The 72,089-nt window shown below is 44.2% G+C and overlaps 1 protein-coding gene across 1 annotated transcript; it reads right to left on the bottom strand.

Annotated features, from left to right (window-relative positions):
• Positions 1–19,311: 19,311 nt before the first annotated feature.
• On the bottom strand, positions 19,312–47,875 carry LOC138514267 (tubulin alpha chain). The gene is made up of 4 exons (XM_069629637.1): positions 47,763–47,875; positions 45,333–45,555; positions 20,968–21,116; positions 19,312–20,609 (listed from the first exon to the last, which is right to left on the bottom strand). The coding sequence occupies exons 1-4, from the start codon at positions 47,763–47,765 to the stop codon at positions 19,632–19,634; spliced, it is 1,353 nt and encodes a 450-aa protein (XP_069485738.1). The 5' UTR covers positions 47,766–47,875; the 3' UTR covers positions 19,312–19,631.
• Between the last annotated feature and the right edge of the window lie 24,214 nt (positions 47,876–72,089).

The following is a 72,089-nucleotide window of genomic DNA, read 5'->3' as shown; positions in this document are numbered from 1 at the left end:
AGAACAGTATCCTGCACAGAAAGGTCAAGGTAAGCCGCAGATGGCAGAATTAAATCAAATACACAAAATTGCATGGAGAATAAGAATTTCACGGTGTCGAAATCACGTGACCGAGCAAGTAGAATGGATGAAACTTCACACCGACGCATGGTCCCATGCCCAGACGCCTTAACTTTCCCAGGCCAAGCAGCAGACTCAAGGCCAACCACAAAGAAATAATTGACACATGACCACTGAGGTGATGATTGATTGTAACAATAATTGGAGGGAAGCTGGGGAGAAGACAAACTCCCTGCACCTGGCCAGCTAGTCTGCACGCTGCTAAGAGCAAGTGGAAAGTATGAGTGGGGTTGATGCCAACCAATCATAGTGGACCATGTAATCTACAGTTAGAACCAATGAGACGTTGTACTTTGTGACGTTTACAGTAGCCATTTTTAAGGAAGGGTTTAGTTGCCCACCTGACATTGTTTACCCAATCCCCTCTCCCTGTTAGCATATACAGATAGTGCCTATATTAAAGTTACCCTCCTAGAACCAATCAAGTTGCATGCAATGTTTTAAGAGTTACACATCAGTGATGACGTGTTTTTGGTATAAATACTATGTTTTTTCTGACATTAATTGGAGTTGAAGCGAGAAGGAAGATCGAGCGATTGTTTTGTACTTTTCAGTAATCGGACTCCCTTTGCCAAACTATTGAGTTGTCATTATTGATTTGATGCGATTGTACTAATCTGCATCCCATCCATCTCAAGGGTGCTGCTGCTCATCTTAAAGTGCTGTTTGGGAAACCCCCAGTGTTATATGGGCCGGCTGGGGTGCCTACTGCACACTTGCTAGCAGAGATTGATGGTTCGATTAGAATCAATTAAGATAAGACACCCATTAGCCGTCGACATAAGTAAATCTAGGTCCTCAGCAATATCACAAGTCCTTTGCCATCCGGCTAGGTAGACCGAGAGTCTCCCCATGGATAGTCTAAGTGAAAACCCTGCAGGTTGAGGTCTGAAGGAACCTGTGCTTTCCCCCACAAACCCCTTCCCACGTCTACAAGCAGCTGATCGGACGAACACTAAGGAGAGGCAGTAACGAAGGCAGTGATCCAGAGAGGAAAAGAAAATGCGAACAGTGAGTGAAAAGACTAAATGCTTTGGCAAAAAGTTGCATGCCTTAGAACAAGTAAGGGAAGGGAACGGAGGGAGGTGGGACAAAAAATTTACGACAGAGTAGAGTATAATATGTATAAGGGGAACATATTGACTCGAGGGTGGCCGAGCAATGTAGACAGATACTGGGAGAATACCTGAGAATAGAGAGATACCGGGAGGATACCCGAGCAAGAAGGATACGCCCAAATGCCTAGGCTTTAATATAGCGCTAGAAGAAGCCTGCATTTAAAGTCCTGAATGAATAGGACAACATAGGAGACCAGAATCTATTAAAGGCGAATCTGAAAGAAACTGGCTTACATTCCATGTCGGAATAATGATAGGAACATGGAGATTTATGTAGCCGGCGTCTGTCTAGTCTGTTACATCTGTCTTGTGTTTTGTTTTCTCGAGTCACAAGGTAAGAACATTTTTTGGGGGAAATAGCATGATAAATGTGCGATTGTATAGAAAGAAAAGTGACATGAATTGATGGTTGGTTGTTTGAAAAAGAGTAACATTTTTGTGAAAAAACAGGATTGGAGCTTGCGACGATTGGTGCTCGCTCATATTGCTGATCTTGTTCGAGAAACGTAAAGCATAACAAAGTGTTATATGGGGAAAAGAAACAGATTTAAGCATCGAAGACATTACACCATTAGTACACTTGTGCAAACAGTTGCCAAAACATGCACCTAAGCTGAAGTACAGTGCAGAATGGGGTAAAGGAACCACCCACAAAATGTTTTGGATCGCTATCTAAAACGCTCCTGCAACACATGACGACATATTTGCAAGCCATGTGTACTGGCAAAAAGTTAAACGCCTAGCTGGTTTAGAGCTTTGGAAGATGTACAAAGAGGATAAGGCGGAGCCGGCGTTAGACTGGATACTTCACATATGCACAGAGGGGGGGAGGTGAAACGCCTTCTGCACCTTTTGCCCCATCTGAAACAAAAAGCAAAGCCAGTAAAGACGAAGGATTATACCCGTTGAGGGAACTCACAAGCAGCCATGGGCTATAGTAACCCGGCATGAGTCACCTACGCAAAGTAGTGATGAAAACCCAGACAGAGAGAGATATCACCTCCAAAGTCCTGAAGGACAAAGGCAAGAAAAAGAAAAAAAGGAGACCAAGCACAAGCAAGTAGATCTCTAGATAGGAATAGAGAAGGAAAGAGATGGAAAGGAGAGGACGACAAAACTAATGCAATGGCATTAACACAACGTATGGATGGGAGGTCAGATTTTATTGAAACTATAGTAAAGGCATCGAGGATGTGAGAGTCAGACGATTCAAAAAAGGAAAGAGAAGGAAAACGAAAAAGTATTGAGAGATGAAAGAAAAAAGATAAGACGAAAGCAGCTGTATTGTGAAGAAGAAAGGAAACGCGATCATAAGTCAAGAGCAGCTAATGATCAGGGCAGGCAGGAACCACCAAGAATAGGAGAAGACCAAGATACGGGAGAAGAGAATAAAAAGACAAAGGGATGAGGAGATACAAAGGCCAAATGAACGTAACGATGCAAAGAAACAGGAAGAAGATAGGGTCAGAGAGGAAGCAAGGAAGCACAGAAAGTTCGATGACGACATAAAACACAAGCAAAGACAGAGCACAGGATCTTGAATATCTAGAAAGAGGTTAAAAACCTGATCCAGTAGTATACTGGGAAGACATAGAAGAATGTTCCTGAGTACGATTTAGTACCAGGCACGTCTAGGGCAAATATCGACGAGGACTTCCACACCAGAAGCATCAGAGAGATGATCGATAGAATATATGATGAAATGGGGCTAGAGCAGGTATCCCAGAGGAGAGGACAAACATCTTGAGAGCACTCCATTGTACAACACCGAGGACGACTCCCGAAGTAGCAGAAAGTCCATAGATAAGTTGACGCTAAACAGGAACTAGAAGATGAGGAGTTACACGAGGTGGGCACAGACAATATCAGATGCAGAAAAAGACGTATATGAGGATGAGGAGGAGGAGAGAAGACGCAAAAAACGCTTCTCTAGAGGAAAGGGAATAAGATGGTCAGATTCTAGTGAGTCTGCACCTAAGGCAGAGTCAGCCACACAATCAGCCCGACACAAAGGAGTATTTTACGGTCAGAGGGGGGTGTCTCCACCACCCTATGTGAGCAGACGAAGGACATTGCCAGTTAGATGGCAATGTGGGACTATTACCCCTGCAGTGGATAGAAAAATTAGGAAAAAGGAGTACCATGTGTTACAATTTCCGTTACTCGAAAAAGGAGGAACTAGGCCACAGTATATGCCCTGGCCACACATGGATGGATAAAATCTGAAAAATAAGCTTCCAATGTTGACATTGGGAGCAGGAAAATGGATACATGAGTTAGAAAAAATTAGGGGAAGGAACACGTTAGCTATCGGGGATATTAAGGGTCTTTTAATCGCCATGCTTGGTGATAGAGCTGACTATGTGTGGACATGTGCAGATTACCCTGGCGTTAACTACAGTTAGGGAGTCTGGTTTTCGGTGATTACCAATTTTCCCCCGATATCTAGACCCCGTTATTTATTACTCGGGGGACTCCGATAAACCCTGGTAAATCATATGCGGGGAGTGGGATTTGAAGCTGTGATGTCTTGTATTCAAGACACAAGTGTTGCCAGTGAGCTATCATGGCAGCTCTACGAAAGACTTGGATTTAGTGCCTTAAATGATTATGCACCATTGCCACCTTGTGGCTGAATGGTGAATTGAATGCATTTTGTAACCTGCCTTCAGTATCTGAGGTAAGTCATGCCCTTGGCGCCCCCCCCCCACCCCCCCCACCCCCCCCCCCCCCCCCCCAAGTAGCTCCCCCACCAGCAGAGGAGCCGGATGTGGGGACGGCGGTTACTGCCTCTGCCAGAGGCAGCTACAGACCTCAGCCACGCCCTTGTTTTTTTATTTATTTGGACAATGTTCTTCAGGTCCATGGACCAGATTAATTTATTTATTTCCGCAATGTTGGTGGGGACCAACATTGCAGAAATAAATAAATTAATCTGGTCCAGGAACCCGAAGAACGTTGTCCAAATAAATAAACACGGCCGTGGCCGAGAAGCAGGACAGGGGCAGGACTGTTACTGCCTCTGGTGCCCCCTGGTAGGGGGCACCAGAGGGAGTTACAGTAAATCCCCCTCCGTCCCGTGACCCGGGAGTTTTTTTTCATTTTAGAAACCCGTCCGGGGTTTGCATGGTTGGGTGACTATGCTAATTAAAATTGTAATTATTTTTCACAATGTTGGAGGATTGGCTCAAACCCCCAACCTTTCAGGTGCAAGTCACAACACTTACTAACTGTGCTACAGAGACTGGCTTGGAAATAATTGTACAGCAGGCCATATCAGTTATATTGTTTTGAATTAACATGCCAAGATTCAGGGACAAAACTGCACAAATAAGATCATATACAGTTTATAAAAAGGAGAAGAGCTGGAAATATGATTGGGTGGTGGTTGTGGGGACGTGTTGGGGAGGGGTGGTCATTGGTGGTCTGCGATGTGGTAGTCCCTCTTTTATGTTGTTTGTCCCGGTTTTCGTTTTGGAAATCTGGTCACCCTAAGTTACAGGCCTTCGCCACGGCCTGGTTTATTTATTTATTTGGACAATGTTTGTCGGGTCTGTGTACCCGACAAACGTTTTCCAAATTAATAAATAAAACATGCCGTGGCCAGAGGCAAGTCATGCCCTTGGCCCCCGAGTAGCTCCCCCACCAGCAGAGGAGCGGGAAAAACGGTTACTGCCAATGGTGCCCAGCGGCAGTGAGGCCTCAGCCACGGCCTTGTTTTTTTTATTTATTTGGACAATGTTCTTCTGGTCCGTGGACCCGATTATTTCCGCAATGTTGACCCGAAAAACATTGTCCAAATAAATTTAAAAAACAAGGCTGTGGCACAGGAGCAGAACAGGGCAGGACCTTAGAACATCTCACATTGAGAGATTACCATACATTTGCATGCAATGAAGCAATAAAATAACATTTCTGTGTTTACACCTGGAAAAACAGTTGTCCACGATTTTTTGAAAGGGGCAATGGGAAACACTGAAACACAGATTCTGAAATTTTTTGAAAACACTGGAAAAACACCCCCGGAAGTAAAAAAAAAAAAAAGAAAACCTAAAACAGGAAACCCTAACTACAGTTAATACCGCACATGATGTGTTCTGTTTAATAATTGCAGAGCCGCGGTATGGAAAGCATTACGATTGCTATACTCGGATACTTCAGACATGGGAGCTATGACACGTTAAATGAAGGAGTCAAAAGATCCATTGCTTTACTTTCAGAATTTCCAAGACGCATGGGTGCTGGAAACATGAATCTTGGGGTGGGGGTCCATACCCATGTTTTACCATACATTATGCCAAGGGCTGCCAGATCAGGTACAGAAGCAGCTCAAGAAATTGGTAGGAATCGAGGCCAAACCGTGGTCTGAAATACAGTGGACCAGAGCTCACTATTGCAGGCTGCTGCTTGAGAAAAACTGCAAAAAAGAGGTTGCACGAAAAGCTGGAGAGGGAAAATTAGTACAGAAGAAACTGTCAAAATATGCCATTGAAGGGGCAATGATAACTAGCACAGACGGATTGAACATCCAGCAGGTCAATAATCAAAGCCAGGTTGATCAAGGCAGTAATGGGTTTTACCCCAGAGGGTGAGGCTTTCGTGGAAGAGGTTTCCAGAGTAATCAGGGAGGTTTTCAAAACATGCAAAACGGCAATCAGGATATGTCAAATGGGCAAATATCAGACTATCGCCAATATGTTGGACGTGTGGGATGGCCAGGCATCTAGCATACACATGCAGAAGTCAAGGCATGGTACAAAACGACCAAGGAACAAGAGTAGGGATGGTGAATCCACCTGTGTTTTTACAGCAGATGGAAATGGAGTTGCAAAAAAAAAAATCACGCTGCAACAACAAGCGCTGGGAGCACAACACAGCTTGCAACCTCAGAATAGGACTAATTTTCTGCAAGGACATTCTCAACTGTCGCTGATGCAACTGTCACAGACAACAAGTACAGGACAGGCATTGAATTCTGGAATGAGAAATAACACTGGTGATGGAGGAAGTCCATTCACTCAACATGTGACGGATATATGGACTAGGACAACTCACTGGGAAACCTGATGTGTTCTATCCCATCAGTGACACCAAACCCTCATGAGGAACCAAGGATAGATGTCCTCATAGGGGATAAAGAATATTCCTCCTTAGTTGACACAGGTGCAACAAGTTTGTGTATACGTGAAGACATGTTTTCCTTGTCTAGCGATGCCATAAATACTCAGGGCTTCACAGGCACAATAAGTCATGTTCCTTTTACAAAAAGGACTTCCAGTCTCTATAGGCGAGTGTGACATGAATGTACCACTGCTATATTCGAGGTAAACTCCAGTAAATATATTGGGACGAGACCTAATGACGAAGTTAAACATGACAATCTCATTCATGGAGAAGGGCATAGTATGTTCAACGCCAGGAATGCATCATTTGAAATATTAGAGCATACGCAGGACAAACTGCTATGAGAGCTGTCCCATTGGAACCAGAAATATTCACATATGGAGTGCGTATATTAATGTCATGGTTACCAGGATTACAGAAATCAATGAGAACACCAGAGGAGTTCATTTAGGCCAAGAATACCTATGCATGAGGAAAAGGGACAAGTGTTTCCCATGGCAATACACAGCCATAGTGCAAGGAAACAAATGGCACTGATCGATGGTTGTGATGACTAAGGCAGACAATGGTGCACATTAATCGCCATTGAGGAAGGGTACAGATTGACGTCACGGATGACGATCCGTTTAATGAGCAAACAGGTGCAGATGAAAAAAGTTGTGAAAATGATCAAAAGAGAAGTGCCCCAGAAAATGATGTTGGCACAAAAACGTCCTGAATATTTTGACGACGACATGGCCAAAGTGCCCATCTCAAATGTGGACTTCAGGCCCTTATGACGTAGGCTTGTTGAAAGGAGTGGGAGCAGTAAGGATTAAATTGAAACAAGGAGCAATTTTACCAAAAGCATGACAGTAATCATGAAGACACGATTCTATTCAGCTATTGGCTGAAAAAGGATATAAAGTTGACAAAGAGAAGTTACAATACTGTCAACAAGAAGTGCTGTACATAGGCCAGCCGATCTCACATGAGGGGAAAAGGGTTACCCCTGAAAGGGCTGAAGCCATATTAAACTAAGCCAAGTCACACGACAAAAGAAAAAATGCAGAGTTTTCTAGGATTATGCAATTATGTCAGGGCATGGGTCTTGACTACAGCTCTTATACCAATCCTTTGTTACGAGCCCTAAAGAAGGCACAGGGGACGAAAGAAAAAAAATGGAATGGACCGAAACCATGGAAGGAGTCATCTAACTGAAAAGAGCCATTTGCACGGCACCAGTTTTAGGGATTCCCAATTATGCAGAGGAATTCTACCTGTTTTCACACACGAATGGCAGTGTTATGACAGCAGTACACACAGAGAACGACATTGGGGTACAAAACCCGGCATACTACAGTAGGAATTTGGACCCTGTGATGAGGTCACTTCCCACGAAAACAAAGTTTAGCTGCCGCAGCGTTCGACATAGAGAAGGCTACGACCATTGTGATGGATGCTCAATGATGTTCGTCAAGCATGCACTATTTGCCATTCTAGAGAAACCAAAAGACACATTGACATCTCAGAGAGCTTCTGCATATGAAGTGATCATATCAAATCCATCGATTAAGAGATCGATGTAAGATAGTGAACCCGGCTATGTTTATAGCAGAACCAGTCACTGAAGGAGAGCCAATCCATAATGAGTGAACTATGAAGAATTTTATGATGAGATTCCCAGAGTGAAAAAATGCATTGGCAGAAGGAAAAAATGGTCTTCGTTGATGGTTCTTCAAGAATTGATCAAAATGATGGGCAGAGATACACAGGCATCGCTGTGATGAAGCACCCAGCAAATGGAGTTTCGAGTACTTATTAGTGCATGATTACCATCTCATTATTCAGCACAAGCTGCAGAATTATTGGTGTTGATGCTCGCACTCGAGAATCACACAGACCAGGAAGTGACGGTGTACAGTGACTCCACCTATGTGACAACAGTGCACACAGGTCTAGCACGCTGGAAAAGGAGGGGCTACCCCAGAGCGGATGGCACACCAGTGCCGCACGCAACCCTACTGGACAGGCCGATTAAGGCACTACAACTCCCAGTTGACATAGCGGTCATGAAATACACCTCCCACACGAAATGGACAGACTATCATGAGGAAATCATGTAGCAGACAGAAGCCAAGCCTGCATCAACCAAAGATGAAATTATAATGAATGTGGAAATAACTGATGTGCATGACAAAATGATTGTTGCACGAAGTGAACTGGACTGTTCTAGTAATATAGCGAAAACCCAATTAATGAAACTCTGGAAAAAAGCCTCTGAAGAGGTGAGGGTGTTCTTTAAACCCCTCTGACAGCACTGAAACCGGTGATGCCTTATTGAAGATAGCACTGGAACAGTTATACTGTCCAGCTCACAGGACTAAAGAGAATTTAGCAGCGACGATTGCTGAAGACTGGTTTATACCGAACTTGGCAGAGCACCTATTTTTTTATGGTGAACTGCATAATCTGCCAACAGTTCACAGCTGGGCATACACTACGAGTAATTCATGGAGTCATCCCAAGTCCTAATGTACCTTTTTAGCACTTGCATTTTGATTCTGTTGATATGATTCAAGTATATAATGGGTACAGGTATCCAATTGTTGTGGTGTCCATTCTCTAGATGGATAGGAGCAGGTCCATGTACACACCCAGACTACCTGTGTGGCCAAATTTCTGGTAAGGAAGTATTTCCCAGATGGGGTATATGCGAGGTCATGAGGTCGGACAATGGGCCTCACTTTGTTAATGTAGTCTTTGTACAGATCAGCTTGTTGCTTGGTATAAACCACAAGTTTTATTTGCTGTATCATCCTCAAGGTAATGGAATATGCGAGAAGTTCAACGGCTTGTTAAAGGAAAGGATAGCCAAGTTGAAGCTTACTCTAAAGAAGGGATGGCTAGACTGCCTTCCATTGGCACTGTATGCGCTCAGAAACCAGCCTGGTTCTGATCACCACCTTACGTCGCATGAAATCCTAACAGGCAGAAGGATGCACACGCCACTGACACCCCCAGAGAGCTAGATGTGATGCTCAGCAGGATCAAAAATGCAAAATTACTTGCATTGCATGACATCTTGTCTTACTGTAATTTCAGGACAGCTGCAGCAATGACAAGGGTGCAGGGCAGTACAGAAGGCAATACTACAACAGACCAAGTTCAGGGTTTACTTGTTCCGCAACTGTTCCCTGGGGGACACGGTCCTGGTGAGACACCACATGAGAAAAGTGGGACGAGCCAAGGTTCAATGGTCCATTCAGAGTGGAGGATGTCACTCCCTCTCCAGTCAAGTTACACAGAGGAAGAGCATGGATTTTCTTGGGTGAATCAAGCCATACATCGGAGAAGACCCTCTGCCTGCACCCCAACATGTAAAGACTACCAACGGGGGAAGAACCACAGCACATGCAGACGAGATCCATGACAAGGAAGAAGGATGTATGACCAGCAAAGGCAAAGAACTTTTGTGCAAAGTTGTGACTTAATTTTGGACATTCCTCTGAGCAAAAAAGGGGAGAAGGACATAAACATGGACACTATCCTAGTTGCAGGGTGAAGAAGAAAATTGCATGTACAAGCCACAACATAGTCGGTTGACTTTGAACTTTGCACTGAGGCCCACTTAAGCCTTGATAAGAAAAGGGTATGCAAAACTTTGATCAAGGAGACACATTGGAAGAAAATACAGTATCCACACTTTCAACACAAACTTTATTTGGACTCACTTATGGGGTCACAGTAGTGACATCACTAAGGACGTTTTGATGATTGAGTTAGTATTGAGATTGTACCCGTCATTAGTGGGAAGGCTCACCAACATCACCAAATTTCTACAAGACCCTGAAAACGAAAATACTAAAGGAGGCTGTTCATCGTGATTGCCGAGCAGTTCCTTTTGCTTCCAGAGTCCAGCGAGGACAAGAAAAATGTCCAGCAGAAGCAGTGAATAGGCTTGTTAGCGTGCTATCCTTTCGCTTAATTGAAGACGGTGCAAATCTTGTAGGAAGACACCAATGTCTTCACATTTCTTCAAGATCCAACACACAGAATGTTAGAGTATAATCCTGAATGGAATAATAATTCAGGTTGCTCTTCAAGCCCATCACAATCACAGAAGATTGTAAACTTTCCACTGAGAGACAGATCGAGAAAGTGCTGCCAGAGAACTTCTCTCGCTCATGCGGACAACGAGACATGTCTTCTGGAGTGAAACAGATAGAGGCATTGACTGGGAGCTTGTTTATTTTGAACACGCAAACTAAAAGACTTGCTGAACCTATTTTGAAATTTTCATATACATAAAGAACTGTTTCCAGAGACAAGAGACAATCCATTATTCAGGCAAAAAAGGACAATCATTCCAGTATCCGCATCCTACGAGCAGAGACAACAGAACCCCGATATAACAGTACCTAGAATGTATTAAACAGTTAGCTTTCTTTCCTTAGATGATCGAGCTGGGAAACCAAAACCGTAATCTTGTCATCCCTCAAGTGATACAATTGCATTGTTCCAGAACTAAGTGTTAGAGGTGAACATATAGAGGAACTATGTACCTATGCATTATATTCATCTTTGTTTTACTGTCACTGACGATTCGAACTGCATATTTTATTGGTGAACAAAGCGTTAGATTCCAGTGCACCCATCTAATGATGCAAGCATGAAACCCACAAAAGTGCCCAGACCTTACATAGTCATTCCAGTCCCTAGAAGGTCCGATAGCGGAACGAGTGAACTTGAAATGGATGTGAAGAGCAATAACACTAACACACACATGGTAAACAAATTGAACTGTCAGAGACCGGGTTGGCAGAGAAAACGAGGAGAGGTTAATGAAAAAAAAAACATGCAAAAGAGTACATACGCAAGGTTTAGTGTCAATAACTACAGAACCACAGTCCAAAGAAGGGAAGAAGGTTGGACAACCTACTATGAGCAGTTACACACCAAGCGAAGTAAAAAGACAAATTGAGAAAGCTGAACTTTTAAGGATAAACAGACAGCATTGACAAGCTCACCTAATCCAATGGAGAAAGTAAAAGTCCTGCAAAACTATCACGTGCGGAGATGATAGCAGAATCAATTTGGCCATTTATAACTAGAACCAGGAAAAGACAAGAGGACAAGGAGAGAATTGCCAGACTTTCTCCTACTCATGGTACAGATGAAGATGCCTGGGCCATGGATGGAGATGCCCGAGAATCCTCCAGAAAGAAGCTATAAGGATGCTAAGGATGTGATGATAGCAAACTACATGAAAACCTTAAGAATCAGAATAAGCACACGAGGACAACAAACTTAATAACCACTTAGACAGCCCATCACACTTGGGAAATAACATCCGGTACAACATATGAAAGAAGTTGAACGACAACATTATGAGGAGGAATGCTTGGTTTGTGCACTCCTACCTTACAGCATGGGGAAGTCGAAGGTCTTCGTAGCTGTGGAAACAGCCCACTGTCTCACACATAGCAATGTGCAAGACCAGAGGCCAGTTCATGGGAAGCGAACCTTCACTCAAATGGGCAACTGAAGAAAATGATCCAAATGAAGACGATTATGTCCAGGACATAAAGGCAAGAAACAATGGAAAAACAGAACACTGATCAGATATGAGAAGCCTGGATTTAAAGGAGCAGAAGAGACAAACCAAAGATTGAACATTCAAGGAAAAACTCCAGAAAAGGCTTGGAGTTGAAAGTAGAGGCCAAATGCAAATTGGGGAACAGTGCTTTCACCAGACAAATGGGAGAAAGGAGTAGTGATCTGCAGAGCATGGATGATCATAGGATGCTACAAATAAACAATTGGAAATGCACGGATTATATGCAAGCCATTATGGCCAAGACTTACTATTGACATGGGTCGAAGACAGAGGACCCTTACAGATGTGCCATTGGAGAGCACACAATTATGCTTCAGCAATAATGGTACAAGAAAAATGGGAAAGAATCAGAATTGTGGCTGAGTCTTTGATGCTCCAGGAATGGCACATGGTACTGCAGTGATCATGGATCATTACTGGGCATGTGGATACAAAGCATACATTAGATTGCCGAAGAATTGGGGAGGTATATGTACACTGGCAAATGTCCATGTTCCAGCATTGGTGATTCCAAAAAGGGATCGACTATTTACAGTTTCCCGAAAGCAGATGCTCACCTGAGGAAGAAGCAATCTGTGGAACTGATGAACTGAAGAGAGAGAGAGAATTACTTTTCTGCCAAAGAAGAAACCTTTCATGCGATCCATATGAACACAGGCTGTTCAGCCTAACCTCAGTGTTCACAACAATTTTATGCTAAGAGTTCAGGTTGGAGCAAATACTAAATGGTTGCAGATAACCAGATGGGAGTTACTGCAGACCATCAACACAACCATAAAAGGATTCAGTGCAATCAAGGAAGAGTTAAGGGAAAGACACAACAGATATGTCCTTGACATGATCACAGCTATGGATGGAGGTGTTTGCAAACATCTGAGAATCATGTTGCACGTTTATACCATCTCACGATAACGTAAATGGAACCTTCAGAGGACATAGGTATGCTGACAAAACTACAGAATCAGATTGATGAAACAGACGAACTTGATAACAGCTGGTTTGGATCACTATTTTCATGGGTTCCGCAATGGATGGCAGATTCATTCAAATTCCTAAGAGCCCTGCTAGTGAGGCTATTGCTCGGATTCTATGTTATCAAGATAATAATTACGATAATCTCAGTGCCTGAAAACTATGAAAAAAAAGCCATAGCGATGAAGATCATGATTGTTGTTGAGCCAGGATGGAAACCCAAGAATCTGACCTGAAGAAAAATAAGATACTTTGTGAAAGCTAGCATTTATGCACCAGAAGGAACGAAGTTTCACTATCCAAGGAAATACAGAAATTATATTGCAGTCCAAGTGGACAATGTCAATTTATGACATGGAACAAAGATCAGCACGTAAACAGCAGGAAGGGAGTCAGATATGGACCCAGAAGAGAGATTTCATTCGACCTCTATGACCCAGAGGATGAAATAATGGATCCAGAGGATGAATTCAAGGTGTATACTAAAGTCCCTCGGTCAGGGGGGGGGGGAGAGTAGGGGCGGTACCAAGCACGATTCACACTCCAACCGCCCATTCCCAAGTACCAGGAACGTTCACGCCAAAATATGTAACGTATGATGAACAAATAAACCAGCAGAGAGCCGCAGTGGAGCTCTGTCCAGTACCCATCAGAAGAACATCTGTTGAAGTACCGACACCAGACAAGAAGGTACCCATTGAGAAAACTATACTGACAAGCGAGACAGAATGAGGATTGTCAAAATGCAATACCTGAAGAAGCCAAGAAGATACCAAAAGACAAATGGTGATGTGATAAGGAAGCAGACTGACTCACATATAGAAGATATAACGACCTGAGAATGATGGAGACAAAATATCATGGTTAAGTCACATCCTGAGTCTAAAGTGACATAATTGATGTCAAAATTTCAGAAATGTAGGCCACGAGTGTGATGAAGATATTCAGTTAGTTTAAACGTGTACATATGCAAAGTAACCTTGAGGCTTGCTTCTGCCTAGTAATAGGATAGATTGCGGCAAGCGCCACTTATACATATCTACCTCAAAAGGAGCACTTTATATAAGTATACTTCCGCTATGCACAAGAGCAGAATCAACCAAAGGTTAAAAGGTCTCAAGAGGAGAGCTTTGCAGCAAACAAATTGAGAATTAAAGAGAGTGTAACGAAGATAACCATGCCAAGAGACCAAGGTCGTATCAGCTGAAATAGACCAACAGTGAATACAATTAATGAGAAGATTGTATCCTGCGCAGAAGGTCAAGATAAGCCACAGATGGCAGAATTAAATCAAATACACAAAATTGCATGGAGAATAAGACAATTTCACTGTCGAAATCACGTGACCGAGCAAGCAGAAGGGATGAAACTACACACCTAGGCATGGACCCTTGCCATGCCCAGACGCCTCCCAGGCCAAGAAGCAGACTCAAGACCAACCACAAAGAAATAATTGACACATGACCACTGCGGTGATGATTGATTTTAACAATAGTTGGATGGAAGCAGACGAACTCCCTGCACCTGGCCAGCTATTTTGCACGCTGCTAAGAGCAAGCAGAAAAGTATCAGTGGGGTTGATGCCAACCCAATCATAGTGACCATGTAATATAGGATCCTATGCTTAGAACCAATGAGACGTCATACTTAGTGACGTTTACAGTAGCCATTTTTAAGGAAGGGCTTAGTTGCCCACCTGACATTGTTTATCCAATCCCCTCTCCCTGTTACCATATACAGATCTAGTGCTTATATTAAAGTTACCTTCCTAGAACCAATCAAGTTGCATGCTAAGTTTTAAAGGAGTTACAGGTCAGTGATGGGTTATTTGTCTAAATACTATGTTTTCCCTGAAATTAATTGGAGTTGAAGCGAGAAGGAAGGTCGATGCTGAGATCATTAACGCACTGTTTTTTGTACTTGTCATTCAACGGACTCCCTTTGCCAAACTATTGAGTTGTCATTGTTGATTTGATGCGAGAGTACCAATCTGCATCCCCATCCATCTCAAGGGTGCTGCTGCTCATCTTAAGTGGTGTTGGGAAACCCCCAGTCATATGGGCCGACTGGGGTCCCTACCGCATAGTACAACCAGACGCCGCCTGATCATGTCATTTCAAATGCAGCCCCTCTGAAATTCACAAATCACAAAAGGTAACAATCGCGAAGTAGCAAAGTGCAACTCTCCATGCCTGCACAGGGCGGACTGTGCACGACAAGTCATTCAGCGTCTGCTGCTAGCACAGACGCCCCAGAGAGGCTGACGTGCCCAGACAAAGACAATCCAGCCCACATTGGCTCAGGGAATAGAAGACCAGCTGTTAAATCATTTGCCAGCTTCACTCCCGCCATCCTACAGATGTAATCTGATCACAATCCAATACCATTTGCGCGGTCGGTTCAAAATTGATCCGCGTTATCTTTCAACAAACCCACTCCAAGAAAAGAGCTGAAACCAGCAAACATCACTAACCCCACAACAGGCTAATAACAATTTTGCCATTTACATCACTGTCAGCAATGACTATAGCTTGGACTTCTCTTGCAAAATTGAAGCACTGAATAGCAAGGTCGCCCATCAAACAGAGCTGCTCACTGGATTATGTCAGCGGCAAGCGCTTAAACGCGACATTCACCACATTCTGTAGTAAACTGCGATATAGTTCCAACAGCTAACAAGTGTGTGGCCACATGTAGCCTGGCCGTGGTTTCCCCCGCTATAACATCAGCACTGGAACACCCTAACAATTCTGCATATGGCAATATGAGCTGTCCTATACTATCCACAGTTGAATCAACCCAAATAATTGTCAATTCAGCCAGCGCCATAGCGGTTGGCAACGCTGGTCCAAGCAAACAGGAGTATAACATTTTCAAATTAAATGAGGGTGCAAAAACAAAAGCTCCCCTCTCAGAAAATTTAAAAATGTGAACGCAAGACGCTGTGGTTTCAATCTGGCGTCCGACGCAGGTGATTATTTTTGCAGGAAAAACTCCAGCAGAGCACTTCCTGAAATGGCAAGCCATTATGGTGCATAGACACCTTTTGATGGCTAATGGGGCTTTGGGGTCGGGGGGTGGTGCATCTGCAAAGTACATGGCGCCCAGGCCACCAACAGGCCATCATAGATTAGGGCTAGGTTGATCAAAACCCATTTGCAACTGCTGATCTTCAGGCTCAACCCAGGAGAGACCATGATAAAACTAAAATGTCATGGTCCTGGCAAATAAAAGTATCAGCAAACATCAGTTCCGGCTCAGTCTCTGGAGCCGTAATCACTTCCGATGGATGGATGAAATGCTAAGACAACTACATGAACATATCGGATCTTCCTGTGGAGAGACAACTGCCCTCCAGTTATTAACAAGTCTGCTCTCAAATTATTCAAAGAACACAAGTCTATGACCAATAAATCCAGCTTTAAACATGTGCATACCTTGGATTCAGTTCTACAGAACAAAAACGCAGCCTATCGCAAGGCAAAGCGTGCCACCTAGAATCTTTCAGCAATCGATAGATCCCCAACTATCAATCAAATCTAATCACAATACAAAAATTGGTTCAAAGCTAGACGCGCCCTGATGCTCCAGCAAGATTGTTAACTTAACACCTGCTACAGCAGATGGAAAGCAAAAACTCGTCACAAATATGGCAATTTATCATGCTCACGGGTCAGCTCAGGCAGCCCTTCAGTAACAGCAATGGCTAAATAATTTCACTGCTCTATATTCATTGCCCAGACACAAATTTTGCTGATGCCCTCTCTGGTGAAGAATGATTTACATAGGTTAGTCACCGAAAAAGGACAGTTTGTTACATCCACAGACTGTATTTCAAGACTGTGTGGCCCTGATGGCCTACACAACTTCATCCTCAAGCAGCATCCAGAAATGTGGGCTAAAATCTTGCATACCATTTTCAATCAGACACGAAAAACAAAGTGATGCCACCCTCTGGTTGCATTCAACCATCATGCCCATTTTCAAGAAGGGCAATAGGCAATCTCCTGCCAATTATAGACCCATCACGCTCTTGGATGATCCCGGAAAAATATTTCCCCGTTTGATCTTGCAAAATCTCAATAGCTTGCTAGACAAACAAGCTCATAGAGATCCCCTTCGGACTGGATTCCTTCCTGGATTAGGTACCGCTATGATCCTGTTGTCAATTAGTACCATCAAAGCACATTCCGAGCTTTTGCAGCATCAACTATATATGGTGTTCATTGATCTCAGAGCAGCGTTTGACTCTGTCTCTAGAGGGCTTTTAATGCGCAAACTCCATAAGGCAAAGCAAAATGTCCAGAGTCCATTACTACACCGATGGGCCTACTGCACTCCAACACAACCATGCAAGTCTGGTTTCCCATGGATGGTGACATGTCCTCGACTATTCCGACATGCAGAGATGCATACTTGCTTCAACTTGTTTAACTTTTTTTTATTGCAGATGTAAGACAATCATTCCAGAGTTCTAGCAGACGCACCAAAACTTGGCCATAAACCCATCCCCTGGTACCTGTATGCAGATGATATGGTTCTATTGTCTAACAGAGGATTACAAAATCTCCTAAATGCGCTACAAAAATACATGCAACTAAAGGATTTGACAATTGGGATAAAACCAAGGTCTTAATGTGTGGGAAGCGCAGGAATGAAGAAGCACTCAGCGATGAAATTGTGCAAGATTATCACTATCTGGGAATTAACCTTAATCACCAACAAGATCTTCCATACATTAATGAAATGAACAATAAACCTACAGCCATATCACAAGCACAAATCATAAATGCAAGTATGGAACATTCTCTTACACACCCATCATCGCCTTTCATACACCAGCAATACCAACATTACCTTTATGGTGTGGAAACCAAGTTGGCGCTCAAGAGATTTTTGGTTTAGGATTGAAAGCCGTTTTTAGAAGAGAGTCCTGTCTTAGTAAGCCAATAGCTATAGTAAGGCTTATTATCTTTTTATAGAGCCTATATCTGGATACAATGTTCCTTATAGAGGAAATGAGTTACATCAAGTAAACCAGACACTTTACTAAATGTACTATCGAACTATGCTCAAACTTTGTGCCATAAGTAACGGCCTGGAAAACAGCGGTCATCACTAATCTAAATACGGCGGGCATAGCTTCTACAAAAGCCAAACAAAATCTGGCTCCAAGACTGGCTGAATACTAGAAACGCTCAAGTATAAAGATTATCAATAATCTGTACCAACACAAAAGCCACCAAAATCCTGAATCCTATTTGGTAAAATTCCCTGCTCATTTGCATAGACAAGCGTTCTTGCTGTTTAGATTAAACCCAAGTCCTACCAAAGCACTATTAGCCAAACTGATACCCCAAATAGCCACATGTCACTTCTGGCAAGTGATGGGACAATCAGAATCCCAAAACATTTGGTAACAGAATGTCTAAAGCTGTGTAACACGCAATACATTTTTGAAAAAATATTGCGTATTACAAGGGCATTGATTCAGAAATGTTATGGCATCACTATTTTGCGCAGTAAAAACTCAGGATTGCCATTGTACAATCTTCTATTCTCACCGACTATTACACCAACCTCATAAATGTGCTTCTGGGGAAACTGATTGAATCACAATTGTTCCTTAAGACAGGAAAAATGCGTCTACCTACTCTGCAGTACAGTTGTACATGGGTAGCTGTACTATCATTTTAAGTGTCTATCAAGTACAATTACGTGGAACTCTCGCCTATTCATCAAGTAAAACAGGAAGGAATACAAACTATGCTACTAATGTCATTGTAGGCAATATGTGTTCTAGAATGCCAAATCACACTGTTCAAGTTTTTTATATTCATGTTCCTTATTTTTCTCTGAACTGTTCAATTTGTATATTGAAAGGTCGCATTCTTTTTTCCAACCATATATATATAAACAATAAAAGTACTGGTAGAAGCATGGGTGCAATCACAGGTGCAGCTGAGCTCCGACTGGACCTTTCCTTGAAAGGAGATAATCAGTAGGGGATGTTTGGGCTTTTTAAGCAAGGATACCGAGATTGAAGCCAAAACCATGGGAAAGTTCAGACAGATGTTTTGTACTAAAACCGCAGGATTCTCAAGGACTTGTGGCAGGGCTGGATTAAAGTTGTAGTCCAAACTTTAGCACCAATGTTGCACCTTTAATCTGCTCTGGACCACTCAATTGGTCCATTAGGAGGATGGTCATTATGGATGCCAGCACTGGGACATTACTGCCTTGCTTCCTTCCCAAGTGCAGCAATGCTCCTCCTGTATGATGTAATGTGATGCGTGAGATTCTTCCGTAGCAGCCTCGTCTTCCTAAACCGTATGGCCACGAATGCAGCATGTACAAGCAGAAAGACACTGAGCCAACTTAAAGATATCTGCGTATTTTATTACTGCAGTAATAAAGATAAATATTTCATACAACGAAACAAAGGATGACTCACACCATAAGCAATACTCCCAATTGTAGCTTGCCCAATCACAAGGTCTTAACAATGTAACCGGACCCTCGACTTGAGTCAAGGTGGCCACTGTAAAGGGTTACACAAGTTCATGCTTCAGCACAATCTGGGTCAGCAGCGTTGGCTACAACTTTGTCTGGAAAGTCCACGATTAACGTTTATCTACCCCAGGTGTAAATAAATTCATTAAGTGCTTGCTAAACTCAAGACTCCATGGATGCTTTACTCAATATTCTTCATCCTCCTCCTCTTCCTCGTTCGTAGATTCTGTGCCAACCTCTTCATAATCTTTTTCAAGGGCAGCAAGATCCTCCCGGGCTTCTGAGAACTCCCCCTCCTCCATACCCTCCCCAACATACCAGTGCACAAATGCCCTCTTGGAATACATCAGGTCGAACTTGTGGTCAAGCCGTGCCCATGCTTCAGCAATTGCAGTGGTGTTGCTCAACATGCACACTGCCCTCTGGACCTTGGCAAGATCTCCTCCTGGGACCACTGTTGGGGGTTGGTAGTTTATGCCCACCTTAAACCCAGTTGGACACCAGTCAACAAACTGGATTGACCGCCTGGTCTTGATTGCAGCTATGGCTGCATTGACATCTTTGGGCACTACGTCCCCGCGGTACAACAAGCAGCAGGCCATGTACTTGCCACGCCTAGGATCACATTTCACCATCTGGTTTGCATATTCAAAGCAGGCATTGGTGATCTCGGGCACAGACAGCTGCTCATGGTAGGCTTTCTCAGCCGATATGATAGGGGAGTAGGTGACCAGAGGGAAGTGGATTCTGGGATAAGGAACCAAGTTGGTTTGAAACTCTGTAAGGTCAACATTTAGGGCACCATCAAACCTTAGGGAGGCAGTAATCGAGGATACAATCTGTCCAATCAACCGGTTGAGGTTGGTGTAGGATGGGCGCTCAATGTCAAGGTTACGGTTGCAGATGTCATAGATGGCCTCATTGTCCACCATGAAGGCACAGTCTGAATGCTCCAGAGTTGTGTGGGTGGTCAGAATGGAGTTGTATGGTTCCACCACAGCTGTGGAAACCTTTGGTGCAGGATAAACTGAGAACTCCAACTTGGACTTCTTGCCATAATCCACAGAAAGACGCTCCATCAACAGTGAAGTGAAACCGGAGCCCGTCCCACCTCCAAAGCTGTGAAAGATGAGGAAGCCTTGCAGTCCACTGCACTGGTCCGCCTGCAGGAGGAAAGAAAATATAAGTGGACGAGGCAAGATCAGGAGTGATGAGATTGCTGGCAGAAGTCTTAATTGAGACAACAGAAAGCGGCAAGAAGACCATTCAAGAGACTAAAGCTCACATCCAACACTCCACACAGTGACTTTTTATCGTGCCAGATTGCATTGGTTCAAAACTGCCATGACACAGCCATTTATCTCTAAACTGCAAATCATGCAAAATTTTAAGCTATAAATATATTTATTTTAAACTAGATTGGTCTGGTTTCTGTCTTTGGATACAATTTGTATTGACAAAAGGGATTAAGCCGCTCAACTAGACTACTCCCTGCTCCAATTAATTGCAATTACTACGTGCCATTTTCCGGATCCGGTCCAATACGGGATCAATGATTTCCTTCCCGATGGTGTAGTGGCCACGAGCGTAGTTGTTGGCAGCATCTTCCTTTCCTGTAATGAGTTGCTCAGGGTGGAAGAGGGTGCGATACTTTCCATTCCTGATCTCATCTGAAAGAAGGAGTGCAGTTCAATGTACAGATCCATCAATCAACAGCTCCGATCAGTGGGGAATTGCAAGACCCTGTCCTCCAACTACGGTTTACAGCAGACATATGCAGGTTATATCCTCCCCTTACATAGGCACCAGCTCATTTAAAGGATTGGTGAACGTATAGGATTAAATGTTGCAGTGTACCCACCAATCTGTGGTGGTGCCCATGGGAGAGGGCCAACTGACTGAAACCAAATAATCCTGGTTGTAGTTTGACTTGCATAAATATGCGCTACTTCAATCATGCATGTCCCATGAATCAAGGTTTCCCTGCAAAGCCCCCATTGGTGTAATAGAACCCATACGCAGGGCTAAGTGGAAACACTGGTTGTGCATTTGTGACACGTGTGCGAGATGCCTATGATCTGCAGGAAGGAACTGCAAGCTTTCGTAGTACAAACTGGGTCAGAAAGCAGGTCACTGCAGAGATCAGAGTGTCCCATATCCACCACCGTCCTTGCTACATACCACAAACACCACCAGCTGGACAGTCATGTGTAATAGCACATTAGGTTAGGTCATCTAAAAGGATCCGTGTTAAGGATGCTGTGTACAAGGCACCACATCCCTCAAAGACTTCATGGCCCCCCCCCGCCACCACAAAAACTACCACCATCCACTCCCTTACATCTGCTCTGAAACTCCATCCTCCACACCCCCAACAGAAAGAAAAAAAATAACCTGAATCCAGCTCCGTGTGCCCCCCACCCCCAAAGAGCACATGATCAGCACATCCATGACAAGACCAGATAACCCCCGTACTGGATGGATCCAGATTGTCCTCTTGCCCACCCCACCCAGATCAAGCTCTGAAAAGGAAGATGCCAAGCAAGCACTGCAAGAATAGGCCAATAGGAGATGGATGCAGTTTGCAAAACATCTACCCATCTTCTGGTCAAGCACAGATTATGCAATGAAAAGCCCTGGAGGGTTAGCCTTCAAACTTGGGTGAAAACGGCATCATCGTGAATCAATTGATCAGGACTTTAATGCAAGAGTCTAAAGGCTAGATATGCTCATTATATGGAAAAGAAATAAGTCTGGGCTGGGGCTATACAATCCAGGCCAGTTGATGGCTATCCTCTGCAAGTTTGTCAGCCATTTGCTTCTACGTGGGAGCACTGGCTGGCAGATGACTGCCACCTCCACCAGCCTATTCATGAAAGCAACAATGGATTTGGGGGGGTGGGAGGGGCGCAAGGACCCTTCATAAGGCACAATGGACCATTATGTACCTCAGCATTGCACCACATCCCCGGTGAATGGGGAGGCTTTGTAACAAAGTTAAAGTATTAATGACTTGTTAGAGCACATGCCAGCCTAGTCCTAGGTACAGATGTTTTCCGTCACTGCTGGCCGTGGATGCACTGCAGGGTGTGTGCTTCTGCACATGATGGATTAAGGTACCCATTATTAGTCAAACAAGAACATGGGCCGTGGTTAAAGGCAACAGACTCAAAGCTCCAGGAGTCTAGAGCGTTCTGGGGTAGCAACATGAGCCATTCCTTGTTCTTTAGCAATTCAGACTTATTCCCAAAGAGGCAAGCAATACTCGACATAGAAATGAATAACTGGGCACATGATTTATGTAGAACACGTCCAATTGCTCATTTGGAGAAGCTGCGAATGCACTGCTGCCAACATGGTTAGGTCATTCGGCACAACCAAGAATGGACAGTCATAACAATATTCAGTCCCAAAGTCTTACTCACAACGTCATGCCAATCACCACATGGCTCAACCCTTCTGGAATGAGACATGCATGTCTATTATTAATTATTATGGTGCCAACCTGCCCATTAAATGCATACACGATCACCATGTAGTGCTAGTGGGCACAAACTTGTGGGTTGCTGTTTGGCAGAGGTCTCTATTGGTTGCAATGACAACAGTAGATTTACAACTTACCAAAGGTGTTTTTGTTGATCTCAACATCAAGTGGGGCGGTCATTACAGGCATAACTGCTAGACGATGCACAAGTAAAGTGCCCACACCTGTCTGAAACTCCCGTTCCCTGCACATGCATGTACTGGAAAACCAGTCAGTAATTGTGAAAATGCATCATTTAGTTCAACTATTCATGTAGATTCCAACATGTAGGCAGGCGCTCATTTTCTCAAATTGATCATAGTTTCACATATAGAGAATTTTTTAATATAATAGTGCATACACTAGTATAGTGGGTCCAGAGTACAATGAGCTCAACACGTGTTGGACATCTCTATCCCTTCTTCAGGAGCAAATTTTTCAATTAACTGTATTAAAAAAATTCTTACTTCAAACTCCAAGGTGTTCGAGAAAATAAGTGAAAACATTTGTATCAGTATATTCCAAAATTCTGTATGAAATCAGCTTATTGTGTTTTAGTACTAATCACCAGTGTCTTGGGCTGGTTTGAATCAACGTTCAGCCAATCTCAGCGATCCATTCCCCCCCCCTTCACCCCCCCCCCCCGCAACACTGTGCTGCTCATCTTGAAGACTATATGTGGAGTATAAAGTAATGGAACTACTGTGTCTCTCTAGAGCAGGGGTGCACAACTCATTTTGACAGAGGGCCGAAAGTACCTTACATGAGGGCTATAGTGGGCCGAAAAGTAAATGTGGGCGGGGTGGTAGGCGGGGCGTGGCAGGAGGCTTTTTCAACCCCCAATTTGTATTAAACACATGGAAAAAGAATATATTTTTGAGGGGTAACGATTTCGATTGCTTTTCAAACGTACATTTTGTACTACACATTTTCCATTGTTATAATTTAGTTATTGTATATCGTCTGGTTAATTAAATTATATATATTGTATTGACTTATGATGGACATTGTTATTTTGGACTGCTATAGTTTGCTGTTTGGGTTGCCCAAGAGGAGTATGGCCTTCGTTGAGTCAGGTTTCCTCGAAAAAAAGCAAAGGATGTACATCTCCCAACTGTGCCTATTTTAGCTTTATTATTGGGTTCACTCTTGAAGTGCAACACTATGCCCCATGGCTCCCACCCCCAACCAAACACTATGCCCCATGGCCCCCTCACCCCCAACCAAACACTATGCCCCATGTCCATGCCCCCCACCCCCAACCAAACACTATGCCCCATGCCCCCCACCCCCAACCAAACACTATGCCCCATGGCCCCCACCCCCAACCAAACACTATGCCCCATGGCCCCCCCTCACCCCAACCAAACACTATGCCCCATGCCCGTGTCCCCCACCCCCAAACACTATGCCGCATGCCCCCCACCCCCAACCAAACACTATGCCCCATGCCCCCCACCCCAACCAAACACTATGCCCCATGGCCCCCCCCTCACCCCAACCAAACACTATGCCCCATGCCCGTGTCCCCCACCCCCAAACACTATGCCCCATGGCCCCCTCACCCCCAACCAAACACTATGCCCATACACTCAAGCATGCACCCATACAGACCCAACCCCCCCCCCCCCTCAGCACACATTCTCACGCATGCACCTGTACAGAACCAAATCCCTCCCCCCCCATATCAACATACACAACACAAACAAACATCCATGCACATCCGACACCCCCCCCCCCCATGCCCCCCCATCTCAACATACAGCAGAACAGACCCGACACACAGACACAAACAAACCGACCACTTACCGGACGTGCTGGCAGGTAAGCTGAACGCTGGTGAGGTGAGTGGTACTACGGCTGGCGTGGCAAGCCTTACTGGCCACGCCAGCCGTAGTGCAGGCCCTCCACTGGTGCAGCACACGCACTACGTGGCTCATAGGAGCGACGTGGTGCGTGTGTGCTGAGCCAATGACGGCCAGTGTTTTTTCCGGCCCGGAAGACAGACTTTCCTAATGGAGGGCGGCCGATGCTGCTTGCGGGCCACCCTCCATTAGGAAAGTGTTTGTGGTATTCCGGGCCGGACAAAACAGCATGGCGGCCGCAACTGGCCCGCAGGCAGTATGTTGTGCACCCATGCTCTAGAGTATAAGTATGTGCCAATATATACCCGTTTGCTGATGAGTGCCGGTGGACAGTTATGCATCTACTCTTGTTGTACCCAGTGTTAAGCAGTTGTAATGTAAATCACGGTGTGTCATCTGCATTCAACATAAATACTGGATTTATAGGTGCTTACCCTATTTGAAAGGCGAAATTACACTTAGTCCAGGTCGAGTACACTATGTTTAAGATAGAGGGTCATGTTTTAGCTGTGCGTACGGTTGCAGTTTTAGCTAAATGAGATCATGAAAAGTAACTTGCAGAATCTGACAAATCCTGTCATCTGAATAGCCTTGGTTAGAGCGTCTGGTAAACATGTAAAGATCTCATTTATTTCTGCGTATCTAAAAAGGCGTCTAAGTGCCTGAAGGACCCCAAAAAAGTAAATAACCTAAGTGTTCTTACTCAATATGTTAATAGTTTAAATATACAACTGAGCTATGTGCATGGGGTAGTTCCAATACTTGTTAGAGTTTATGGCTGTTATGTTCTCATTCAATCCACTTTGTAACATGGTCTTACAACATGTAAATCTCCTACATGTGAAAAATATAGATGTATATTATCACAACACTTGGTATGTATAAACAAAATGGTAATTAACAGCACGAAATTCCTAAATGTGGAGGTTAGAACTTTCATAGCTGTTATGTTCACAATCAAGAGTCACGTGGGTGTCGTAGTTGCATGATAGCATATACAGCAGTACACTATAGATGCCAACAGTTGACATTCTAATAGGCTTCATTTAAAATAGCACAATGGTATGTATAACTAAAATAAGAGTATTTGCCCTATCAGTCAATAGAAGAACCTTAATAGTATTGGCTTACAATCCATTATGAGTACATTTTACAAGAATATTCAAGTTGAATGATTTCTCCAAGGGTGTCAGAAGAACCACGGGGTCACAAAGGTGAATCCACCAGTAGAAATGCTGCTAGAGAATATTCTTCATTAAGCCCAAAAGGGGGCCATAGCATCACATTTTTGATGGTTTCTGGTACCAAGTACCTTTGTGCAACTGAGTCACATTTAATTGAAATGACTGGGGACGTCTGGTTGTTTGTTCATATGTTTGACTTGTGCTCTGTCAACCTTTGATTTTGCGAGTCGTTTGGCCCAAGTAAATTTTCCCACATGGGCAGATTAGGCTACAAATGAGAAATTCTGATCGGAAGTAACCTATTGTTTGATATTAATTCTGTCCTGTGCACGGGTGCCCGACTGGTCGTCCTTTTTTGGATGTTCTTGCAGTGAAAACAAGGACATGTCCCAAATTTAGGTTTGCCCAAGAATGTTGGTTTAGACTGCACATTTTTCTGCTTTGTCCAGATTATCTTTTACGTTTCCCCCTCTATAAGCAATCTGGGTGGGCGTTTTGCAAATTTCTGGCTCTACTCTAGTCAATTTCCAATTTTTCTTCAGCAGTCGAGTTTCCCCCATTATGTGGGCAAAGGGTGGATCTTCATTCTGGGTTTTATAAAGTCTCGATTCTTCTATTTTCTCTAATGTTTTGTCTGATATCCTTTTTTTAATCCATCCATCATTTAGTTGATGCTTGGTGGTACGTTTGATCATCTGTATTCAGTTTTGATAATCTCAAAAATTGACTTAAGGGAAATGGTCTTTTAGATAGTATGGATCGAAATGTGAATGTAGTAATGTATTATTGACATCTGTTGGCTTCTGGTTCCTAGAGGTAGTTATGGTTTTAAACTGTTTTGATCAGAACATCAAGGAAATTAATATTTGGTGTTCAAATGTCCATGGTAAATTTAATCCGCAGGGGAAGGTTTAGTTAGAAGACATCCAGTTCCTCTTTGGGAACTTTCCAGATGCCAAAGATGTCATCTAGATAGCATTTCAACAAATTTAGTTTGTATTTCCATTGTTGAGCGAGAAAATATTAAAAACATGAACAGGTTTGTGTATGCAGGGGCCATTCACAAGCCCATTGAGGTTCCTGAGATTTGTAGATAAATGTGTCCTTTTTCGCACAGAATGATTTTAGCCAACTCAATGACGAAGATTTACATAAGTCTTCAAGAAGGGCCCATTCCAAGGCATCTAGTCCATCACGGTGTGGAATCGAAGTATATAGACTCTGCACAGCCAGAGAAGATAGTCCAATCTTCTTCCGTTTGACATTCCAATACAGTGAGGAAAATGTGTGGTGTCACGCAAATGTTTTTTGTATGATTGTTGGAAGTATTCTGTATACTTATTTGGCTAGGGGGAAATCGAAAATACTGTTGGTTGCTGCCACTATAGGACGTAATGCTGCGGAACTTAAATATTTGTGATTCTTTGGAAGGCTATAAAATACTGGCATGATATGGCATTTATAACGTGCCTATACACAAGTGTTTCAAGGCATGATGAGGCAAGGCAAGGGAAACAGGACAAAAACAATCTTACTAGGCCTAGTGACATCGAGATTGCGCAAGTGCAGGGGAGAAGAGAGGGGGGAAAATGCGAGGGGAGGATGGGAGAGTGCTGTAGAAGGATCAAAACCAACAAGTAGTGTGGCCAGCAAGTGTGAGGGTTAAAATGCAGACACTGGAGAGGTTTAACGGCTGGAGACATATGATCCCTGGGCTCAAGGCCACGGACAAGTATCACAGTCCTGGATGAGTTGTAGAGGGCGGAGAGTTGAGGCAGGCAGAAGAGGCTGTTACAGTAGTCCAGCATAGAGAGAGTGAGCATCTGGGGGAAGGTGAGGAAAGGAATACCTGAGGAGATGCAGTTGGTAGTTTGACTTCTAGAGAAGGAATGTGGCGTCGAAGATGGCCCTGAGGTTCTTAGCCTCCCAGGTGGGAGCAAGAATGCCAAGGGAGGTCTGCCAGAGAGTAACGGAAAAGTCAGGTGTGCCGCAGGTAATCTTTCTTCATGGAGAGCTTTTGTAAGTACGTGTCCAATCAATTATGTAGTTGGTAGGATCTTGTTCTAGTTGGAGATAAATCTTTGTCATTGAAAAGAGATCAGCAGCTCCGGATGTGGAATGTACTGTCCATATTCACTGTGGTGCCTCCTTTGTCAACTGATTGTGACGATTGGGATAGTGGTATCATTTTCCAATTATACTAGTCTGTTCAGGTTTCCTCAAGTTCTGAGTACTTTATCCATTTATGATCCTTCAACATAGAATTTCAAAGAGGTGAAGTCCTGAATTGTGGACATGGGGATTGAAGTTATTTTGGTTAATTTCCAGGTAATCAAAGGTTCTAGATCCTTCTTCAAAAGGTGGTGTGGAATCGAAGATCATCAAGTCGCATTTTTCTCGTTAATTTGAACATGTTCAAATGAAGTTGTATTGTTGGTGTGTATAAAAGGAGAGACCCATCCCAAATTAGGTGCAATATTTTGTTGACTACAATTGCTTGGTCATCAATCTTTTTGGGTCCTCTCCTTGTTTATCTGCACAAACAAATAAAAAGAAAACAAAAAAAGAAGTGCGCTGAGGATTATGGTCCATGAAGTATTAAACAATCTATACCCCTTATTTCAAATATAGGATCAAGGGTCAGAAGTGATATGGTCCGCTGCTACCTGAAGTATCACATGAAGATTGGTTTCTGTCCCAGGGTTGGTAGGTTTTCTTGGGTAGAACAGCCATTTGGTGGTTGATTTGGCGGTAGAAATCCTGCCATGTTGAATACTATATCTCGAGTAGTCTAGGGTATCACTCCTAAACTTGTGATTTTTCTTGGTTCAATTTCCTTCTTATTAAACACAACTTGATTCCTATGTTTTGGATAGATCTTCAGTTGATCGCAGTGTGCTCAGTTCTTTGAGCTCTGCAATTTCTTCATCTATCTTAGAAAATGACTTACCCAGTTCAATGGTTAGTAAATGAGCATTTGTTTAAGATCTGTTCCCAGCTTTTGACAAATATTTTCTTTGCAAACAACCTCAATCCCCTAGGTATTCTTTTTGCCTTGAAGCTTGTATTCACGTGGCAGGATTTATTTTACCAAAATAAACCGAATAGATGCCGTTCTAACCAAGAAAAACAAAATCCTTGGACAGCAACAAACTGATCCTTCAGGTAGCAGCACTTCCGACTATTGATCCTATATTAGAAAATATGGGTACAGATCTTCCAATACCTCAAGGACCATCACCCTGCAGCGCACAAGTGCAGAAAAAAAGACACAAGATTGAGGAGCAAACAATATTTTTCGAAACAGCAATTAGACCTACTTGGGTTAGGTCTAATTTGTACCCACGAATAGGTTCAAAAGGAGACACCACCGTTTGAAGAAAGATCTAGAACTTATTACCTGAAAATTAAACCGAAGAGTACCTTTGATTCAATGCCCATAATTTAGGACAATTCAATGGCCATGATTCAGGACTTGATCTCTTGGAGGACCTGAAACGGACAACCCACTCAGAACCTAAGGAAACATCAACACAACTACTACAATTGGCAAATGATACCACTATTACAATTAAATCAGCTGCCAAAGGAGGCAGTACAGTGATTATGGACAGTATAGTCTACATCCAGAGCTGCTCATCTATTTTGAATGAGAAAGTTACTAATCTCCAACTAGAACAATATCCAGCAAACATTAAAGAATTCATGAACAAGTACTTACAAAAGCCCTCCACAAAGAATGGATACATGAGAAAACCAAAGTTACCAATCATGGCAGTATTTTACGGCCTTCCAAAAATTTAAATGTCCCACCCTTGCGTCCTATCGTGGCAGCAACCAACAGTATTTGATCCCCTAGCCAAATATGTAGACAGAATACTTCCCATCATACAAAAAACATTTGCGCGACACACATTCTAACTGCATTTGAATGTCAAACGGAATTCGAAGGCTGGACCATCTTTAGTCCAGTCTATATACTTTGATTCCACACAGTGATGGACTAGATTCTTAAAGAAGACCATGTACAATCTAATAAAACCTCCATAATTGAGTTGGCTAAAAATCCAAAGGACACATTACCTACAAATCCCAGAAACAACGGGCTCGTCAATCCCCTTCTTTATACGCATGTTTGAGTCAAAATATATTCTGGGACATCAACAATGGAAATCCAAACTAAGTTTGTGGAAACGCTATATAGATGACATCTGTAAAGGTTCCAAAGAGGAATTCGATGTTTTTGGGCTACACCTACACCCATGGATTAAATGTACCATGGACATCAGAACATTCAATTCCTTGAGGTTATGATAAAACCAGTTGGTAAAACCCTAACTCTCCATTTACCAGAAACCAGACAATACATTACATCATTCAAGTTTCCATCCAGACCATCTAAAAGACAAATTTACCCTCAATTTGAGATTACGTAGACTACAGATGATCAAACATTAGAGAAGGCTAAAAAATAGAAGTTCAGAAAATTCTAGACTTTTCTCCCGACACCTAAAACCCATAATGAAGATCCACCCTTTGCCACCTAATGAGAACTCCAAACAAAGCCATCAAATTAAAATAGACGGCTGAAAAAAAAAAAATTAGAAATTGACAAGACTAGACCCACAACTTGCACATTTCTAAACCCCCACCACCCCCCATGATTGCTTATACAGGAGGGAGAAACTTCAAAGATAATCGTGTCTAAGTAGAAAGAAATGCTCAGTCCACAACAATTATTGGGCAAACGCAAGTTTACAATGCAATGATATCCAAAAAGACAAATCAGGCCCCCCCGTGCACAGGATAGAGAACATCAAACATTTCACTACTTGCGACAAACTCATTTATGGCCTGCTCATGTGGCTAATTTTACTTGCAAAATCAAAGTTTGACAGAGCACAAGTCAAACACACGGACAAACAACCAGACGTCCCCAGTCACCAGACATTTCAATGAAATGTGACCGTTGCACAACTAAGTTACTAGAAACCCCACCAAGAGGAGGTGGTATGCACTGTTAACTAAGAATTGTTTTGGATACACAAGTTAGATGCTATGGCCCCACCCTTGAGTCTCAATGAAGATTCACTAGTAGCATTTCTATAGATAGATCAGTGAAGATATTCACCTTTGTGACAGAAGTAGAAAGTTCCTCTGACACTCATTGGATAAATCATAACTGACATTGTGCAAATGTTGTCAAATGTACCTATAGTAGATTGTAAGCCGATAGAAGAACCATAATTGTATTTGAATGGTAGGGCAAGTACACTTACAAATATCGCACTTGCAAGTACTCATTGTATCTTAGTTATATATACACACACACCTATACACCAAGGTGTTGTGATTTCAATGAAGATGTGCACGTTTTATTAGAAGGTCAACTGAACTATGTGGCAGTACACCAAGTACCATCATGCAACTTAATGACACCCACGTGGCAAAGTTGATCAATGGTGAACATGAATTGCATAATGTTTATTACCAATTTGTATACATATAATGTTGTATATGCTGTATTAGAATCTCAACTAGATGCAACAGTAAACTAACAGTACCATCATGCAACTGAACTAGAACCATGTTACAAAGCGGATCGATTGAGAACATAACAGCTATAAGCTCAAACCAGTATTAGAACTACCATATGCACATAGCTCAGTTGCATATATCGAGTAAGATCCCTTAAGGTAATACTGTTTTTGGGGTCCTTAAGGCACTAGACGCCTTTTACGTAAGCAGAAATAAAGATCTGCACATGGTTACAGATTATGCAAGTGCAGCTGTAACCAAGGATATTCAGGATGACATGATCCGTCGGATTCTGAGTTTAGTTTTCATAATTAATCACATTTAGATAAAACGGCAACTGTATGGGCAACTAACCGTGGCCCTCTGTCTTAAACACAGGTCCCTGCAAACAATCCAGTACACTCGACCTGGACCAAGTGCAATTTCGTCTTTCAAATGAAGTACCATTTGAGCACTTTATAAATCCAATATTTTATGTTGAATGCGGTGGACACTGATTTATCAACTTTACTTTTAATAGATTACATTACAACTGCTTAACACGGGGTACATCAACAGTCGATCTACATAATTGTCCACCGGACATTAGCAAACAGGTAATGTATTGGTGCATATACTTGGTATAGAAACCCGAATACTCTAAAGACAGTAGTTCCATTACTTTACTCTCCACAAGATTAAAAGTACAGATTTATGGGAATGGATCATTGAGATAGGCTGAACTTCAATTCAAACCAGCCCAAGACACAGGTGATTGTGAAATTCTAAGTACTAAAACACAATAATCCTATTACATACTGATTTTTGGAATATACAGATTTAAACATTTTCCCACTCACATTTTAGAACACCTTGGAGTTTGAAGTAATACATTTTTGAATATGGCTAATTGAACTTTAATTTGCTCCTCAAGAAGGGATAGCTATTTCCCGAAATGCGTAGAGCTCATTGTACTATGGACCCACTATACTAGACCACTCTATATGAAACTATGATCAATTTGGAAAAGTTTAAAAAAAAAAATAAGTGCTTTTATGAATCGCAGTTTGAACTAAATGATTTTTTTCACAATTACTGTGGTTTTCCAGGACCTGCGTGTGCAGGGGACGGAGAGTCAGTCAGCTGTGGACACTTTATCTAAGCGACTATTGTCAAGGTTGTCCTAGTCTCCCCTGCAACCTTGAATAAACGATTATTAATATACTCCTAAGGAGTACATAGCCCTCTAGCATTTTCTGCCCATACTATAGGGCCAAGCGCAGAGGTCTGGACTGTTCTCTGGTAGCAGCCTGCGAGCCCAAGTCTGTATAAAGTGAAGTTATGGCAGGTGCCTAGAGCGGTTAGCACCGAGTCCCAAAACATAGGGGGCTAATGCCATTGACGCCATGGGTCAATTTCCGAGGCAGTTTTTTTTTTTTTTTTTTTTTTTTTTTTTTAAAAAAGGAAGGAAGTGTGTGCGGCTAGAGCAGCAAAAATCTACAAAACCATGATTGTCACAATAGAAAAACGGCCAATTTACCTTTTCTGTGGCAGCCGAGAGTGTGGTGCAGGAGAACAGCTCGAGTAAGGAGGAACAGAACTGCAACCTTGGACTGATACCAATGCAAATAAAAAGTGGCGAGTGGAGTGTTATGGCAGGCAGCCTGAGAGGAATGTAACCCAGGCATCTACTTCCCAGCCTCGCGATTGTCTGGACCCGCTCCCCCAGATCAAGGGAGCCAACTTTTGAAGTTTCCCTGTGGGAGTTGGTGGCCAGATCTAAGACATTGTGCATACTAAGTTTCCATGTAATGTCACTACAAAAATCTCTCTATGCAAAAATATCACTGAAAAATTGCTGTTTGTGGCGACATTATTGCATGGAATATGCGGGGGACACCCCCGCAACCCCCAAACTTTTCCTTTTTTGCCTATATATATATATATATATATATATATAATATCGCTGCAACCTTTTCCCGGCGATATTATTTACGGCAAATATATATATTGTATAGGGATAAGATCACCTGATACCGGTTACAATACATCATTAGCCACCACGGATACAGTGTTTCAACCCCAAACTTTGAGACTCAACTTTAGGGCACCCAGGGCCACTGGACACATACACATCTCCCCCTCCACCCCCTACAACTTCCAAGTTACCTAGGCTGTAGATAAAGTATAGACCACAGACACTCCAAATGGACATTAAGATATTTGTAAGCCATGGCATAGGGTGAAGCTGAGGCCAATGTATTTGTCCAAGAGAACTGCGTGTTATCCCATTGGCCTGGCATCTGCCACCCCTCAGTATCACTAGACTGAAGAAGCACTCCCTGTGGCATCATCTACCCACCTCCCACGCCTTTGGGTTTTACAAGTGTCCTGAAGGCAGGGAGCAGCATAGCAGAGCCCAGCATGCCAACACTGGGTAGAGATTACCATTCCAGCACAAACTCACTCGCTCGCTCTTAACTTGGGTATGAAAAGGGCATTTCCCCTTCCACTCCAAACAATTGCTCCTCCCCAAATTGCCCTGCTCTTCACAACCCAGGAGAGGGTGACCGGGTATCCTTCGTGTTGACAATGTTCCAACACAATTAAGGCACAGTTAGCTAGAAGCAACCAACTACAAGTAAACAAGGAAATAAAGAAACTTGAACATGCAGGAGTTTTAGGTTATCCTCCCAGAGACAGATGGCAAATCAGATCTTCAAAAATATAGCAGGCCTCGCAGCTAGCCATTGGCGAGTAAGCAATGGTGTGCTGCATGCACCTGAGGCAGTCTGTCTTTGCTGCATACTGTCAGTTCACACGGATTGGCCGATTAGGAGCTTATTGCTTGTCTGAACGCCATCGGATGACAAAGTTTGGTGTTGCAGCACTGTTTCAAAATCTTTGTTGTTTTACGCAATTTGCTTTACTTTTATGCACTGGTCCATTACCCATGTTGTGGCGCGTGACATCCTCACACACGCTACCTTGTAGCAGTTTATTTATAATTAATATTTTATTTTCCTTGTATGCCAGTTCGTGGCAGAGGGTGCCTGGCCTCAACAGTACACAGAGGCTCGTTCTTGGTTACAGGTCTGTCATTGTTGCATGCACAGGAAGCAGTCTGTCTTTGCTGCCTACTGGCAGTGCACACAGATTGGCTCCATTAATATATCCACTGTAAATGTGCAGACCAACCAGACAGCACAGGGGGGGGGGGGGAAGAGCCCGTTGCCCCGAAGTTGTGCCAAAGAAGCCCGTCCAAGCTCATCCAGGCACAGGGCGGTCTAGGAGTGCATGGAGGTAGTTCTCTGCAAGGAAGCCCAATTGGCTCCCCGCCCTCCTGGTGCATGGTTACCAAAAACGTTCTTGGGAGAACATCGATGGACTGTGCCGAGGTGGATAGGGTAGTATGCCAGCCCTATGGTGTCGCATGCCAGTTCTGTTTTGACCCCATGCTTCGTCGATTCTGTACCATGCTATTCTGGTGATATATGGTCTTATTCTGTGTCTTTTACTCGGTGTGACCGCAACTCACCAAAGGTGGGCGGTGGCATTGCTTCCGTTAAAATCAATAAAAATGTTATTTGACTGCAAACGGAAGTGCTTCTACTACGCTGCACTTTATCCCTCAGTAAGATGGCACTTTCTGCTATATAGGCCTCCTTATACCACCTTCATGACTCCCTTTCTGGGTCATGTGGCTGCTTTACAGCTTACATACATTACTTTAGTGGTTTTGGGTGACTTGAATATGAGAGGTGATGCACAATTGCCTCCAGCTCTGTTCCAATTCTGTGAGGCTAGAGAGTAGAACTGGCAGTTTATATTGGAGCCTGTGCCAGTTTATATTGGAGCATACCCACATAAAAAAGTGGCATCTTGGATGCACTTTCTTCTGCCACCGCTAGTACTAGGGTTAAATATAATCATCCGGTCATTTGGTCTGATCACTCGCTCATACGGTTCCATATACTTGGATCTGGAACGGTCACTAAGCATCTTCCAAAGTCCTTGAAACGAACTGGCGGCTAATTGATCCTGGCTGTTTGTTGCTGTTAGTTGTTGACAAATGTAGGAGTCTCCCACATATCAGTTTGTCCTCCCTTTCACGAATACTCATGAGGTAGCTAACCATTTAGCGCCTACCAAATCAGCACTCGGCCTTGGTTCCGGGAAGTTTCTTCACCTACAAGTTGAACAAGCTGAGCGCAAATGGCGTTGGTCCGATGACATTATTGAAATGGAGTTTATGAAACTTACGGAGGGACTATCGGAGTATCCAAACAAAGCTTCTTTACTTAAAAGATGGAGTAGGCCCTTAACTAGAAGGATCTTCAGTGGTTAAATCATTCTCTTTTGCCAGTCTTTACTGCCAAACGCCCCCCACCCCTCTTCTCAAGCCTTCTGCGATTCTCCTTCAGACTCTTCTACTAAAGTGGCAGATATACAAAAATATTACTGTGGCGTATATCAGACCTGTGTCACCTGTCCCTCCAGTAGCCATTATGCCCAGCTCGATGTGAGCTAGCTTCCCAGGATTTGACGTATTATTGGCAGTCTGCTCTTGCATCCGCTACCCCCTCCATTCCGATACCTTTGGCCATCTGGATATCCATAATGCCCGATATTATATGTTGGGAAACGTATGCCGTTAACATCTCCCGTCAGACTGGGCTAATTCCGAATCAACCGAAAAAATGAAACAGTGATTCCACTTTTGAAGAAGACCTCGACCCAGTTGTTTTGACCAACTACCACCCTATTTTTTTTTATTTTTTTTTATTTTCAATAAAACCAAAATAACACACATTACAACTGTTTAGGACGTACATAATCAGCATCAAACCATCACATTATAGAGTGTAATTCTCCGTCCTCCCCCACCCCTCACAAACTAGAGCTGGCACACTCATGTCATCTATGGGAGCATTATCAGGTATCGCAGTGCTTGTGCACTCATCCGAGTCCTCTAATACGTTATTGTCCTGGTGAGGGTTTGCCATAGAGGTCATCAATTGCCGCCAGGCCAACAAGGGCCCTACTTCCCCCCCTCTTCCCCCTAGTAACCGCTTCAAACCAAACTACGGGTTCCGCCTCCGCCCATCTGAGAAGGTCCGTCCACCATAGCTCCACCTTGGGTCTGTGGGCAGCCTTCCAGCCCATTGCGATCCTGCGCTTGGTCAGGATGTAGGCTAAGTCCTTCATTTTGCTTATGTGCTTTAAATCCCGTAGCCTGGGAAAAATCCCGAGCATGCATGGCCAAGATGATCCCACGTTCAGCTCCACTCCCCCACCAGCCAGTTTAGTTTTAATCTCATCCCAAAATCTGTGACCTCCGGGCAAGCCCAGGACATGTGTAGCAGCCCCGCTTCCACCTCCCCACACCTGGGACATTTCTGCGTAGCCGAGCCTCCAAACCTTGCAATTTTCCCGGGAGTCAGATAAGCCCTGCGAGTGACATACAATTGGAGTTGTTGGATCGCATTCCGGGATACCTTTTTATTTGGGCTCTCTCCCATTGCCCATCTGTCATGGGTCCTCCTACTTCCTCCTCCCAGTCCTGCCTCAATTGAAGCAGCTCCTTCCCTGCCTTTACTCTTAGAAGCTCGTATATTCTAGATATTTTGTGCCCGCCCTCCAAATCATCATACATCGTTTCCAGGGAGGCATCAGGGTCATCCCACTAGCACTGTCTCCGGCCATCTCTCCCTAACTCGTTTCATGAGCCTAGCGTAGATTATATACTGGCCTCTATGCACCCCTGTCTCTTCTTGCAACCTCTGAAATTCCAATGCCTCCCCTTCCTGCCATATGTCCCCAAGGGTGACCAGGCCTACCGGTTCCCAATATCTACGGACCGCTTCGAACAGTGAGTCGTTCCCACAGAGTGCCACCAGCGGGGCCTGCTGAGAGAATGGCTCTATGTCACCCATCATTCTCCACGTTCTGAGCCAAACCTCCCAGCCCAGCCTCAATAGCCGCCCTTTTCCCACCAGTTTGTTCTTTTGTAACCACACCACTTCATTCAAAATGTATGGGGCCGAGTCTTCCCGCAGAAGCCTGGCTTCCACCGAGTGTTCAGTCGACAGCCACGTACAGCAGCTGCCCCACCAGATAATAAAGCTCAAAATTTGGCAGGCCTATGCCCCCCTTGTCACATGGGTTCTGGAGTTTCCACAGGGCCACTCGGTTCCTGGAGTTACCCCATATGAAGCCCCTGCACACGCTATGAAGTCTCACAAATAGGCTCGTGGGAATCAAAAACGGGACATTCACAAAGAAATGCAGGAGTCTAGGCAGGACCACCATCTTAAGCAAGGCCGCTCTCCCCATCATAGTCAGGGGCAATCTAGACCAAAACACCATCCTGTTCTTAACTCCCTCTAATGCTTTCTCCGTATTGTGTTCGTGCTCCGCCTCGATCTTGTGGTAAATATTTACTCCCAAATACCTAAATGTCTCAGTCTGCCATGGTATCGGCAGGCTAGGCAGCCTCTGTAATGGGACATTCTTATATCTACCCAAGGGGACTTCCTAGGGTTCACGATATGCCCGAGAGGGTGGCGTATTGGTTCATCACCTCTAGCACATACTGCAGGTTCTCCTCCGGATAGCGCAGATAAAGGAGGTCATCTGCATACAGCGATACCAGGTGTCTACCACTTACTGTACTAATCCCCACCTCCCCGTATTGTTGCCTCAGACATATTGCCAACGGCTCTAATGCCAGAATGTATAGCATGGGTGACCAGGGGCATCCCTGTCTGGTTCCCCCTGCTGAGTTGCCAAGTATCTGAGATTATGGATCCCGTTTTAACTCTCGCCACCGGGGTGCTGTATAACAACTGGACCCACCCGATATATCCAGGTCCCATTCCCTATCCCCTCAGGGCTGCTTTCAACCAAGGCCATTGCACCGAGTCAAAGGCTTTGACCGCGTCTAGCGACACGATAGCCAGCTCACCCATATCTTCCCCAGTGTGGTCAATGATGTGGTGTAGCCTCCTATGGTTATCTAATGTTCCTGCCGGGGACATATCCCGTCTGGTCTGGGTCTATCAGCTTACCGATCACCCTCTTCAGCCTATTGGCCAGCACTGCCGAAGAATTTTGCTGTCCTGATTCAGCATGGACAAGGGTCTGTAAGACCCACACTCCACGGCCAGCTTGCCTGGTTTCAGGAGTGGGATGATCACCTCGCGAAGGCACAATGGCAGTTTCCCCTGCTCATAGGCCTTGTTGAACATGGCAAGCAGTGGCTTAAGCAGTTCCTGTTTGTAAGTCTTATAAAACTCACTAGGCAACCCATCCGTCCTGGATGCCTTACACGTGGGCAAATGTTGGATCACCACCTCCAGCTCTTCCAAGGTGATAGGGGCGTCCAGTTCCACGCGTTCTAGGTCATCCAGGGTGGGCAGCTCCATGTCCTCCAACGTGTCCAGTATGTCTTGACTCCTATCCTCCCCTGCGTCCTCATATAAGTGTCTGTAAAACTTGAGGAACTCCTAGTTCACCCCCTCCTGGGTATTACAGATGCGACCTTCCTCATACCTTATCTCACTGATCACTGTGTGGGGGGTCTCACTCTACAGCCAGGCCAGCAATCTGCCCGGCTTATCGCTCCCTGCGTGTAGCCTCGCCGTGTATTTCTTGTAATTTTGTCTACATAGCCTATCCCAGAGTCCACTGCAGGTTAACTGTAAGTCTTTTATCTTATCGCTATTCTCCCGGGCGGTATCCTCATGTCGTGTAAGACCCTCCAGCTCCCTTTCCTGAAGTTTCCTTTTGATGCCCCCCTGGAGCCCTTTAGTTTTCAAAATGGCTACTCCACGCACCACCACCTTGAAAACCTCCCATACTGTTCCAACCGAGCGCACACTGCCTGTGTTTATATCAAAATATTCCTTGATGGCCTCCCTCAAATCCTCCCGGAATCCCTCATCTTATAATGCCTCAGTCCTAAGTCTCCATGTGGGGATCCGCGCTCTGGGGGGGGTTGGTGTCACCACTCTACCAAAGGAGAGTGGTCGGATAGTACCTGGGCCTTGTATTCCGCTCCCACCCATTTCTCCCGCTATCTCAGCCGCTACGAACACATAATCTAGCCTTGTGTGCAGGTCATGTGGCGCTGCATAGTGCGAGTATTGCCTATCCATTGGATGCAACCTCCTCCACACGTCTTCTAGGCCTAGATCTTTTAACAATGTCCCCAGTTCTTTGGGCACCGGCTTCCCCGCTTTATCGACTGACCCATCCATTTTGGGATTCAGGGTGCAATTAAAGTCCCCTACCCACACCACCGCTCCCCCAGCCAGGGGGCTAATTTTGCTTTAAAGGGACCTGAAATAAGCCGCTGTATCATGGTTGGGGGCGTACAGATTTATGATGTGCACTTCCCTGTTCTCCAGGAGTCCTGGACCATTCTGCCCTCTGGGTCTACCGTTGAGCTAAGCACCTGGAGCAGCACATGCGGCGCCACCCAAGTGATAACCCCTCTAGCGTACGCAGAATACATAGCCCCCACAACATGTCCCCTCCATTTTCGCCTGACAACCTCCAACTTCTCCCTTGTGAGATGAGTCTCCTGCAGCAGGGCAACATCAATGTGCATCCTTTTTAAATACAGCATCACTTTATTACGTTTCAGATAGCTATTAAGGCCCTGTACATTCCAGGTCACAATTCTGAGATTACCCGATGCCATCTACTCGGTTTGTTCCCAACCCACCTCTCCCTTCAATGCTTCCCTTGATGGTTGTTTTCTGACTCTCCCCCTTCTACCTCCCTCAACTGTTTCCCCCCCTCCCTGTTCCCCAACTCCCATCCACTGCACACAACCCAGCCCCTCCCCCCACCCTGCCCCACCCCAACAAATGCCCAGCTCCATCCCTTGATCTCAGGCCCACCCGCGTCTGGTCCTGTCCCGTCGCCGAGGACTAGGACCCCCCGGGGCGTCACCAAGTATATTACTATTGGGTACAAGGGATGCCTCCTAGGAGCTCCCAGTCATCTATTTTAGGATTGGTGCGTCCAGCGGGTCCAGCCAGTTGATACTACAACACACTCCCCACAAGCTTAATACAACTCTATATTCAAGTCCCAATGTCTTGGCCATGTCACCCTAGGTGCCACAGCCGTCTGCTACTCATCTCCTGCAGCTCCCATCTGGACATCCAGTTCTTGAGGTCGGCCCTGCATGTCCAGCCAATCCATTGCCTCGGTCGGCGTCTCGAAAAAAAAGGGATCTTTTCTTATAAAACACTTTAACTTGGCTGGGTAGAGCAACATGTAGCGATGGCCTGCGTCCTTCAGCCTCTTTTCACCGATCCAAAGTTCATCCTACTACGCTGTACAAGCAGCGTATAGTCGGGTAGGCCATGATTTTTGCTGAACCCTTTTCAGTCGTTCCTCCCCTCCGGAAAAATTCGAGGATCTTCTCCCGATCCAGATAGTTCAGGATCTTTGCGATCAGCGTCCGCGGGAGGGCTCCAGGGGGCGGTCTCCTTGTCAAGGCCCTGTGCGCCCTTTCAACTGCAAACCCCTGGGTCAGCACCCCACCCGTTATCTCCTGTAAAAGCATGGATTCCACGTATTGTGTGGGGTTTGACCCGGCAGGCCCACTATACGGATGTTATTGCGTCTGGCGCGCCCTTCTGCTTGCTCAGCACTGTCCTCCAGATTGCCTACCCATTGCACAAGGACATGAGCTCCTTTCCATGTGCGGTGTACGCCTCCATGTTCAGGGCCATCTCCTTCTCTAAGGCCCCATTGTGCTCCGCAATCGTTCACACGTCCTGTCTCAGCAGGTTCACCTCCTCCTGGACCGCTCTGATCTTGAGGTCCAGGCCCTCATGCAGCTCTTTCATTGCCTGGCCGAACTTAGTCTCCCAAGCCACCTTTAAGTCTGCGATTGCTGCCAGCACCTCCTGGATCGTGCCCGGTGTCTCCGCCGTTGCCGTGGGGGTATCCTTGCTCTTGCCCCCCTCCGCTTCTGGGGGCGACCTGGCGTAGGCCTCCATTGTGGACTGTCGGATCCTGGGTCTAACCACTTTAAAGGACATCCTGCTATGTTAACTGGGCGAGGGCCTGCCGTGCCTCTCTCCGCACAAAGGTCCGCGTGGTCACGGACCACTCTCAGCAGGCCAAGTATGTACTTGTCTCTTCCCTCACGCCCAGCGTGGGCCGTGTCCTCCCACGTGCTCGTACCCTCAGTGTTGTGGCCCGGTCTCTGTCGTGTTCCTTCCGTGGCCAGTGCGCTCACCTATTCGCCGCACTCCCTTTGTTCCCCCCTCTTCCGTGATCACTAGGCCATCCGGCCCACAATGCCCGGGCCCAGAGGGGCCGAGTGTCACGGGATCAGCAATTGTCTCGCATCGGCCTCCACAACTGGCCTGAGCTGATGTGTCGTCTGTCTCTATGGGATTTCTCTCATCTCCCTGTGTATACAGGGTCAATCCGCTGTGCTGTGATAACTGCAGCCACCACCACCCGCTCGTTCGCGTTGGCCCCAGGATCCGCAGCCACCTTATTGGTGCGCTGCCACAATGAATCTTCCTGGGTTCCGCCGGCGTTCGATCCGATTACGCCGCGGGCCCAGCGTCGGCTACCAGTTTGCTCGACGAGTCTCGGCAATGTACAGTCCGTAGGTTGTACCAGCTCCGGGTGCGTGTGCCTTCAGATGTGCGCCACCTCAGTGAAGCAACAGCGCGTTCCGGGCAAACGAGTCTGCTTCTAATCGCTGGTCTTGGAGTTCGATACAGGGGCTTTAAGACCTACATCTCGGGACCCCTGTTGTCCTCTTTGTCTCTGCCGCCATTTTTGTTCCACTCGCCAATTCGGGGCCCCGCGGCAAGCAGACGAGTATAACTCAGTGTCCTCACCCTCCACTCGCGTCAAAGTTTCAGCGAGTGTAGCCATCATCTTCACATGCATGGACATTATTTTTCGCTGCCGGCCGGTTCCCGTGCATGCACTTCTCCAGGATCATTGCAGGATCAGCTGAGCTCCACAAGAGCACGTCCCTTTACATGGCTGTCCAAGCCACGCCCCAACTACCACCCTATTTCACTTCCCATTTTCTGTATGAAATTGCCGAGTCTCTGGTGTCTCCTCTGCTGTCCTCTTTTGGAAAAAAAAAAAAAAATCACTGACTCCTTCCAATATGCACAGGATTGTACTAGTGGCTGTGACAACAACCTGACAGCTAGTTGATGGAAGAGTGAGGGCCCTAGGGCCCCAATTCCATTAGATCAGTCAGCAACATCGACACAGTTGATCCACTCCACCACACTGGTTGCCGGTAAACCAAAGGATTCCATTGAAATCCCTTTGCTTGGTTCATCGGATTTGCGATGGTCAGGGAGTCGAATATCTGAGAAAACGCTCAATACATTCGATAACGCATGTTACCCTCCAGCAATGCCAACTTGCTGGCGATTCCAAAGTTCTGACATGTCATGGGTTGGCGGACGAGCTTTTTCGTTCGCCGCAGCGAAACTATTCAATATCTCCCTCCTAACCTTCGGGCAACAGAACCACCTTCTGTTTAGGCTTCTTAAAACTCAGCAGGTCAACCAATATGTTGACTTTTCTCCTCACGCCAAGATGCCTTTGGGCGGTCATGCACGCTATAAATATTAACATAACATGTGGAGAATTTGGGAAGCAAATTACTGGATTTGACATTTTTACCCCAGACTATCTCACAAGATGTAAATGCAATTCTGCTTAGCCTGAACAAGTGCTCATCAAATGAGACCGTGGAAAGCCCCAAACCACTACAACCTCTGAAGTGGCTCACCCCAAGCTTACCCTGCTCAACAAGCACCAGCAGCTAATAGTTGAGGCAGTGAAAGTTTGTATATGAAATGTTGCACAAAAGGTCCAAGCGGACTACAGCATTTACTGTAATATGTTGAGATGTAGCAGGGATTAGTTGCCAGTTCCTTGTGCATCACCCAAGAACCCCTTTCATCGCAAAATAGAGTATGGATCACATCACCTGCAGATTAGCACCCCAAGCAGGTAGAGGATACCCCAATCCTTACCAGGCCAGCATGCTCTCCCTGATCCCCATTCTTACTCTTCAGATTACGCAAATGTGCCAATACGCATATGCAGCCATCTTTTCTTTAAAGCAGTAGTTCACCCAATGCCTATCCTTTTAAAAGATGGGCCATAATAAAAAAGGCATCCATTTTGTGAAATGAATGAGGCTCCTGTGCGTATGTTATCTCTACTCTCGCAGGGAGCTTTTGCTTATTGCTGCTGGGGATCACAGAATGCTGGCAGGCTACAGCCAGCATTGTATTAATAATTGTGACTTGATTTTATCACAGCAATTACTAATATTCTGCTGCATCCGTGGGCAGTGGAATAATCCTAATTGCTGGTACTTTGTTTCCAGGCTAGGGGGGAGCCCTGGAAACTTAACTGCAATCATCAATACAACGCTGGCAGGCTGTAGCCTCACATTCTCTGCCCTCCGGCAGTAATAAGCAAAAGCTCCCAGTAGCAGGCTTTTGCCTGGTTATTGCCACTAGAGCAGAGGGAGGCTTATTCATTTCACAAAATGGACGCCTCCATCATACACACTTTAAAGCTCTTTTGCCGAAGATTTTACATAGGAATGTTTTTTTTTTTAAAATAAAATATTGCATGTATATTCTTTATTATGGCACATCTTTTAAAAGAAAAAGATTGAGTTAACTACGCCTTTAAGGATGGCACAGACTGAAAAAGATGCCAATACACTATCTGCAGCAAATCACCCCTGTTGCAAGCTGGGCAAAACTATAGGTGTCCCTGTAAGAGAATCCGCTTCAAGCATAGTCTCAGACATCAAGGGGTTACTTAGACCCAGTTCAATGAAGTGAGTGTGGCAGGTGGTCAGACATTCGATAAAAAGCATTGGGAAAGGGAGTAAAGGCATAAATAACAGTTGTCAACTGAGGATCAGTGACTTGCACCCTTTGTAACCTCGCACCCGCTACATTTCGTCACTTTAGCAACAGTGACATTGTAGCTTCTTTGTACAGGAGCCCCAGACAGAAATAGTAATTTCAGGGAGAAGAAAAAGAAAATTTTGTACTGTCCTGTTGGGAGGGGGGGTGGAGGGAGTGGAGTGTGAGGGGGTTGAGGGTTTTCACTCATTCACATTTACTACTGGTAGTTTTTGGCATTGGCCTGGTTCCAGTTGACTGAACCTGGGCCCTTTGTGCATTCTTTATGCTTATGCCCACAAAACTGGCGATTGCGTTGTAAGGGTAGGTTATATGCCATTTTCTGGTGAGTGATCAACTCGCGCTGCCCATCTACACTCAATCGCAGTCTGACACCATACTGTGTGGTACTGTCATTCTCAGCAACTTGCACCTAGAGTGACGCTTGGAGCAAGAGGTCAATGTCTTTAGCCTGGGTATGGACCTGACGAAGCAGAGCACCAAATTGAATAGAGAACACAGATTAATGTAGGAGCCACTCCCTTAAATGGGATGGACTCAAAGGGGGAAAAGTGCCCAGCCATGGCACCCACCATGCCCAAGTCAATGCTGTGGCCACTCAGCCACACCCAGAGGGATACTGATCTTGCCTCAAGATTGTAACTGCCAAGTAAATTAAAATTACAGATTTAGTACTAAAGAAAGATGTCCATTAGAAGATCATGGGCTGTAAATATTGGCTTATGATCAAATTGAGCCCCACTCCCACAGAAAGCCGCTACATATTAAAAGCAAACTTTCCCAGCAGGGCAGATGGGACACATTTCTCTACACCATGAAGTGCACGACTTACCAATGACCGTTTCCTCCAGGTCAATGAATATGGCTCTGGGGACATGCTTTCCAGAACCAGTTTCGTTGAAGAAGGTCCCGAAGGAAGAGTCCACCAGCCCAGCCTTATAGTCTGAAGGTAGCGTGCCGTCGGGCAGTAGCCCGTGTTCCAGGCAGTAGAGCTCCCAGCAGGAATTGCCCATCTGTACACCAGCCTGGCCGACATGGATAGATATGCACTCCCTCTGCATGAAAAAGGGCAAAAGAACATGATGAGACAGTAGAACCAAACACGCACAAGGGCAGCAAAGAGAACTCGCAAGGCAGCCTAGTCCGCCCGCTCCATGTTCACCGTTTGGATATACACGTCCCCTTGGCTTCAAAAGGACTCAACACTGGTCCTTAAAACCGGGCTTACTGTCCTCAAAGTCTTTAGGTAGGAGAGACAACGGACCCAAAATCCAGACAAGAAGCCAACGCCTCATAAACACTTCATAAAAACTCGTAGTATAGTAGTAGTACAGCTCAATGTCTCCACTGGGTACATTTGCGAGCTGGTAAGTAAACATCCATCTTATGAAAAGCATGCAAAAGAGGGTCATGCACCTTACTTTGAGGGTACAAGCCCAGGGCCTTCCATACATTCCTCAGGCTGTAAGCCACAGTGGTAAAAGCCCGGCTATGCCTTTGCCCGGGTTCACAAAGCCTCCCTTAAGACAACGTCCTTCAGAGTTTACTTGGAGGCAGTCTGGAATAGCCCAAAAACCTTAAGTCTACTCATAATAAAAGGTAAGACAGCCGGGCCCGTCTCGGATGGGCCAGTTCTGGCATATTGACATGGGTGCGTCCCGGCTACACTTCGCCAAGTACACCTGATAGTACAGGGCTGGACCATGTGAAATGCAAGGGGGTCCAGTGAAAAAGCACGTTTATATCCCACAAGGTATAATGGACCATTGGTGTGTGGGGCAAGGAGCAAAAAGGAAGGAAGTATGAATAATAAGGTTGCCACTTCGTGGAGTAAGGGGGGCAGAACTGCCAAGTGGCCCCAGCCCTGCATCACACCTTGACCCACTCCCGACTTTGCATCCAGGGTCTTCTAGGCCCACACGTAAACTACAAGTCCCAAGAAACCAAGACTGGCTCAAAGGGTCATGCGTGACATTGGGGCCTCGTCGCAACTGTGTTTGGTGGAGGGGGGAATGCGGTAAGGTGCCACCCAAGCAAAAGAACCCTCTGGAGGGGGTTACACGAAGACCCATTTGAGCGGATGAGGACTCGAACTCAGTTACTTGAGGCTACCGGCGTCTCAAACGGTTGCCTTCCTCCAGCGCAGTCTTGCTCAGGTGTACTGGCATCAGCGCCAGTGCAGTCTTGCTCAGGTGTACTGGCACTGTCCTTTTCAAAGTTAAGGAGTTTGGCGTCACGTTACTGCATTATAGTTGCATCTAGGATCATAATTAGCGCCTCTTTTTTAAAATGTGTTTTTCTCAGTGGCTGACAGAATCATTGAAAATAAATGACTTAAAAAAGGGTCGCCAATTACAATCCTAGATGCAAGTTCGCAAAACTAGAACTAAAAGACAGTAACGTGACGCCATTTACTTGGCACGGGAGGTCGGTATACAATACGTGTACATGCAAGAGAAAAATTTTTACGAGAGACAAACCTTTGCTTGCACGGTTAAATTACCTAATACATCAAAGTTGGGCTTAACCCCATAGCTCATTCAGCAAAGAAAGGTGGCAACATAACGCGGGTCAGCGACCATGTCACGTCCCGAGACGCCATATCCCGCGTTCTGATCTCGTATGCAACCCAATAAAGCATTCTGGGAAGTGTAGTTCTAATTAGCAACACATTTCCTTTGGATGCAGCTTAGCACCCACTGCCAAGGATTTGTGGAAAGATGCAGTGTTGAAGGAAGGGGTAGAAATACACTCGGTGATTACATTAAATGTGACTACAGGGAGGTGGGGGGAGGGGGTAGAGAGAGAGATCATCGCCCCGATTAATGGACCACCTTTTTGGACAAAAGCAGAGGCATAGCTCTCAACCATTTCTGTTGCAAAGGCGGGTGAAATCACCCGATTTTGTTTTTGGCGGGTGAGACGCCCATTGAAATGAATGGGCGTGCAGGAGGCTTGGCGGGTGAGTCAGCCCTTTACAAGGCGGGTGACACCCAGCGTGTGAGTTGGGAGCTATGGCAGAGGGGGTGGGGAAATCGAAGCTGTAAACGACAGGGTGCACACCAGCTAAACCTGCAGGGCTGGTTAAACGCTAAATGCTGAATTCGGCTAGGCACATAACCAGCAAAGACCAACAAAAACGTATTAACGGACCTGTGAACTATGCAAATCCTTTAAACAACTTACTGCAGTCTCGAAACTAATATAGGGTCTTGCAAAACGCACACACCCGTGACTTTTAAACAGTCCTGCTCAGACCTACCATGCTGTAAACTACCACAACAAAGTTACACCTGCAAAGTTCCGACAACAATCCTTCGTGCGCTGCCTCTAATTCCCTCCCAAGTCTTTATAATCCTGGTGAAAATGGCGCCACCTGGAGAAACGGCAGGGTCTCAGAGGTTAAAGCGGCAGAGGTCGCAAAGCGATCTGTGGAATGACTGCTAAAGCCTTTGAAAAACCAAACTACGGTGCATATGTGTATATTTAGATAACCCAAAGTTAGTTTATCAAAAACGTAAGTTGACTAAATGATCTCATGTAACCAGAAAAATATAATTCCATTCCCGTCTTGTAAATCAACAAACGAATGCATTCTGGGAGTCTGAGTGCATGCAAACTTCAAATGAGCAATTTAGAATTAATCATCGAATAGTAAAGGTTTGTAAAAAAAAAAACGCACAATGGAAAACGGATGTTCCGGTGGCCTGCAGCCATCTGTTTTTAATAATACTAAAAATGTAATTCGTTTCGGAATTAAAAAGAAACACATAGCAAGTATTTAAAACAAACAACCCATGTGTTTAATATGCTGCTTAGAATTTGTCTGCAACTTGACTTGTAGCGTGCTTTTTTTCTCCTTGCGTTAACATATGGTCTCATGTCACCTCGACCTTTTTTCTTCAAACTAATGCATTCTGGGAGTTGTGGTTTTCTTGTTCACTTCAATTGCACTCATTCAACTAAAGGTAGGTTAAAGTGATCTGTAAATAGCTGCCATTAGCATTCCCCCGTAACTCCTGCTTCCAGTCCAGTCTTTAAAGTCAGCATCACTTGGCATTCTATGATTGGTAGTTAGTTGCACTGCTCTCATTATTTATAGGGGCCTGCAAGTCACAGAATAAAACATTCTGTTGGTTGACGATATATCAAATATATCATTTGGTGATTTATATAGCGCTTCATTCAGACCGACCACTTCTAAGCACTCTAAAACATTGTTAATTTCCAAAGGCACTTTGCACATGAGCTATTCATTCGAATATGTCTGTAAAATAAAAGCCTACTGGCCCATCGTGATATGTTAGTGGTTCATTCCATAGGTATATTTGTGTTTTAAGAAACACTATTTAGGACTTGGTGTACAAGTTTGGTCAGCCGACACGTGTTTCGACCCATAAGGTCTTTCTCAAGGCAAGAATTATTTGCTGTGTGCCCTCGGTGGGGTTCTGTTGTGAATGTCCTTAGGGCATTCTTGGCTCCTGTTGGGCCCTGCATGCTCTTACTGGCGTCCTGGGCGGTGCACCAAGTCCTAAATAGTGTTTCTTAAAACACAAATATACCTATGGAATGAACCACCCAAGAAAAATACCAATAATAAACGGATTATTTCGTACTAACCAGAGTGTTACAAATATTGATTTCGGATTTTCCAAACAAGATAGCCGGGAGCAAAAATAATTTTTTCCTACCTACCAAACTGGGGCTCAAGCTAAACCCCAAAAACCACTCCTGTGATCTTGCTAAAACTAACAATCACAATGCAAATGGAGCTTAGCACAGGCAGGTTCCATTCCTAGAGCCTAAACTTACCTCATCTGATATGTTAGTGTATAGGTATTAATTATTGGTAGTTTATATGGCACCTTCTGTTTCAAGGTGCTTCAAGTGGAGGTGGGAGTGACAAGGAGAAGAGTAATAGCAAAGGGAAAGGACATAGGGAAAGTGGGCGGATCCAAAAATACAGTGAATGTAATAAATGCAGGTTACAGTAGTTTGACAGGAAAGTGTTAGTGATTACAGCATGCCTGATGGTATCTCAGGAGCACAAAGATGTACACTGCCAACCAGTCGGAACACAATACACTGGCAGGGTTTAACCACACAGTGGAATTCCCACTTCCCCCATGGCGGAAGTGCTACGTGACACACTATCTGCAAGTTGGGACGGGGGTACAGGAGCTGTAGACGACGACAATAGAAGAGGGTGAGTGAAGTGATAAGAAAGGTTGTAGTCGGAAAAAGAAGACAGCAGTTCAAGCTAATGGTACCTGGAAACTTGACACGTCCTGGATCCAAATGCAAACTGGAACCATTTGAGAACACTCCCGAAGTGTCTCGGAGGGTCTGAAATACTGTTCCGTGAAGGACGCGGAGATCCTGTGCAGCATGATGCATTAGAGGAATGGAACCCGGAGCGGCATGCGCCACGGCATAGCTTGCGAAGTAAACAAGGAAAAATAGATGCCACTGCAGAATCAAGGCAGCGGTCACACTCACCGCAATTGTTGCAGTCTCCAAGGAAGGGGCAGAGAATCCCTAACAGTATTATCTCCGCTAAAGGTACTTCGATACAATGGGATAGCAGGTGCTAGTTTTTCAGGATATTGGGCATGAAATCTCTTGATTAATGCAGGGGCATTCATATCTTTAGAAGCCACCCATGACCTATCTTCTTTAGCATAGCCCTGACAATGAACGAGATATTGCACATAATTTCTATATTCACGGGAATCCAATATGGTGTGTAGCTCATATTCTGCAGGTGGACCTTTCCCGATGTCACAAGGATACAAATTCGATGTAGTGGTTGGTTTCGGTAATGAGACATGGAAAACAGGATGCAATTTATACTGAGCAGGGAGGTTAAATTCCATGGCAACAGGATTAATAATGTGACGGATAGGAAAAGGGCCGATAAATTTGGTTTTAGTTTTTTACTACAAGCAGGTATGCAAAAATGTTTTGTAGATAACCAGATATCATCTCCGATACTATTCTACAGGGATGGTCTTCTTTTTTGTTAGCATATTGCTGTACATTCATTTTTGCTTTCAGTAAATGCGTCTTGGCGGTTGTAAAGCCTGAAAAGATGTGATTAACATAATTATCACTAACAAAGCATATACTTCTTATAGCTTATACACAGGGTTCCCCCAAAGTACATTCAACTACTATCCAGGGTTCATTTAATTTGGGGCATTTTTGTGCTTATTTCTGTTTGTCTTTCAAAGGCCCAGGATAGGTATGGACATTAACCAACTCTAAACAATTAAACCAGGAAAGCTCTTCCTTTCAATCGGTCCAAATCTCTCTCAGGTAATCTGGTCCTGTCTTGGGAAATACCTCTGCATTCAGGTTTCTCTGGAAAAGGCCTTTTGAAGGTGATTTTCTATCAGCTACATCTAAGTGGAACCCATATTTGCATGTGTCCTATCAAACAGGCTCTCTTCCTTGTTTGCTTTCCCAACATGATCATTTTTTCCTATTTGTTTGAGTTTAAATACCCAGAAAACTCAACCCATTCAGCATAATTTAACGAAGAATTTTTGGAAAGGACAGAAGATGTGATAGGTTCCCTTCACTTACTCAATTCCACTAGGATCCTCCACATTGCTTTCAATTGTCCTATTGAATTCTCTATGTCATAAGGTGATGTGTCGGCTGTGAGGGTAGCCACCCTCTTTGGATTGTTAAATTATAATTGGTCGGAAAGATTTGGCGGTATGGATCTATGCCATTAATAAAAATCGTATATTTTGATTCACAAAAATAATCTAAGGCCGGAGACATCCTTTATGTTTCTGTGACTGTGTGCATAACATAATTATTAAAATATGCAAATGGTTTAATAATAATTTTAGTTCCTATATCCTTTTTGTGTGTGAATGTTTTTCTTCTTTTCACCCGCAATTCAGATCTATTTTTATTTTGCAAATGAGAGACACTGTTCTAAAACTACAGTCAATAATGTATTTCCCACTTGTATTCCATGTATGCGTGTGTGAATGTGTGTGTATGTTGATCAATTTCTATTAACTGGATCCATCTTTTTAGACAGATACTCTGTGAAACTAAGTTATCATTTGAATAAGCTGCTTTAATGGAACAGGTTGCTCTGCCAAAGTCATGGTCTCTTTGTGTCCTCTACTATTAAGAATATACTTTCTGATTCACCAAATACTGAACTTGTTGACCGGCTGATCAGTTTTAACAAAGTGGGAACATCAAAACCCAGGATTTGGAATTCATTTTGGCTTATTTATTTGTTTTTTATACACAGGCCTTTGTCCTGGGTACACACATATATGTGCCGCGGAACCCTACCAAAGTAAATGTGATCGGACTGTATTTCTGGTCTCAAAAAGGCTGAGCTCTGCATCAAACTACAATTTAGGTGAACAAGAGTTCCCAACTTTAGGTTCATAATACTGAAGGCTTCATGACATATTCGGTCCCATGCCACAGAATGTGCTGGTTACACTGTCTTTATTTACCACAACATGTATATAATACATTGTTCTGTTGATAAATATACTAAACCACTTGTGTGGTCTGCAATTAACATTCTACCTATAATTTCCATGTGGAGTACTAATATACAAATCACACAGTTTTATACATTAATTTCATATAGTCCTTTTTTTCATTGAAACCTCGAAACAGCTGCTTCTTTGTATTAGTTACTTTTGTTTTTGTATTAAAACACTTGTTCTTGTTATATTTAACATTAGTTTACACAATATTTCAATGCAAAGCCATTCAAAATGCACACTGTTTAATGATAAGCACTACATTTCATTAAATACTTGTTCCAGTATTTTGGACAGGAGCCCATGTCAGAGGTGGCCCTGGGGGTGTTTTGCACACGAGGTGATGTGAGAGGCAGCCATATAGGTAGTTTGGACCCAAGCCCTTGTGAAAGGTACCACTGTTGGAATGTTTGACCTGAGTCTGTATGAAAGGTGTCTCTGACGGTATTCTCCACCAGCACCCATTTGAAAGCAAATCCTGATGATATGTTGGTGGCTCTGAAGGTATTTAGGACCAGAGCCCATTTGAGAGGAAACCCTGATGATAGTTTGGACCTGAACTTGTGGGGTGGTGGCCTGAAGGTTATTTTGGACCTGTACCCCAGAACGCTTTGGGGGTGAGGCAAAGAATCTGGAAGTTGCTGCATTGTCAGCCAGTACAGTGACTCAAATGCAATGTAGATACTGTTGTACTTGCCTAATGCAAGCACAATCCAGATATGCATCACTTTTATTTTTGTTTGTGTCACACAGAGGACATAGATCCACAAACAGGCCAGACCAGGGAATTGGGATAACGTAGCGGTTTCTTAATAAATGTGTACAGGATTGAGCAAAAAAACAAATAGTGTATGAATTAGAGTAAATGTTGTTAGACTGGTTCTATTCCTCTGTGTAGGAGTGCGCTGGGAAATCCTACCCATAAGAAAGTGTCTGTCATGAAAGGAAAGCATTCAAACTGAAGTTCTGCCCGTGCTTAGCAAGTTTGGGGCCAGGTGTCCCCAAGCAAATCCACGCAATAAATTGTGAGCTCACAGTCCAACCTTTTCCCATGCCCGATTCCTCACAGTTCTCTGCGACTCTTCTTCTGAGATTTTAGTTCCATGCTTAAGAGTTGCTGCACACTGCTTCCCACCGTCATCAGTGCAAAAACATTTCCTCTGGGATATTTTAGAGGGACAAGTTAGTATGACCCTGAGATGGTTTAAGAATTCAACTGACACTATGAAAGCTATTGGTTGCGAGCACCTAGCCAAGAAAGACACATAGGTAGGAAACACTCTTTTTAACCCTATAAAAAAAAATCAAGCCTTTAAGGTTGGATGCTCTCTGCAGGTTCCCTCGCTACATTGCATTCAAATGCTTGTTTTTATCTGAGGACTATTTAAATTCAATGTACCCCCATCACGCACGTGCACTTTACTTGAAATTCAGGCTCAATGTTTTCCCGGTAGAAAAGCTTGTGAGTAAGTGGGCTCTGAATAAATCTAAGTTCCGCCTATTCTAGGCCATAGACGAAGAAACAGCAACCCATTCCCTACTAAATGTTCCAAGCATGAGACTTTAAGGGTGCAATGGCCTGCTCCAATAATTTATAGCTATCAGGCCCATGACCTGGCGGCTACATATACAATCTGCAAACTAACAGTGCATAAAGATGTAGTGTTTGCTGTATCCTGTTATCTTTTATTTTTATTTTTCATTTTTTATTAATTTTATATGGTTTGTTACAAACCTTTAAAATATTAAACACATCACATTCAAAACAATTTTTTACATTTTTGTTGTCAAAATTCTGTACTCAGAGAAAATAAAAAAAGAGATAAAAGGAAAATAACAATAGGAAAATAATCTTCAATCATATAACCAATTAAAAAGGTACAAAGTAACCTATATACAAGAATCATAAGATTAAAAAGGAACAGAGTTAAAAGGAAACTCAAATAGTATTCCAAACCATTTAAGTAACTACTTTTGTTATAAAATTAGTTAATTGAGTTCACAGATGGGTCCTTTAGCTAAGCATTTTACCACGTCATCGAGAAAAAAGGTAAGAGCAATTGTTCTCATGTAGCATGCATGTAGCACTTGCCACCAATCCTCAGCACTTAAGGATTGCCTCTCCATGAATAAACGGCCCATATATTTAGTTCTTTCCGTATTCAGAGCCATGCAAGATAGTGTGAGATGTTTCAAAGTTTCATTTTGTTGATGACAGAACCGACAGTTGCTTTCTATGTTAACATAATTTACCCTTAACCTTAATATCTCCTTTGTCTTAAAAGTGTACAGGCGAAATTTCAAATACAATGATCTTCGATACGGTTCAGGGAATTTAACCAGATAATTTTGCATTTCATTCAGTGCTTTAGCGTCACAGGGGACATGCTGCATAATTCTGTGTCTCAGTCTGTGTTCTCCTGTTGCATCCCAATCTTGCAGCCATAGTTTTTTTGGGCTAAATTTGGAATTGGTCTGAAACACGTTTATGTCGATGTCAAGATTTTCCAAGATTTCCTAACAGCGAACTGCTCATAATGTCAGGACACTTTGTTTGGGTCCATTATCTGAATGTTGTAGAATTTTGAATTGTGGTAGCACCTTTTCCAAAGTTGTCTTTCGATAAAGAGAAAGCATGTTCCAACAAATTCTTGCATTGATGGATAGTAGTCCCAATTCACGTTGTCGGCGTGCCTTTAGGAAGCCATAATACTTTGGTCCAAAAGATGTTCTCGAGTGTGGACCAAAGTTCAAATGAGCATCCGAGAGCACACTCCGCTCTGTGAATTAATGCTGGAACGGCCTTTTGCTTGAAAAAATAGATCACCAGTTTCAGCGAGAACTTGCCGTATTTTTTGTTCAGCAAAGCTTCTTGAATAACTAATTGGCAACACCTAATTTTGACATTTTGAATACAAGGTCCGTCGTTCAAGCTTGAACTGATTGTCATGCCCAAGTATCTAGTGTGCAGGACCGCCTTCAATGGTTCTTTTGCCAGGTACCATTGGAATTTTATGTTGGTCCTTGATCCATTCCTCCTTAGGTTATGCAATGTAAACATTTCTGATTTAGTGGTGTTAATGCACAAACCATTGGAGTTGATGTATGCTTCAAGGGCATGAGTTTTTCTTTGTAGTCCTATAGGCGAGACATCAAGCAGGACCAGATCCTCTGCATATAGGATCCAGCTTATATGCGATCCATGAATTTTAGGCGGAAACGACGAACAGTCCTGTATGGAGTCACCAATCTCAGACAGATATAAATTAAAGATGATCGAGGCCAGTGGACACCCTTGCTTAATGCTACAAAATGTTCTTATAGCAGTTGATAATGTTCCTGGTTGATGAAGCCTAATACAAACTTCTGTGTTGGTGTGAAGTTCTTTTATGGCTAAGAGAAGACTTAATGGGTAATTCCACTTTTTCATTTTAGTCCAAAGGATTTCACGATCAATGCTGTCGAATGCATAGGACAGATCTATAAAGGCGAGAAAGATCTTACTTCCCGCTCTTATGGCCTCCATTTTCATCAGATTTATTAGGAGTAAATTCAATCCGCAGCCCACTCCCTTTACAAACCCTGATTGCCTGGGATCAAAATGATGACTGTCTTTGATCCACTCAAGAAGCTGACATTGAAGATGAGTTGCATAGATCTTTCCCAGCACGTCCAACAAGGCAATAGGGTGGTAATCCTTTGGATTTGCCATATTGCCTTTTTTGAACACTGTCACAATGATTGCACTTTTCCACGTTTTAGGGGTTGAACATTCATTTGCAATTCTTTTGAACAGCAGATCACAGAATTTTTTTGATGGTTTGCAAAATATCAAATTTGAGGTCCCATTGCTCAACATGAGGAAAATACGACTCTTTAATTTTGCTCCTTTTGCTTGTAATGTGAAACCCATTCACTTTCAGCAACCATGTTGTTTTGGATTGCTTTCTGGGAACCACTCTCTTCATTTATGATCTTCCAAAGCTCACGAGAATTTGTATTCGCTAGTTTGGACAGCATTATCTCAGCATCTTGTTGTTGGACTACATATCTATGTGATATCAACCAGTTCTTATATTTCTGCTTTATCCTTTTTTTTCAGCCAAGCAAGGGAGTGTATTTATTTTTATGCATTGTCTGAGCTCCATTCGCATCTCACGTTTTCTTCTCAGAATTTGAAGATCATAGAAGTATTTTGGAACAAATTCGCAATTTCAGAGACCCTGTTTCTTTTCAACATATTGTGTGAATAGACGCTGGTATTCTATTTTGTCATGTTCCTCACGAAAGGCGTTTGTCAATCCATTTACTTCACTATCGTCAAGGCAAATTCCAATTCTGCTGGATTCTACAGTCACGGTGTGTTGCCATTTACAAAGGCTTGCCTTCTCAGGTGCAGCAAATGAGAGCTTCACAAGATTGTGATTGCTGTGGGCTTTAAAAACAACTTGTAGTGATACAGCACATTCAGCCACCTTTTCAGACACAAAGAAATAATCTAGCATTGACTCCTGGCAATTTCTTCTCCATGTTGGTTGTGGAGGTACATCGCCCTTTAAATTCCCATTCATCATGGACATATTTCTCACTTCCATCTCATTGCACTACTGTGCTGCTACCTTGTCAATGCAGACCTTTCCATGTACTTTCCCTCGAATAATTTTCAGGCAATTTGTGTTCAGATCTCCACACAATATGATGTTGGGTGCGAAATTTTCTTTGTTGATTTCATCAATTAACACAGTAACTTGATCAATGAATTGACACGTACCTGCAACCTTGTGTTGCCAATATAGTGTCATGATCTCTGCTTCCAAAAGGTCAGGGTTTTCCCAACTCCCTTGGAAGCAGATCCATAACCCAGGTTCCGAGTGCCAACCAGTCCCAATTAGGACCTTTTGGACCCAGTCCTGGCGCCAGTGGCACCAGGCTCATAAATATGCCCAGTCCCAGCGCTGGAAGCGCCGGGCTCATAATGCTTGGGTGGATTTACCTGCAGCAGACCATGCTGCTTACTTGCCTGCCAGTTGAGCCTCTGATCCTCTTCTGTTTGGAACTACTTTTCCTGTTGGGTGGGGCAGGAGCCACTCCCTAGATTCAGAACACTGGAACTCTTCTGGAAGGCAGGAACTCTTTTCTTACCTAGGCGTGGCTGTGGAAGGAGACACCTAAGCACTACAGGAGGCTATTTAAACCACACCCGGTGGATGAATCTTGCTTTGCGTTATTCTGCATCCTCTGCAGCAGAACGCTCATCGTGTCTTCTGCATCGGATCCTGGGCCTAAGGAAAAAAGGCTTACCATCCTGAATCCAGTCTTCAGCAACACCTAAAAAGACAAGAAAAAGACAAGAAAGAACAGGTTAGCATTCCGGCATCTGAAAGACAAAGGCTTACCTACTCTTCGTGCGCTCCGGAGGTCTTCACACTGCATTCCGGCATCTGAAAGACAAAAGCTTACCAACTCTTCGCACGCTCCGGAGGCCTTCGGCGCTGCATCCCGCATCTGAAAGACAAAACAAGGTGCGTTTAAAGACATTGGGGAACTTTAATACTCACGTGCCATTACTCCTTTCCACATCTAACCCAGTGGGTATTCCGGCACCCTGCAGCCGCTCCGAACTCGTACCTGCAAAATAAAAAGACAGTTAGAGCGCATCGTGAAGCAGGCAACAAGCGCTTACTTACGTGCTTCCAGGCGCTTCTATTCATCACACGGACTCCATCTTCAACTCACTTCAGCCCGTCATCCGCCATTGCCGGAACCCTGCAAAACAAGAGACATCATTACTAAAGACTTTAAAGACAATAGAATTACTCGAAACTTACCGTTCGTGCAGTAAACGACGGACAGCAGTCCTCTGAAGTCAAGAGGCCTGCGCTACCTACCCAGTGAAGAAACTGGTTACAGCACCCTGCCCCGAGGCAGATGGAGAGCTCGGCATTCACTTACCTAAGGTGAGAGCGTTAACCTTTGGGGGTCTACAGGAGAGCAAAAAAGGGAAGAGATAGGGACACCCCAATAACCCCAGTTCATTAATCCCATATTTTCTATCTGCAGACATCTCACTCTTGAAGTCAGGCATACAGTGCACAGAGGTCCAGCCCAAAGAGCCAACCGGGTGCTACACATCACCTTTGAAGATACGGTAGTTGCCCAGTCAAGACCGGCGCCTCTGCGAGAATCAGGTGAGCTTTACATATAGATTGAAAACGTGAAAGGTGTTTGTTTTCATTGAAAATAAATTTTGCTTATAAGTCAATCTGTGAAATTTGAATATAAGTAGAAATGTTCTTACTACTAGTAATTCGGTAACCAGTACTTTTCCTAACCAATGTCACAAGGCGTCCTATTATTGCTGGATTCAAACTCATCAGAGACTGGGCAATCTTTAAGCCACGTCTCTTGCAGGCATGCTATATCCAAACCGTCCAGCCAATTATCTTGGAAAATATGGAAAACACCTCTGGTATTCCAGGAACCAATCACATTTAAAGCTGCTCTTTTAACCTCCTGACATTAGCTCTGATTTGAGCCACCCAATGCTGCCGCCAGCCAGTTCCAATTTGTCTCATCACTCGATAGATCTTGACTTCCTATGTTACAAGGATTTTCATCATTCTTTCTGGTGTCACATTCAAAAAATGTTTTGATTTGTTCACCCGCTTGAACCTCTACTTGACAGTTATCGGCTTCATTTGATTTAGAAACCATATTTTTCTAGCGGGGTGATTGAGATTCCATGAACCTAACCATCTGTAATTGTGGAATTTTATTTATCCTGATGTTATCAACCCTCACTTGAGAGTTTTTGGGACTAATGATTTTGTCCTCCGGCCTCTTAATGTTTTCATTTTTTACTTCTGTAATGTCAAAACCCAACAAGAGTAATACTGGCACTTCTTTTAGCAGGATGTTGCAGATTATTCTGGAATCAATGTGTAATCTGACACTGTCATTCTGAGGTTCATCGATGAACTCCACTGTTTTTATATTGTTCGATTCAATAGTTGTAAGAGATGGAACGTGATGTAATAAGCGTAATACATTATTTAGGTTCAAGGTCCGGCTGTCCTTGATCGAAATAATTCTTTCTAGAATCAAACAATAAGATGCATGAATTTTCTTTGTTGGAGGATGTTGAACATTTTTAACAGGTGTATTGCTTTGTGGTAATTTTACTTCTTTTATAGAAGCATGTTGTTCATAATGTTGTTGTTCATAACGTTGATAAAGGGGTTTGCCCGTATCTCCACCTTTTGAAGTGGAGTCACCATCCTTCGGCTCAGAATCTTGCACACCATCATCAATCTTTTGCAGCACTGATTTTGTGCTCATACCTTTGGACTGTATTTCTTCTACAAGTTTTTTCCATTTTTCTCCCAAACTGATAAAGCTTGGATTTGGTATTTTGTATTGATTTGCTTGTTGTAATTTGGTCGGTAAGAGCAAAGTACAGACTCTCCCCATTCTTGGTTCACCCAACAGCTTGTCCTGTCTAGGCAATTCCTCATTCACGATTATAGATGAGTCTTTTTGCTCAGACTTTTCAGCGTCTATTTGCTCTCCCGTCAGGCCGAGTACGATAGTTAATTTCACATTCTTACTGTTCATGGCCTGTAAGAATGTTGTTGTATTTTCCTTTGTTCCCTTCCTTGCCTTGAAGCGCTTTTAAACACATTGTGTATAGGCGCTATATAAATAAACTATCATATCATATAATATCCCTCCTGTTCATCATCGATTTCATATGTTGACAAATTCATGAGCACATCAGTCGTTACCTCTTCAGACTTCATTTCTTTGTCTTTATTCTCATCCAAGGAAATTGTATTCTCGTCTGCGGTAGCCGAAGTTGATGGTTGCTGCAAGTCGTCTCTCAGGAGGCTATTGTCCAGACAAATAACAATAGAAGGGGCCACTTGGGATGACTGGGGTGCTTTTTTCCTGTAATACATTTATTCAAGTCAATCGATTCAGTGCCTTCCACAGTGATACTCACCAAGGTAATAGATGTGAGGATTCTCATCTTGTCAGCTCTTTCTTCAGGAAAACTATCACTGCACTTGTCTTTGGTAGCATCCTTTAGAATTTCTGGTCCCATGAAGGACTACAGCGTTTATATTTCAATAGCCCCAATGCTTCTTTGGCAACCTCAGCAAGTAATTTTTTATCTTCGCTGTTGTTGCACTTCTGCTCAACCAAGACATTAAGTGAGCGATCAATTATTTTTATATCATCATCAGTTTTATGTAGAATGAAGGTGTTGTCAGGTTCCATGCTGATTACCTTAGAATTCATGAGGGCAACCAATGTAGTTAGATCTTTAATATTCTCATTTAGGTGTTCATACATTTTTAAGAACGGGGAGATGGTCATAGACAGTGTCGACATCAAGCTTGGTTGCATTTCCTGGATTATGGTTTTGACCATTTCCACTACTTTAGAATCATTCACCTTCACCCTTTTGTCATTTTAATTTACAAAGGAGTGCCTTATTTTTGGAAATTCATGCTCCACAAAAGAGGAATCGGAAGAGGAGTCTTCAGAGGAAGACACATCAAGTGCAAATTCCACTCCACTGAGGCCCATATTCGATATTTCTGTTGAATTGGCCTTTTCACCTAACACAACAGCGATCCTTGTTTCCCCAGGTTTGTTTGAAATCTTTCTATTTGTCTGTTGTGGGCAGTGGATCTTTGGCAAAGAGCTCTCCTCAATCCTTCTTTGCATTTGAGCCCCACTTGCCCACTTGTTCGTCAAGGGTGTTAGAGGTGTTACCATTGTGAGGAATGTATTCAAATGTTCAGGATTTCTTTTTCTTGCATTGGTTCTTCCCAATTTGGGTGCTTCTGGCAGTATTTATTTGCATTAGATCACGTAGAAGTTTATTAGCTACTTCTATAGAATTTCTTCTTTCACATGATCTTACATTCCTGGTATCTACCTCCTCACACCAGACAGGCTGCATTTTATTCACACAAATGTAAGACTTCAAAGCTTGAGCTTCCTCAAGCGATTCCACACCATCAATCAGTCCAACCTTTTGAAGAAAAGGCGTAGGTATCATCTCACCTTCGGGCATATCCATGTTTACGATATTATTTTGGCCATTACTCTGAGCACCAGGGGATCGGAATATGTCATGGAGACTGGCACTTAGGCCAGTCACTCCATCATGAACATCAGTCACACAGCACGAGTCCAGCATACCACCAAACACACCATCAAGCGTTACTCCTGCTGAGGCTGAAGTGCAGAGGTTTTGGAGCACTGTTCCTTTAACAGCTTTCCCCAGATTACAAGACTCTTCGGTACTCATATCAACCGGATCAAAGCCTAATAGTGGGTGAGTGTACTCATTCAAAGACAATGGAACAACACTAATACTTCCGTTGGAGCAAGCAGCTAATTTATCCAACCCCATGTCTTTACTAATTTCGGGCTGCGCGATATTATTTGCCCTGTTCACACGCCATGCCAGCACTCATAATAGCGGTACCATTGCCGAACTAGGTAGAACAATATCGGCCGGAAGAGCAGTGTTTTCTGATCTATAATCCATATTTTTCTCCCTGAAGATCTCTGCAACATTAACACCGTCACCAATGCACTTCAAACTTATACAGGTGTCCGCGTGACTGATTCTATGCGCAGATCAAGGCTCAAACAACAGCACTGATTGTTCTAAATGCATTGGGCAGGACAAGACGCTGTGGCTGCCACACTAGCAGAATCCATCAAGCGGTATATGCTGTTGGCAATATGCGGCTTCGCTGCGACGAGGCAAACAGAGGGTAACAGATGACTTACTTGACTCGTCTCCCACTTCAGTTCAATCTGTTCCATCTGTTCGGGCTCAGACATCCCCACCGCATATGGGATCTCGTCAATGGTTGAAAGTTAGAATTATTGTTTTCCCTCTTGGACACCGAAGACTTGCATCCATGTTCCATATTTGTATGGGAGAGGCTTCAGACTGAGCTCCCACAAGCTCCCAAGACCCGTAAGACTCAGTTGGACTCCACGACTGCTCAGCAGTGAGTCTAAGTATTTATGAGTCAGCTCCTCCTTGCACAATAGAAACTGTAGAGACACCCCAGCACAATCTCCACACTCCACGCCTTGTAAGACTCAGCTGGACTCCTGTTATCTCTCCCCCTCTCCTAACTGTCCCTATGACTCTGTCCTTGCTACCCTGCACCTGCCATGAGGATCCACCTAAAACCTGCCACCAAGAACAACAGCTGGTACGACTCCGATCTAGCATCTCTGAAACGCAAGTGCAGCGTTGCTGAACGGAAGTGGCCGACCTGGGGCCTATCCTCTGATAAACTGGCCTGCTGCCTGCTCCAAAGGCAATATCGCTCTTTTATCCGCTCCAAGAAATGAGCTTACATCCAAGCTCGCATCTCTGGAGCCACTAAAAACACTGCAGAACTTTTCAAATCTGTAAGGAACTCGCCAATCCACTTGCAATCTCCACTCCTTCCTTCCCAGGCTCTCTACAATGCACTGGGCTCACACTTCACATCCAAAACTTAGGGCATCCTGTCCTCACTCTCTTCCACCCCATCTCTTCTCCCTCGCCTGCTCCCCTGCCTCACTTGGCCCCCCTGCCTCACTTGGCCCCCCTGCTCCCACTACCCTTCACTCTCCGCCCTCCTGCCAATAGCACCGGATGAGGTCTCTAAGGTTGTTCACTCTATGAAGGCCTCCTTCAAACAGGTGCTCCCCAGCTCCTTCAGAACCATTACAGACTTGAGCTGCCAGGCTGCGTTCAGCTCAAAAAGCATTTTCATAATGCATGTCACAGAGGCAGGTCAATCATGTCAAAACTGCACCAAGTTGATCCCACAGGTTTCTGGCATCCATGTGTGGGGGATCCAGCAAATCCCCCACCAAAACCATGCCTACAGTCTTCTCACAGGTGGCCAGGAGAGAGCAGACACTTACTGATCCCAATCCTGGGGTTGATGTACTGCAGGAGGATCACCCGGGTGGAGATAAGACCCAGGGTAGTGGGGCAAGTATGCAGGGTGAGACAAAGTATTTCCCCTCTAAGAGGGATACTCTTCCCACTGGGTTAAAGGGAGAACTGGCTAAGTGTCACTTTGACATATATATCAACCTCCAAAGAACATGTCTTTTGCATCCCTAAAATTAAATATCTTCCCCAATGCCAAAGGAATACCAAAAGGAATGAAGGAAATGTGACCTTTTCTATACTTTTCTATACCATTTGGTTTCTAATAAGGTTAAACCCTACAATCCCTCTTCTAAAAACTCTGAGGGAATTAAAACCATCCTTAAAAGTGAAAAAGATATGGAAAAATCTAGTTGTCTTAAAGTGAACTACATGTCCCAGAATCGTCTGTGATGAAGAAGAGGGTTGAGGAGGCATGCAGAAGTAAAGGACAGGCAGGCAGATGTAACAGCCTTTCCCAAGGTCAGGCAATTATGCCTAAAGGCCTGCACCTGAAATAATTGGCCCACCCGAGAGGCATTAAAGGCTGCAGCAGGAAGGAGCAGTAGGAAGGAGCAGGAGCTGGAAGGTCAGCAGTAGTAGTAACAGGAGAAGCAGAGCACACGGCTGGCAGTTTACAAGAAAGTGTGACCACTTAAAAGACGCCGGAATGAGAAAAGACAAATTTCATGTAGGTTCTGAGTTGATCCTCTATTCACAAACTCTGTCTGGCTGTGGCTGCACTGGAATACACTTGGAGAAGTTGATGGTTTCCTCAGGTGTGCCTGATTGCTGTGACTACAGAACCGAGGTTGTGCAGCTACCTGAGGCCTGTGTGCTGAAGCAAGCAGAGGGAAGTAGGTTGAGGCCAGATTGGAGACACCCGTACTGCAGAGGTGTCTGGGTCCCAAGAGTGCCTGAAGTAGCAGTAGAACGAATAAAAGCCAGGAAGTTGAAGCTGCCTGCAACCGCAGTGGTTTTGGAGCTGGTGAATGAAGCTCCATGCTCCAATTCACAAAAAACGCTTGCCGGTAACTGTAACCAGCTCAAATTAACATTTGCATAGAAGTGGGAGCCAGTAAAAGTTGTTTGTTGCAGTAGGAAGTCTTCACAACAAAGGAAATGTATCCAGCGCATGTTTAGCACAAGTTAAAGTGCTTGCGTATAAAGAAGCTTTTATTTTCCATTGTTGTAATTAAAAACCCTTACCGGAGTGGTGCGTGTCTCCAACCAAGAAGAAGAACGTGGTCGGAAATCACTCGAGAGGTAGAAGCTGACTTTCCCGAACCGTTACAAGAATACTTACATCAAAGACAGGTCACATGTAATTGCTTCTGATTTCTGATCAACGTTGAAGCAGCAGTCTATACGAATAAAAAGGAACGCAAGTCTTTAAGTTGAAATTCTCCACCAAAGAGTGGTCGCATATGCCAAATTTTGTTTTTCTAGTGAAACCTGACTCTTAACATTCAGAACAAATACTTTTTAGTTGTAGAAGAGTACCAATTTCGGCTGGGTGATATTGTATGTAAATATGTGCTCTGTAAAGTGCTTTGGATTAAGGCGCTATATAAATAACACAACATTATCATTATCATTATAAGTTGCTGAAGTCACGAGGACAACAAGCCAGTAGACCGATCCTTTTTAAGGTGATACCAGCCCTATTAAAATCTAATCACCAATGTTTTGAAGTTGTTGTAGTTGGTACAAATCCAGTGTCCTCCCATACAAGGGTGACAAGGTTATCCGAGGCTGCAAGAGTGGCAATGCAGCTTGGGGTATCTACTGGAATCAAGAAGGTGTGTATAAAGCTGGGGAAGGGAGCTGGGTGCTTGCTAAAAAGACTAATTTACAATCTGTGAAGCTAAGTCTGTTGAATCTGAGAGAGAGAAGCATTCTAGAAGGAAGCCAAGATAGATTTTAGTGGTAGCTATAAGCCAGACAGAAGAGGTAAATATACTGCCCCTTCCTTGTGGCATAGGAAGGAAGAGTGCCTTGCCTAGCTGTGGAGGTTGAAGAGTCTTGTCCAAGTTGCCTGATACATTCTTAAAGTATCAAGTTGCAGCAGAGCTGTGGTTGTCAATAGAATTGCCAGAGAACATTATGTTGAAGTGGTTGAAGCAGTAGTAGGCTGCGAAGCAGAATGAGCCTGCTTTCACAGCACCATTAGCAGAACCGAGTTGCCAGGAGGATAGCAACCCACGTAGAAGAAGCATCCTGAGAAGTTATATCAAAGACGCTGCAGAGGTTACACAAAGAAGCACAGTTGTTGAAGCAGAAGTGGTACTTTTGTTTTGAACGTTGTCAAGTCTATCCTGGAAGGATGTTATTGTCATGCCTTCGGGTCGTTCCTCCGGCCATGTCCCGACACCAAGTCTAGTAACCTGTCCCTCCCATTCACCTGTCTCCCGGGGCTCACGCAGGCAACCCAGTTTGGCTCGCGCGCTAGCAAGACAAACACCATACACCCTACAGTCGCGGTTGCGGCCGTTTCTCCATTGGCAGTTGCCATGGAGATTAGGCCACCGCTCGAGCAGTAACACACTCGCTCGTACCGTTGTGGCCCGATCACGTGACCCGAGGAAACGGTCACGTGCCCCGGGTTCGCGGTCACGTGACTCCGTTTAGTGTCATGTGACCAGGAAGTAGACAATATTTAAGCAGTGCAGTGCCGGTACACTACGCTTCACAGCTGGTTTACCTGGAAAACACTGTTTGGCTTACTTACCCATGTTGCTTACCTGGCTTCCTTGGACCTGGCTTTTGTTTTCTGGACTTCTTGTGGATCATGCTTGGCTATTGTACATCGGCTCTTCTGCTCATCACGGCTACTGACCTCGGACTGAACTACGGACTTCCTCTGGATCACGTTTTTGTTCTTCCCTTTGGTTCGGACGGCTCTTCCTGGCTTCAGACCTTTTTCTGCAACGGACCTCTCTTGGGCCTCCCTGATTGCACCTCTGCACGGGTAATCTCACTTTCCAGTTGGTGGCTGCCATCTGATTACCTGGGGCCCTTCTACAATACATACACTCTCCAGGTGGAGACTGGCGAAGAACATTCAGACCTATCCCGCAGGGTGGGTCCTTTGCCTACGTGAGTCCCGGAACCATCCTCCCGTTCAGGTTCACCATCCCTTTCATCAGATCCCCGGTAAGACTCTGATTGTCTTCTGATTAATATATGTAGTATCCTGTCTGCTTGGTCTATAACCATTGCCTTTTTTCACAGCTGCCTTGGGGTTCCTAGTACTTCGGTTCCGGCTCCGGATTATCTCCACCTGTGGCCTCAAAGGTTGCACAGGGAGTGAATAAGTGGTTCTCCCTGTGCGGCACTTGGGGACGGAGGTCTCATATATCTTCACGACTCTCAACACAAGACAGATATCCAGTATTACCATTGGTGCTCCTTTCCTTTGGAGACTGGAAAAGGAACTTCTCAACAAATGGAGAGGAACTGTTACCAGTGGATTTTTGTTTGTGTGAACTTCTGTTTCTTTTGGAACTTTTCAAGAACTGATCTAACACTTTGCTTTTCTTTGAAAGAGATTAACCTTGGACATTCCTGCTAAGGAGATCTACCGAGTACAAGTGAAATTTATTGAAGTCACTGGTTATTCCATTTATTTATGTTATTTATGATTTGCTTTTAATGTTTTTGTTGTTTAGTGTAAGGGCCAGTTTTGTGTATGCTATGATATTTCTCCTTAGATCCTAGACTAGGTAGGGAGTCCCTGGTAGAGTAGGCTTAGTTAGGCTTTCTTTTCATTTTCTTTTAATAATAAAATGTCAAATACTGAGAACACTACAAGCAGTTGTCCGCCTCGCATTACTGACCCCTCACACATGCCTGGCGCTCAATGTTAAATAATGGATCCGGGGCACCACAAAGGTGCGTGTTCCTCAGTAGGCCTATGGAGCTCATGGGTCTGATGACTCCATTAGCCTCCAGTCAGGCCATACTCCCACGCACTTTTATTTTCATTTAAAGACTTTGACCAAATCCATGAATCCACTGTATCTGCGTCTCATTCCTGGCTCTTCACAACTCCCTCTTTGAAAAATCTTTGGACCAGAAAGTTGATTGTTACCATGCCTCCACTCGGGTTAAAAACGGTCAGAATATAGCAAACTCTTGCTATAGACAGTCCCACCGTACAAAACGTGAATCTGGTCTCATAGAACATAAGCAGGAGTGGGCCCTGGCACAGACACAATATAGGTCAGCTTTAGTAGCTTCCTAGAAGGAGATATATAACAACAAACTCACCTTGGTTGCAAATTAAATCAAAGAGCTGTTTAGCTTACTGCATAGCCTTGAAAATGGGCATGCTAGCACTACCGTTTCCCCTGCTTTTCCTGACTGGTATAAAAAGCTCATGGATCATTTTCAGCACGACATTCCTAAGACCAGGCTCATTATCAAGACCACAATATCAACTCAATGGCCCTCCGAGGTCTCCCCTATTCCTCTAGGACCTCTGAGAACTGTACAGAATCCAATCACACAGTTACTTTCCTGTCTGTATCCAGTGGAAGTGGAAAATATTCTTTCAGAGCCTAAAGCCGCAAATTGCGCAAGTGATATTTGTCACAGCAAAATCATTAAAGAATGGTCCCTGTGCCTGGTACATGCAATTACTGCAATTGTAAATAAGACCCTTTCCACCGGTTTCATACTGAGCTCGCTGAAAGAGACTTGTATCACACCTATTATGAAAATGGCTTCCCTGGACCCCATTGACCCAGCCAATAACCAACGTCACCTTTCTTCTAAAAATCCTAGACAAAGTTGCTTTTCTGCAACTACAGCCCTTCGTCATCACTCACAATTTACTAGGGACCAACCAGTCAGGCTTTCGACCTCTGCATAGCACAGAGACTTCTATGCAGGATGTTCAGGCAAGCATACTTGACATTTTAGATGAAGGCAAAGCTATGCTGCTATTTTTAGAAGCTGCTTTTGATGTGTTAGACCATGGCATTCTTAGGTCATGTCTTGCCACAAACCTCAATCTCAAGCTTTTATTTGGCTAATTCTTCTCGGTGTAGTAGGTTTGCCTCAGTAGTGATGGGCAGTGTACATCAAAGGCTTATTCGATCAAGCAAGGAGTCCCTCAGGGAGCATGTATTTCCCCATTGCTCTTTCATCTTTATATTAGACCACTTCACGACCTGCTGTTTAATACAAATATTTACTTCCAAAACTATGCTGCTGATACACAACTGCTGTTGATGTGTCTGGCGACATGGCCAAAGATACTAGCCAGGTCAATAACATCCATAACACTGTCAGCATTTGGATGGGAGACAATTGACTTTGTTTGAACAACCAGAAAACTGAACTACTATTACTGGCCGCTCAAAACATTATTAAGAAATTGGGAAGTGCCTATGATTTTATGTTATTGGGCACTTACTCCATCCCGATAATGAGGAAGTTCAAACCGTTCGGCATTTACCTAAACTCTTATATGAACGCTCAAGCTTCTGCCACGGTTGGTGACTGCCATTACTACCTTTGTCTCTTGAATCAGATTAAGCTCTTCATATTGGACTCAAATGCTGCTATCATTGCCAGGGCCATCATTGGGAGTAAGTTAGATTATGGCAATGACTTACTGTTTGGGGCACCAATTTATGAAGTTGCTACACTTCAGATGGTGCAGAACTCAGCCGCTAGGCTTGTGGCCAGTGTTGCTAGACAATCTCACATCTTGCCTACACTGAAAAACCTCCACTAGCTGCCTGTTCCACAGCAGATTAAGTGTTAGGCCCTAACCATTACACACAAATCCCTGTATGGTGAAACACCAGCTTACCTCAAAGCTCGGCTACAGTGGTGTTATCCTTGATTTATGCTTGGTTCAAAATGGCGCGGGCGCGCAATGCATTCTGGGAGCGCTCGGAGCCATGTTGAATATTTACTTCACACCGCAGTGAAAGGCTGCACACATTTTGCTGAAGTGTTAGATTCACAGTGCTGAGAGAAACATGCTTTTCCACACCTGGTATGCAGTGAAGGCCATTTCTGCTGGGAAAGCTAACGTTGTTATGGCTTGCTACTGTTCTCCGTGGAGCGTGTCTTTAGAGCAGGGAGGCCCTGCGTTCCTTGAGGGGAGCTCTCAATTGACCCAGCTGGCAACCGACGGCTGTTCCTCAACTGCGCAAGTGCAATTTCCAGAATGTTCTGGAATGAACTCCCCTTTGTGGAGTGTGTATATAGGTGGAGGCACGGAGGGGGTCAGGTGAGACTTCAGTCAGAGAAGGACGCTTACGTCTGGCATTCCTGTGAGCTGTGGAACTCTCGGCCTGGCTGTCCCCGGGGTCTTCCAGCCGCTTCTGGACGAGATGAAGACTTCTATTACGCTCACGGTGATGTATTTCCTTTTGACTTCTTTATTTCCTCTGTGATTTATGACCTTACTATTTTTATGAGTTATTTCTATGTACTTGTAAGCTTTGAATAAATAGCCGTAAAGAGCTGATTTATCTTCTAAGAGTGAGTGGTTGTGAGTTATTGTGTCTGTCTGTTTTTTGTGGTTCAAAGTACTTGCTCCATAATTGCATTGATGATTTATGGTTGTTTCGTGCACTTTTCGGGGGAGAGCAGTACATTTTTGGCATCACAAACAGGATGTACGTGATGAGTTGTTCCGTGCATCCAAGAGTGTGTTGAAACATAGATAGGATTTGGTTGTTGTGTAAGTGAAGTTTTTTTTCTTGAAAAGTGAAATTTGTGTCTCTTTGGTATCTGTTTAAGTGCCTGTGGGAGTGATTGCAGTGGAGAGAAGAAAATATATAGGTTCAACAAGGTTTTGCTTTGGTTGTGATAATGAGTAGTTTGTTCAAGAAGAAGAACGTTACCGCTGGCCATGACTGTTCTGATGTTGTTATTCCAGGTTGGACGAAGAGTCTGTATGATAAGTTGGCTCAAGCGTGGGCATGTGGTGCCAGTTTAAGTGAAACTTGTGATCAAGAATTGGGAGATGCCGATCCGACTGATGTAATTGCATGCTTGCAACAAGTTCCAGTAGAACGTGGTAAAGAATGTGCGGCATTAGGTAGGCGAGGTTGGGTTCTTTTACACGCTTATAGGAAAATACATCAGATGAAAACCGACATAAAAAATGAGGTGTTGCGATTAGAGAGAGAGTTAGCTGCAGAACGGCAGACTGCGTTAATGCAGCAGATTCAAATGAAATTGTTTAAAGATAAAGCCGACACATATCAGGCGGTGGCCGAGAGGGCAGCAGTCAGAGTAGCGCGATATAAGTATAGGAAAATATTTTTGATTCGACCAGTCTAGAAAGTAGTTCCGCAGAGGAGTCTGACCCCAAACCAGAGGTGAAACAGAAAACAGTGGCAGCGAGCCTGTTAGAAGGCGGCGAGCCGGACCACACCCGCAGAATCCTGGTGGTGGTATGGTGGATTTAAGTACTTTTGAAGATTACACACAACAGGAGGTTGGGTAAATTATTACCCGTTTGAGGCAAAAATCAGGGGAAGCCTTATTGACATGGATGGTGAGATTACTAGACGGGGGTGCTGCAGGATTGCTGGTAGATTCCACTGATTCACTGCGTTTTTTACCCTTGTCAACTGACACCAATGTACAGGAGGTCTTAAGAGCAGGACCGCCCCCTGATGCTAATGGTCAAGATATGCAGGTGTCTTTGATGCACCTGATAGCCCAAGCATGTAACCGCAAATACCCTATTACCACATCATGGAACAATCCGCTCTGGCCCATTAAAAAGGGGGATGGGTCATGGAGGATGACGGTGGAATACAGGGCATTGAATAAACACACTCCTCCCTTAGTGCCCGCAGTCCCAGATGCTATTACTTTGATTGAAAATGTTCAAAAGTTTGAGGGGACTTGGTATGCAGTGATCGATTTAGCTAATGCATTTTTCTCCATGCCAATTGCTGACGAGTGTCAAGAACAATTTGCATTTTTGTGGGGTGGACGTCAGTACACTTTCACGAGACTACCCATGGGGTACATGCACAGTCCGACTATTTGTCACCGGCTGGTGGCAGAGCATTTAGACAAGATACTATGTAAACCTGACATACAAATCTCTCATTACATGGATGATATTTTGATACAGGGCAAGGATGAGCACAACGTACAAAGTCAGCTAGATGTCATTATAGAAGGATTGAAGAAGGAAGGGTGGGAGATTAATCCGAGTAAAATTCAAGGTCCAGCTGAAACAGTGATATTCTTAGGGATCCAGTGGCATGGGCATCGAGAAATGGTGCCAAAAGCACGACAGAAAATACTTGAATTCACCACTCCAACGAGCAAAAAGCAAGCTCAGCAGTTTATAGGCCTGTTTGGATTTTGGAGACAGCACATTCCGCATTTAGGGCAGATATTGGCCCCCCTCTACAAGGTGACACGAAAGAAATATGAGTTTCAGTGGGGGGAAGAGCAGCAGAAAGCTTTTGAGATGGCGAAGGACACAGTGCAGCAGGTGCTTGATTTATGGCCCTTGAAGGAAGGCGAAGTGGAACTAAATGTGTCTGTGCAAGACAATTATGCTAACTGGAGTGTCTGGCACGAACAAGACAGGAAACGTGTGCCATTAGGGATTTGGAGTCGTAAGTTGCCCGACGCTGATAACTCACATACTCCATTTGAGAAGCAATTGCTGGCATGTTATTGGGCTCTTGTTGATACCGAGCAGATGACCTTAGGTCATGATGTATTCATGAGACCTGAAATACCAATCATGCAGTGGGTACTGAGCTCTCCTAAAATGCATCGTATAGGACATGCTCAAGAAGCCAGCATAATTAAGTGGAAATGGTATATTCAAGACAGAGCCAAATCAGCAAAGGGTGGAGTGGCAAAGTTACACGAGCAAGTAGCCAACATACCGCCCTCAGATTACATACCACTGGAGGTGCCTGAAAAACGTGAGTCTCCCGTGAAATGGGGAGTACCTTACATCGATTTGACCGTGGAGCAAACAGAGCTTGCTTGGTTCATGGATGGTTCAGCTCAATATGTGGGAACTGAGCGGTACTGGAAAGCAGTGTTGTACAATCCCAAAACAAAAAAGATGTTGACAACG

This window comes from Ambystoma mexicanum, chromosome 12 (genome assembly GCF_040938575.1).
Source record: "Ambystoma mexicanum isolate Mex_15411 chromosome 12, UKY_AmexF1_1, whole genome shotgun sequence".
Taxonomy (NCBI): Eukaryota; Metazoa; Chordata; class Amphibia; order Caudata; family Ambystomatidae; genus Ambystoma; species Ambystoma mexicanum.
The sequence above is the reverse complement of the archived record's forward strand: the minus strand, read 5'-3'. Positions and strand labels throughout refer to the sequence as shown.

Coding starts and splice junctions, on each gene's coding strand:
- LOC138514267 (XM_069629637.1), bottom strand. Junction 21,117..45,332: donor CCTGGAGGAAACGGTCATTG/GTAAGTCGTGCA, acceptor TCCTTCTTTCAG/ATGAGATCAGGAATGGAAAG. Junction 20,610..20,967: donor TGGACCGGATCCGGAAAATG/GCACGTAGTAAT, acceptor TTCCTCCTGCAG/GCGGACCAGTGCAGTGGACT.